This window comes from Oncorhynchus clarkii, chromosome 6 (assembly GCF_045791955.1).
Source record: "Oncorhynchus clarkii lewisi isolate Uvic-CL-2024 chromosome 6, UVic_Ocla_1.0, whole genome shotgun sequence".
NCBI lineage: Eukaryota > Metazoa > Chordata > Actinopteri > Salmoniformes > Salmonidae > Oncorhynchus > Oncorhynchus clarkii.
This window is the reverse complement of record NC_092152.1, coordinates 28083743-28155831: the sequence shown is the minus strand read 5'-3', so window position 1 is coordinate 28155831 and position 72089 is coordinate 28083743. Positions and strand designations below refer to the sequence as shown.

Here is a 72089-nt window from a genome sequence, read left to right as displayed (position 1 = left end):
TGCTTTTAACCAGGGCAAGGTGACCGGAAACATGACCGAATACAAACAGTGTAGCTATATCCTCCATAAGGCAATCAAACAAGCTAAGCGTCAGTATAGGTATGTGGCAGGGTCTACAGTCAATCACGGATTACAAAAAGAAAACCAATCCCGTCGCAGACCAGGATGTCTTGCTCCCAGACAGACTAAATAACTTTTTTGCCCGCTTTGAGGACAATACAGTGCCACTGACACAGCCCGCTACCAAAACCTGCGGACTCTCCTTCACTGCAGCAGACGTGAGTAAAACAATTAAAACTTTAACCCTCGCAAGGCTGCAGGACCAGACGGCATCCCCAGCCGCGTCCTCAGAGCAAGCGCAGACCAGCTGGCTGGTGTGTTTATGGACATATTCAATCAATCCTTATCCCAGTCTGCTGTTCCCACATGCTTCAAGAGGGCCACCATTGTCCCTGTTCCCGAGAAAGCTAAGGTAACTGAGCTAAATGACTTCCGTCATCATGAAGTGCTTTGAGAGACTAGTCAAGGACCATATCACCTGCACCCTACCTGACACCCTAGACCCACTCTAATTTGCTTACCACTCAAATAGGTCCACAGACGACGCAATCGCAACCTCACTGTACACTGCTCTAACCCATCTGGACAAGAGGAATACCTATGTGAGAATGCTGTTCATCGACTACAGCTCAGCATTTAACACCATAGTACCCTCCAAACTCATCACCAAGCTCGAGACCCTGGGTCTCGACCCCGCCCTGTGCAACTGGGTACTGGACTTCCTGACGGGCTGCCCCCAGGTGGTGAGGGTAGGTAACAACTTCTTCACCCCGCTGATCCTCAACACTGGGGTCCCACAAGGGTGTGTTCTGAGCCCTCTCCTGTACTCCCTGTTCACCCACGACTGCGTGGCCATGCACGCCTCCAACTCAATCATCAAGTTTGCGGACGACACTACAGTGGTAGGCTTGATTACCAATAACGACGAGACGGCCTAAAGGGAGGAGATGAGGGCCCTCGGAATGTGGTGTCAGGAAAATAACCTCACGCTCAACGTCAACAAAACAAAGGAGATGATGTGGACTTCAGGAAACAGCAGAGGGAGCACCCCCCTATCCACATCGACGGGACAGTAGTGGAGAGGGTAGTAAGTTTTAAGTTCCTTGGCGTACACATCACGGACAAACTGAATTGGTCCACCCACACAGACAGCATCGTGAAGAAGGCGCAGCAGTGCCTCTTCAACCTCAGGAGGCTGAAGAAATGTGGCTTGTCACCAAAAGCACTCACAAACTTCTACAGATGCACAATCGAGAGCATCCTGTCAGGCTGTATCACTGCCTGGTACGGCAACTGCTCCGCCTACAACCGTAAGGCTCTCAAGAGGGTAGTGAGGTCTGCACAATGCATCACCGGGGGCAAACTACCTGCCCTCCAGGACCCCAACACCACCCGATGTCACAGGAAGACCATAAAGATCATCAAGGACAACAACCACCCGAGCCACTGCCTGTTCACCCCGCTATCATCCAGAAGGCGAGGTCGGTACAGGTGCATCAAAGCAGGGACCGAGAGACTGAAAAACAGCTTCTATCTCAAGGCCATCAGACTGTTAAACAGCCACCACTAACATTGAGTGGCTCCTGCCAACACACTGACTCAACTCCAGTCACTTTAATAATGGAAATTGATATAAGAATATATCACTAGCCACTTTAAACAATGCCACTTAATATAATGTTTACATACCCTACATTACTCATCTCATATGTATGTGTATATACTGTACTCTATATAATCTACTGCATCTTTATGTAATACATGTATCACTAGCCACTTTAAACTATGCCACTTTGTTTACATACCCTACATTACTCACCTCATGTATATACTGTACACTATACCATCTACTCCATCTTGGCTATGCTGTTCTGTACTCATTCATATATCTTTATGTACATATTCTTTATCCCTTAAGGTAGTAGTTTTGGAATTGCTAGGTTAGATTACTCGTTGGTTATTGCTGCATTGTCGGAACTAGAAGCACAAGCATTTCGCTACACTCGCATTAACATCTGCTAACCATGTGTATGTGACAAATAAAATAGATTTTAGATGATCTGACATGTAGTTTCCAGTTGGCAGCTGTGAGGTGCCGTTAGTTGATTTTAAACGTTGTTCTAGCTGTGATGTCTCAAACATGTCCCCATATGCATGAAACATAATGAACACTGCAGGCACAGGAATCTCAGGTGTGTGAAGAATAATTTTCAAACCATTGCAACAAGTATGGAGGAGAAGACTACACAATAGGGGAGAAAATAGCATGGAATCATTATTATTTCTGTCACACTTTTTATTAGACAAGAGGATACGTATACAGACTATGTTACACATACAGTAAATAAATATACTTTTACATTCAAATACTTTCCCAAAATACTATTTGTACTGTCTTAAAATATCCTGGTAGAATATTTGGTTTTACAATTTCACATTCAAATACTTTAAATAAAAGTAGGATAGTTGTTTTGGGCTGTGTACACAGAAAAGTTTGTTTAAATTCTCATGTATTTGAACCCAAGTCTGCTGTTCGCTTGTTGCAGTGGTGTTTGTCTCAAGGAATTTTAACAGCGATACCAGATATCAGATGGTCAATGCAATCCCTCTTTGTCTGTCATATAAACCGTACATACAGTGCCTTGCGAAAGTATTCGGCCCCCTTGAACTTTGCGACCTTTTGCCACATTTCAGGCTTCAAACATAAAGATATAAAACTGTATTTTTTTGTGAAGAATCAACAACAAGTGGGACACAATCATGAAGTGGAACGACATTTATTGGATATTTCAAACTTTTTTAACAAATCAAAAACTGAAAAATTGGGCGTGCAAAATTATTCAGCCCCCTTAAGTTAATACTTTGTAGCGCCACCTTTTGCTGCGATTACAGCTGTAAGTCGCTTGGGGTATGTCTCTATCAGTTTTGCACATCGAGAGACTGACATTTTTTCCCATTCCTCCTTGCAAAACAGCTCGAGCTCAGTGAGGTTGGATGGAGAGCATTTGTGAACAGCAGTTTTCAGTTCTTTCCACAGATTCTCGATTGGATTCAGGTCTGGACTTTGACTTGGCCATTCTAACACCTGGATATGTTTATTTTTGAACCATTCCATTGTAGATTTTGCTTTATGTTTTGGATCATTGTCTTGTTGGAAGACAAATCTCCGTCCCAGTCTCAGGTCTTTTGCAGACTCCATCAGGTTTTCTTCCAGAATGGTCCTGTATTTGGCTCCATCCATCTTCCCATCAATTTTAACCATCTTCCCTGTCCCTGCTGAAGAAAATCAGGCCCAAACCATGATGCTGCCACCACCATGTTTGACAGTGGGGATGTGTGTTCAGGGTGATGAGCTGTGTCGCTTTTACGCCAAACATAACGTTTTGCATTGTTGCCAAAAAGTACAATTTTGGTTTCATCTGACCAGAGCACCTTCTTCCACATATTTGGTATGTCTCCCAGGTGGCTTGTGGCAAACTTTAAACGACACTTTTTATGGATATCTTTAAGAAATGGCTTTCTTCTTGCCACTCTTCCATAAAGGCCAGATTTGTGCAATATACGACTGATTGTTGTCCTATGGACAGAGTCTCCCACCTCAGCTGTAGATCTCTGCAGTTCATCCAGAGTGATCATGGGCCTCTTGGCTGCATCTCTGATCAGTCTTCTCCTTGTATGAGCTGAAGGTTTAGAGGGACGGCCAGGTCTTGGTAGATTTGCAGTGGTCTGATACTCCTTCCATTTCAACATTATCGCTTGCACAGTGCTCCTTGGAATGTTTAAAGCTTGGGAAATCTTTTTGTATCCAAATCCGGCTTTAAACTTCTTCACAACAGTATCTCGGACCTGCCTGGTGTGTTCCTTGTTCTTCATGATGCTCTTTGCGCTTTTGACGGACCTCTGAGACTATCACAGTGCAGGTGCATTTATACGGAGACTTGATTACACACAGGTGGATTGTATTTATCATCATTAGTCATTTAGGTCAACATTGGATCATTCAGAGATCCTCACTGAACTTCTGGAGAGAGTTTGCTGCACTGAAAGTAAAGGGGCTGAATAATTTTGCACGCCCAATTTTTCAGTTTTTGATTTGTTAAAAAAGTTTGAAATATCCAATAAATGTCGTTCCACTTCATGATTGTGTCCCACTTGTTGTTGATTCTTCACAAAAAAATACAGTTGTATATCTTTATGTTTGAAGCCTGAAATGTGGCAAAAGGTTGCAAAGTTCAAGGGGGCCGAATACTTTCGCAAGGCACTGTAATGTCCATTAATTTAGCATTGTCAGTAAAACCTCACGCTAACACTACATTTGAAGGGTTCCTTATTACAGTAACAACTACAAATACCTAGGTGTCTGGTTAGACTGTAAACTCTCCTTCCAGACCCACATCAAACATCTCCAATCCAAAGTTAAATCTAGAATTGGCTTCCTATTTCGCAACAAAGCATCCTTCACTCATGCTGCCAAACATACCCTTGTAAAACTGACCATCCTACCAATCCTCGACTTCGGCAATGTCATTTACAAAATAGCCTCCAATACCCTACTCAACATATTGGATGCAGTCTATCACAGTGCCATCCATTTTGTCACCAAAGCCCCATATACTACCCACCATTGCGACCTGTACGCTCTCGTTGGCTGGCCCTCGCTTCATACTCGTCGCCAAACCTACTGGCTCCATGTCATCTACAAGACCCTGCTAGGTAAAGTCCCCCCTTATCTCAGCTCGCTGGTCACCATAGCATCATCCACCTGTAGCACGCGCTCCAGCAGGTATATCTCTCTGGTCACCCCCAAAACCAATTCTTTCTTTGGCCGCCTCTCCTTCCAGTTCTCTGCTGCCAATGACTGGAACGAACTACAAAAATCTCTGAAACTGGAAACACTCTCCCTCACTAGCTTTAAGCACCAGTTGTCAGAGCAGCTCACAGATTACTGCACCTGTACATAGCCCACCTATAATTTAGCCCAAACAACTACTTATTTCCCTACTGTATTTGTTTTATTTATTTATTTATTTTGATCCTTTGCACCCCATTATTTTTATTTCTACTTTGCACATTCTTCCACTGCAAATCTACCATTCCAGTGTTTTACTTGCTATATTGTATTTACTTTGCCACCATGGCCTTTTTTTGCCTCCCATATCTCACCTCATTTGCTCACATCGTATATAGACTTGTTTCTACTGTATTGCTGACTGTATGCTTGTTTTACTCCATGTGTAACTCTGTGTCGTTGTATGTGTCGAACTGCTTTGCTTTATCTTGGCCAGGTCGCAATTGTAAATGAGAACTTGTTCTCAACTTGCCTACCTGGTTAAATAAAGGTGAAATAAATAAATAAATAAACAGTGTGATTACAAATGTAATTACACTTTAACAAGTATTGTAATTATTTAATAATAGTTAATAGTTACACTGTACAAACATTATGTAATTGGTGGCAATTGTACTCAGTAATAGGCAAGCTGTCTTGCCCAAGCATTTCAATACACCCGCAATAACATCTGCTAAATATGTTTATGTGAGAAATAAAATTTGATTTAATTTGATCTGCATTAGTTTTTTGACATGATTGATCTCTGTCGAAGGTGGAGCTGGCTTCACATATTGTGAATATTTATTTATTCTTCACACATTTACGTTTGTAATGTCAAATCTTGCTTTTTCTATATACTTACTTTTATGTTAGCTAGCTGGACAGGCAAATGCCGCCAAGTACTAAACTGTAAACCAATCAAAACTTTTGTACTATCTATGGTACTAACGCTGCTAATCACACCTGCCAATCACGTTAGCCATACTTCTTAAGGCTAGGGGGCGGTATTTTCACGTCTGGATGAAAAGCTTGCCCAAAGTAAACTGCCTGCTACTCAGGCCCAGAAGCTAGGATATGCATATTATTAGTAGATTTGGATAGAAAAAACTCTGAAGTTTCTAAAACTGTTTGAAAGATGTAACAGAACTTATTTGGCAGGCCAAACCCCGAGGACAAACCATCCAGGAATATTTTTTTTTAGATCATTCTCTTTTCAATGGGTTTTCTATGGGGATCTGGATTTCTAAGGCACTTGCTTGCAGTTCCTATCACTTCCACTAGATGCCAACAGTCTTTAGAAATTGTCAAATCGATCCTGTTAACGGGATTTGATCCCTAAGAAGTTTTAAGGTAGTAGACAGCTGGTGACAGCTCGAGAGAGCTCTCCGTCCGACAAACTGCTATTAGGTAAATAAAGTTGTATTTATTTGTAATCTAACTATTTAGTTATAGAAACTTGATACCAATGTAACAGGTCAACCTTTAAACAGGTCAACATTCACCTTGCCGCATTGCCAGACGGATTACCAGGACATGTAATGCGAGCATGCGCTGACCAAATGGCAAGTGTCTTCACTGACATTTTCAACCTCTCCGTGTCCGAGTCTGTAATACCAACATGTTTTAAGCAGACCACCATAGTGCCTGTGCCCAAGAACACTAAGATAACCCGCCTAAATGACTACCGACCATTAGCACTCACATCTGTAGCCATGAAGTGCTTTGAAAGGCTGGTCATGGCTCACATCAACACCATTATCCCAGAAACCCTAGACCCACTCCAATTTGCATACCGCTCCAACAGATCCACAGATGATGCAATCTCTATTGCACTCCACACTGCCCTTTCCCACCTGGACAAAAGGATCACCTCTGTGAGAATGTATTCATTGACTACAGCTCAGCGTTCAACACCATAGTGCCATCAAAGCTCAACAATAAGATAAGGACCCTGGGACTAAACACCTCCCTCTGCAACTGGATCCTGGACTTCCTGACAAGCCGCCCCCTGATGGTAAGGGTAGGTAACAACACATCCGCCACGCTGATCCTCTACACAGGGGCCCCTCAGGGGTGCGTGCTCAGTCCCCTGCTGTACTTCATGTTCATTCATGACTGCACGGCCAGGCACGACTCCAACACCATAATTAAGTTTGTTGATGACACAACAGTTGTAGGCATGATCATTGATAACAACGAGACAGCTTCTAGGGAGGAGGTCAGAAACCTGGCCGTCTGGTGCTAGGACAACAACCTCTCTTTCAACGAGATCAAGACAAAGAAGATGATTGTGGACTACAGGCAAAAGAGGACCGAGCATAACTCCATTCTCATCGACAGGGCTGTGGTGGAGCAGGTTGAGAGTTTCAAGTTCCTTGGTGTCCACATCACCAACAAACTAACATGGTCCAAGCACACCAAGACAGTCGTGAAGAGGACAAGATAAAACCTATTTCCGCTTAGGAGACTGAAAAGATATGGCATGTGTCCTCAGATCCTCAAAAGGTTCTACAGCTGCAGCATCGATAGAATCCTGACTGGTTGCGTCACTGTCTGGTATTGCAACTGCTCGCACAACCTACAGAGGTAAATAAACATTGACCCCCCCCCCCAGCTCCTCTTATCCCTGAAACTGACATATACAGTCGAGGCCAAACGTTTTCAGAATTAAACAAATATTAATTTTCACCAAGTCTGCTGCCTCAGTTTGTATGAGGGAAATTTGTATATACTCCAGAATGTTATGAAGAGTGATCAGAAGAATTGCAATTATTTTAACATTTCCACTGCATTTCAGCCCTGCCACAAAAGAACCAGCTGACATCAAGTCAGTGATTCTCTCGTTAACACAGGTGTGAGTGTTGACGAGGACAAGCCTTGAGATCACTCTGTCACGCTAATTGAGTTTGAATAACAGACTGGAAGCTTCAAAAGGAGGGTGGTGCTTGGAATCATTGTTCTTCCTCTGTCAACCATGGGTACCTGCAAGGAAACATGTGCCGTCATCATTGCTTTGCAGAAAAAGGGCTTCCCAGGCAAGGATATTGCTGCCAGTAAGATTGCACCTAAATCAACCTTTTATCGGATCATCAAGAACAGCGGTTCAATTGTTGTGAAGAAGGCTTCAGGGCGCCCAAGAAAGTCCAGCAAGTGCCAGGACCGTCTACTAAAATTTATTCAGCTGCTGGTGTCAAGAAGGGCAGCAAAGAAGCCACTTCTCTCGAGGAAAAACATCAGGGACAGACTGATATTCTGCAAAAGGTACAGGGACTGGGGTAAAGTCGTTTTCTCTGTTTTCTCTGATGAATCCCCTTTCCAATTGTTTGGGGCATCCGGAAAAAAAACTTGTCCAGAGAAGACACGGTGAGCGCTACCATCAGTCCTGTGTCATGCCAACAGTAAAGCATCCTGAGACCATTCATGTGTGGGGTTGCTTCTCAGTCAAGGGAGTGGGCTCACTCACAATTTTGGTGACAAACATTGTGACAATTTTTTTGGGGTGACAAACAATGCCTTTTCCAGCATGATGGAGCAACTTGCCACAAGGCAAAAGTGATAACTAAGTGGCTCGGGGAACAAAGCATCAATATTTTGGGTCCATGGCCAGGAAACTCCCCAGACCTTAATCCCATTGAGAACTTGTGGTCAATCCTCTAGAGGCGGGTGGACAAACAGTAGCCCAGCTACTCCAGATGGGAGAGGAGAGGATACTGTCTGCTGTGAGGTAGATATGAGGGAGGAACTGTGTTGGTATTGACCCTGAGCAGCAGGAACGGTTGTGGCAGTTGCTGTTTGAATTCAGAGACAGCTTTGCGCTGAGTGAGGAAGATGCCTAGCTACTCCATCTAGCCACAATGGTAGAAACATAAACAAATCATCTGTGGCGACAAATCATCAGTATCAGAACACCGGCATGGGCCACTGGTATAAATAAATCACTATCAGAAAATGGTTTGTGTGGTAGTCATTTTTTTATTTGGTGTTCTATTCAAGTATTCAAGTACTGGTGGCAAATCATGCATTCCGATTCTTGCATAGATTGTAATGGACACATATGATTTGTGTAAAATACTTTTTTGAAGGTTGTACTGATTATGATGAGCTAAGGCTAAGCTATTTGCCAGCTATGTACGGAGCCCTGTTTGTTGACATCATTCAAAGCATTCTGGGTGTCACGTAAATGTGTGTCAGATATAGGATGCTATTGCAAAATGAGGTGAAGGGATGGTTCACTTGTCTTTTGAGTAAACCTCCGGAAGTGAATCATGAAAAGTGAATGATGGTAGACAACACACCGCTTCGCCTTCGGCATGCATACTGCATACAGACCCAACTCATTTTTTTCACCTCGTCTTATCTCTGGTTGACATGGAAAAACAAACATGGCAGTATGCACAAACTCTACCCACCGTCGGATTACTATTAGAAAGTGTTTTTACTCAATTAATTTTGATCGCTGATGAGCCCATCATGTCATCAATTGTAAATAGCAATTGTTATTAGCTAATTCATTTTAGGGTTTCTGTCAGCCGAGAGTTAGCTAAACATGACCGCTTGTGTTAGCTTACTCTTTCCCCAGTCAGTGCTGGGACTAATGTAGCTCACATTTTCCGATTTGGATGACATTTGTGTTATGCTGTTGCTACTTCTGTGAATGTCTTAACATCTTCATACAAAAGTGCTCACATTGAGAACATAATGTTGGAAAGACTGTTAGTGCAAAAATGTTTCTGTGAAAACACAGTGTGGCCAGCTCAAACACTTACGACCAGGAATATGACTCTCCCGAAGCGGATCCTGTGTTTTGCCTTCCACCCAGGACAATGGATCGGATCCCAGCCGGCGACCCTAAACAACGACGCTGTAAAAGGGGCAAACGAAGCGGTCTTCTGGTCAGGCTCCGGAGACGGGCACATGGCGCACCACTCCCTAGCATACTACTCGCCAATGTTCAGTCTCTTGACAAAAAGGTTGATGGAATCCGAGCAAGGGTAGCATTCCAGAGAGACATCAGAGACTGTAACGTTCTTTGCTTCACGGAAACGTGGCTCACTCGAGAGACGCTAACGGAGTCGGTGCAGCCAGCTGGTTTCTTCACTCATCGCGCCGACAGAAACAAGCATCTTTCTAGTAAGAAGAGGGGTGGGGGGGGGTACAGTGCCTTGCGAAAGTATTCGGCCCCCTTGAACTTTGCGACCTTTTGCCACATTTCAGGCTTCAAACATAAAGATATAAAACTGTATTTTTTTGTGAAGAATCAACAACAAGTGGGACACAATCATGAAGTGGAACGACATTTATTGGATATTTCAAACTTTTTTAACAAATCAAAAACTGAAAAATTGGGCGTGCAAAATTATTCAGCCCCCTTAAGTTAATACTTTGTAGCGCCACCTTTTGCTGCGATTACAGCTGTAAGTCGCTTGGGGTATGTCTCTATCAGTTTTGCACATCGAGAGACTGACATTTTTTCCCATTCCTCCTTGCAAAACAGCTCGAGCTCAGTGAGGTTGGATGGAGAGCATTTGTGAACAGCAGTTTTCAGTTCTTTCCACAGATTCTCGATTGGATTCAGGTCTGGACTTTGACTTGGCCATTCTAACACCTGGATATGTTTATTTTTGAACCATTCCATTGTAGATTTTGCTTTATGTTTTGGATCATTGTCTTGTTGGAAGACAAATCTCCGTCCCAGTCTCAGGTCTTTTGCAGACTCCATCAGGTTTTCTTCCAGAATGGTCCTGTATTTGGCTCCATCCATCTTCCCATCAATTTTAACCATCTTCCCTGTCCCTGCTGAAGAAAATCAGGCCCAAACCATGATGCTGCCACCACCATGTTTGACAGTGGGGATGTGTGTTCAGGGTGATGAGCTGTGTTGCTTTTACGCCAAACATAACGTTTTGCATTGTTGCCAAAAAGTTCAATTTTGGTTTCATCTGACCAGAGCACCTTCTTCCACATATTTGGTATGTCTCCCAGGTGGCTTGTGGCAAACTTTAAACGACACTTTTTATGGATATCTTTAAGAAATGGCTTTCTTCTTGCCACTCTTCCATAAAGGCCAGATTTGTGAAATATACGACTGATTGTTGTCCTATGGACAGAGTCTCCCACCTCAGCTGTAGATCTCTGCAGTTCATCCAGAGTGATCATGGGCCTCTTGGCTGCATCTCTGATCAGTCTTCTCCTTGTATGAGCTGAAAGTTTAGAGGGACGGCCAGGTCTTGGTAGATTTGCAGTGGTCTGATACTCCTTCCATTTCAACATTATCGCTTGCACAGTGCTCCTTGGAATGTTTAAAGCTTGGGAAATCTTTTTGTATCCAAATCCGGCTTTAAACTTCTTCACAACAGTATCTCGGACCTGCCTGGTGTGTTCCTTGTTCTTCATGATGCTCTTTGCGCTTTTGACGGACCTCTGAGACTATCACAGTGCAGGTGCATTTATACGGAGACTTGATTACACACAGGTGGATTGTATTTATCATCATTAGTCATTTAGGTCAACATTGGATCATTCAGAGATCCTCACTGAACTTCTGGAGAGAGTTTGCTGCACTGAAAGTAAAGGGGCTGAATAATTTTGCACGCCCAATTTTTCAGTTTTTGATTTGTTAAAAAAGTTTGAAATATCCAATAAATGTCGTTCCACTTCATGATTGTGTCCCACTTGTTGTTGATTCTTCACAAAAAAATACAGTTGTATATCTTTATGTTTGAAGCCTGAAATGTGGCAAAAGGTTGCAAAGTTCAAGGGGGCCGAATACTTTCGCAAGGCACTGTAATGTCCATTAATTTAGCATTGTCAGTAAAACCTCACGCTAACACTACATTTGAAGGGTTCCTTATTACAGTAACAACTACAAATACCTAGGTGTCTGGTTAGACTGTAAACTCTCCTTCCAGACCCACATCAAACATCTCCAATCCAAAGTTAAATCTAGAATTGGCTTCCTATTTCGCAACAAAGCATCCTTCACTCATGCTGCCAAACATACCCTTGTAAAACTGACCATCCTACCAATCCTCGACTTCGGCAATGTCATTTACAAAATAGCCTCCAATACCCTACTCAACATATTGGATGCAGTCTATCACAGTGCCATCCATTTTGTCACCAAAGCCCCATATACTACCCACCATTGCGACCTGTACGCTCTCGTTGGCTGGCCCTCGCTTCATACTCGTCGCCAAACCTACTGGCTCCATGTCATCTACAAGACCCTGCTAGGTAAAGTCCCCCCTTATCTCAGCTCGCTGGTCACCATAGCATCATCCACCTGTAGCACGCGCTCCAGCAGGTATATCTCTCTGGTCACCCCCAAAACCAATTCTTTCTTTGGCCGCATCTCCTTCCAGTTCTCTGCTGCCAATGACTGGAACGAACTACAAAAATCTCTGAAACTGGAAACACTCTCCCTCACTAGCTTTAAGCACCAGTTGTCAGAGCAGCTCACAGATTACTGCACCTGTACATAGCCCACCTATAATTTAGCCCAAACAACTACTTATTTCCCTACTGTATTTGTTTTATTTATTTATTTATTTTGATCCTTTGCACCCCATTATTTTTATTTCTACTTTGCACATTCTTCCACTGCAAATCTACCATTCCAGTGTTTTACTTGCTATATTGTATTTACTTTGCCACCATGGCCTTTTTTTGCCTCCCATATCTCACCTCATTTGCTCACATCGTATATAGACTTGTTTCTACTGTATTGCTGACTGTATGCTTGTTTTACTCCATGTGTAACTCTGTGTCGTTGTATGTGTCGAACTGCTTTGCTTTATCTTGGCCAGGTCGCAATTGTAAATGAGAACTTGTTCTCAACTTGCCTACCTGGTTAAATAAAGGTGAAATAAATAAATAAATAAACAGTGTGATTACAAATGTAATTACACTTTAACAAGTATTGTAATTATTTAATAATAGTTAATAGTTACACTGTCCAAACAATATGTAATTGGTGGCAATTGTACTCAGTAATAGGCAAGCTGTCTTGCCCAAGCATTTCAATACACCCGCAATAACATCTGCTAAATATGTTTATGTGAGAAATAATATTTGATTTAATTTGATCTGCATTAGTTTTTTGACATGATTGATCTCTGTCGAAGGTGGAGCTGGCTTCACATATTGTGAATATTTATTTATTCTTCACACATTTACGTTTGTAATGTCAAATCTTGCTTTTTCTATATACTTACTTTTATGTTAGCTAGCTGGACAGGCAAATGCCGCCAAGTACTAAACTGTAAACCAATCAAAACTTTTGTACTATCTATGGTACTAACGCTGCTAATCACACCTGCCAATCACACCTGCCAATCACGTTAGCCATACTTCTTAAGGCTAGGGGGCGGTATTTTCACGTCTGGATGAAAAGCTTGCCCAAAGTAAACTGCCTGCTACTCAGGCCCAGAAGCTAGGATATGCATATTGTTAGTAGATTTGGATAGAAAAAACTCTGAAGTTTCTAAAACTGTTTGAAAGATGTAACAGAACTTATTTGGCAGGCGAAACCCTGAGGACAAACCATCCAGGAATATTTTTTTTTAGATCATTCTCTTTTCAATGGGTTTTCTATGGGGATCTGGATTTCTAAGGCACTTGCTTGCAGTTCCTATCACTTCCACTAGATGCCAACAGTCTTTAGAAATTGTCAAATCGATCCTGTTAACGGGATTTGATCCCTAAGAAGTTTTAAGGTAGTAGACAGCTGGTGACAGCTCGAGAGAGCTCTCCGTCCGACAAACTGCTATTAGGTAAATAAAGTTGTATTTATTTGTAATCTAACTATTTAGTTATAGAAACTTGATACCAATGTAACAGGTCAACCTTTAAACAGGTCAACATTCACCTTGCCGCATTGCCAGACGGATTACCAGGACATGTAATGCGAGCATGCGCTGACCAAATGGCAAGTGTCTTCACTGACATTTTCAACCTCTCCGTGTCCGAGTCTGTAATACCAACATGTTTTAAGCAGACCACCATAGTGCCTGTGCCCAAGAACACTAAGATAACCTGCCTAAATGACTACCGACCATTAGCACTCACATCTGTAGCCATGAAGTGCTTTGAAAGGCTGGTCATGGCTCACATCAACACCATTATCCCAGAAACCCTAGACCCACTCCAATTTGCATACCGCTCCAACAGATCCACAGATGATGCAATCTCTATTGCACTCCACACTGCCCTTTCCCACCTGGACAAAAGGATCACCTCTGTGAGAATGTATTCATTGACTACAGCTCAGCGTTCAACACCATAGTGCCATCAAAGCTCAACAATAAGATAAGGACCCTGGGACTAAACACCTCCCTCTGCAACTGGATCCTGGACTTCCTGACAAGCCGCCCCCTGATGGTAAGGGTAGGTAACAACACATCCGCCACGCTGATCCTCTACACAGGGGCCCCTCAGGGGTGCGTGCTCAGTCCCCTGCTGTACTTCATGTTCATTCATGACTGCACGGCCAGGCACGACTCCAACACCATAATTAAGTTTGTTGATGACACAACAGTTGTAGGCATGATCATTGATAACAACGAGACAGCTTCTAGGGAGGAGGTCAGAAACCTGGCCGTCTGGTGCTAGGACAACAACCTCTCTTTCAACGAGATCAAGACAAAGAAGATGATTGTGGACTACAGGCAAAAGAGGACCGAGCACAACTCCATTCTCATCGACAGGGCTGTGGTGGAGCAGGTTGAGAGTTTCAAGTTCCTTGGTGTCCACATCACCAACAAACTAACAAGGTTCCAAGCACACCAAGACAGTCGTGAAGAGGACAAGATAAAACCTATTTCCGCTTAGGAGACTGAAAAGATATGGCATGTGTCCTCAGATCCTCAAAAGGTTCTACAGCTGCAGCATCGATAGAATCCTGACTGGTTGCGTCACTGTCTGGTATTGCAACTGCTCGCACAACCTACAGAGGTAAATAAACATTGACCCCCCCCCCCCAGCTCCTCTTATCCCTGAAACTGACATATACAGTCGAGGCCAAACGTTTTCAGAATTAAACAAATATTAATTTTCACCAAGTCTGCTGCCTCAGTTTGTATGAGGGAAATTTGTATATACTCCAGAATGTTATGAAGAGTGATCAGAAGAATTGCAATTATTTTAACATTTCCACTGCATTTCAGCCCTGCCACAAAAGGACCAGCTGACATCAAGTCAGTGATTCTCTCGTTAACACAGGTGTGAGTGTTGACGAGGACAAGCCTTGAGATCACTCTGTCACGCTAATTGAGTTTGAATAACAGACTGGAAGCTTCAAAAGGAGGGTGGTGCTTGGAATCATTGTTCTTCCTCTGTCAACCATGGGTACCTGCAAGGAAACATGTGCCGTCATCATTGCTTTGCAGAAAAAGGGCTTCCCAGGCAAGGATATTGCTGCCAGTAAGATTGCACCTAAATCAACCTTTTATCGGATCATCAAGAACAGCGGTTCAATTGTTGTGAAGAAGGCTTCAGGGCGCCCAAGAAAGTCCAGCAAGTGCCAGGACCGTCTACTAAAATTTATTCAGCTGCTGGTGTCAAGAAGGGCAGCAAAGAAGCCACTTCTCTCGAGGAAAAACATCAGGGACAGACTGATATTCTGCAAAAGGTACAGGGACTGGGGTAAAGTCGTTTTCTCTGTTTTCTCTGATGAATCCCCTTTCCAATTGTTTGGGGCATCCGGAAAAAAAACTTGTCCAGAGAAGACACGGTGAGCGCTACCATCAGTCCTGTGTCATGCCAACAGTAAAGCATCCTGAGACCATTCATGTGTGGGGTTGCTTCTCAGTCAAGGGAGTGGGCTCACTCACAATTTTGGTGACAAACATTGTGACAATTTTTTTGGGGTGACAAACAATGCCTTTTCCAGCATGATGGAGCAACTTGCCACAAGGCAAAAGTGATAACTAAGTGGCTCGGGGAACAAAGCATCAATATTTTGGGTCCATGGCCAGGAAACTCCCCAGACCTTAATCCCATTGAGAACTTGTGGTCAATCCTCTAGAGGCGGGTGGACAAACAGTAGCCCAGCTACTCCAGATGGGAGAGGAGAGGATACTGTCTGCTGTGAGGTAGATATGAGGGAGGAACTGTGTTGGTATTGACCCTGAGCAGCAGGAACGGTTGTGGCAGTTGCTGTTTGAATTCAGAGACAGCTTTGCGCTGAGTGAGGAAGATGCCTAGCTACTCCATCTAGCCACAATGGTAGAAACATAAACAAATCATCTGTGGCGACAAATCATCAGTATCAGAACACCGGCATGGGCCACTGGTATAAATAAATCACTATCAGAAAATGGTTTGTGTGGTAGTCATTTTTTTATTTGGTGTTCTATTCAAGTATTCAAGTACTGGTGGCAAATCATGCATTCCGATTCTTGCATAGATTGTAATGGACACATATGATTTGTGTAAAATACTTTTTTGAAGGTTGTACTGATTATGATGAGCTAAGGCTAAGCTATTTGCCAGCTATGTACGGAGCCCTGTTTGTTGACATCATTCAAAGCATTCTGGGTGTCACGTAAATGTGTGTCAGATATAGGATGCTATTGCAAAATGAGGTGAAGGGATGGTTCACTTGTCTTTTGAGTAAACCTCCGGAAGTGAATCATGAAAAGTGAATGATGGTAGACAACACACCGCTTCGCCTTCGGCATGCATACTGCATACAGACCCAACTCATTTTTTTCACCTCGTCTTATCTCTGGTTGACATGGAAAAACAAACATGGCAGTATGCACAAACTCTACCCACCGTCGGATTACTATTAGAAAGTGTTTTTACTCAATTAATTTTGATCGCTGATGAGCCCATCATGTCATCAATTGTAAATAGCAATTGTTATTAGCTAATTCATTTTAGGGTTTCTGTCAGCCGAGAGTTAGCTAAACATGACCGCTTGTGTTAGCTTACTCTTTCCCCAGTCAGTGCTGGGACTAATGTAGCTCACATTTTCCGATTTGGATGACATTTGTGTTATGCTGTTGCTACTTCTGTGAATGTCTTAACATCTTCATACAAAAGTGCTCACATTGAGAACATAATGTTGGAAAGACTGTTAGTGCAAAAATGTTTCTGTGAAAACACAGTGTGGCCAGCTCAAACACTTACGACCAGGAATATGACTCTCCCGAAGCGGATCCTGTGTTTTGCCTTCCACCCAGGACAATGGATCGGATCCCAGCCGGCGACCCTAAACAACGACGCTGTAAAAGGGGCAAACGAAGCGGTCTTCTGGTCAGGCTCCGGAGACGGGCACATGGCGCACCACTCCCTAGCATACTACTCGCCAATGTTCAGTCTCTTGACAAAAAGGTTGATGGAATCCGAGCAAGGGTAGCATTCCAGAGAGACATCAGAGACTGTAACGTTCTGTGCTTCACGGAAACGTGGCTCACTCGAGAGACGCTAACGGAGTCGGTGCAGCCAGCTGGTTTCTTCACTCATCGCGCCGACAGAAACAAGCATCTTTCTAGTAAGAAGAGGGGTGGGGGGGGTACAGTGCCTTGCGAAAGTATTCGGCCCCCTTGAACTTTGCGACCTTTTGCCACATTTCAGGCTTCAAACATAAAGATATAAAACTGTATTTTTTTGTGAAGAATCAACAACAAGTGGGACACAATCATGAAGTGGAACGACATTTATTGGATATTTCAAACTTTTTTAACAAATCAAAAACTGAAAAATTGGGCGTGCAAAATTATTCAGCCCCCTTAAGTTAATACTTTGTAGCGCCACCTTTTGCTGCGATTACAGCTGTAAGTCGCTTGGGGTATGTCTCTATCAGTTTTGCACATCGAGAGACTGACATTTTTTCCCATTCCTCCTTGCAAAACAGCTCGAGCTCAGTGAGGTTGGATGGAGAGCATTTGTGAACAGCAGTTTTCAGTTCTTTCCACAGATTCTCGATTGGATTCAGGTCTGGACTTTGACTTGGCCATTCTAACACCTGGATATGTTTATTTTTGAACCATTCCATTGTAGATTTTGCTTTATGTTTTGGATCATTGTCTTGTTGGAAGACAAATCTCCGTCCCAGTCTCAGGTCTTTTGCAGACTCCATCAGGTTTTCTTCCAGAATGGTCCTGTATTTGGCTCCATCCATCTTCCCATCAATTTTAACCATCTTCCCTGTCCCTGCTGAAGAAAATCAGGCCCAAACCATGATGCTGCCACCACCATGTTTGACAGTGGGGATGTGTGTTCAGGGTGATGAGCTGTGTTGCTTTTACGCCAAACATAACGTTTTGCATTGTTGCCAAAAAGTTCAATTTTGGTTTCATCTGACCAGAGCACCTTCTTCCACATATTTGGTATGTCTCCCAGGTGGCTTGTGGCAAACTTTAAACGACACTTTTTATGGATATCTTTAAGAAATGGCTTTCTTCTTGCCACTCTTCCATAAAGGCCAGATTTGTGCAATATACGACTGATTGTTGTCCTATGGACAGAGTCTCCCACCTCAGCTGTAGATCTCTGCAGTTCATCCAGAGTGATCATGGGCCTCTTGGCTGCATCTCTGATCAGTCTTCTCCTTGTATGAGCTGAAAGTTTAGAGGGACGGCCAGGTCTTGGTAGATTTGCAGTGGTCTTATACTCCTTCCATTTCAACATTATCGCTTGCACAGTGCTCCTTGGAATGTTTAAAGCTTGGGAAATCTTTTTGTATCCAAATCCGGCTTTAAACTTCTTCACAACAGTATCTCGGACCTGCCTGGTGTGTTCCTTGTTCTTCATGATGCTCTTTGCGCTTTTGACGGACCTCTGAGACTATCACAGTGCAGGTGCATTTATACGGAGACTTGATTACACACAGGTGGATTGTATTTATCATCATTAGTCATTTAGGTCAACATTGGATCATTCAGAGATCCTCACTGAACTTCTGGAGAGAGTTTGCTGCACTGAAAGTAAAGGGGCTGAATAATTTTGCACGCCCAATTTTTCAGTTTTTGATTTGTTAAAAAAGTTTGAAATATCCAATAAATGTCGTTCCACTTCATGATTGTGTCCCACTTGTTGTTGATTCTTCACAAAAAAATACAGTTGTATATCTTTATGTTTGAAGCCTGAAATGTGGCAAAAGGTTGCAAAGTTCAAGGGGGCCGAATACTTTCGCAAGGCACTGTATGCCTTATGATTAACGAGACGTGGTGTGATAATAACAACATACAGGAACTCAAGTCCTTCTATTCACCTGACTTAGAATTCCTCACAATCAAATGTCGACCGCATTATCTACCAAGGGTATTCTCTTCGATTATAATCACAGCCGTATATATTCCCCCCCAAGCAGACACATCGATGGCCCTGAACTAACGTTATTTGACTCTATGTAAACTGGAAACCACATATCCTGAGGCTGCATTCATTATAGCTGGGGATTTTAACAAGGCTAATCTGAAAACAAGACTCCCTAAATTCTATCAGCATATTGATTGTGGTACCAGGGCTGGTAAAACCCTGGATCATTGTTATTCTAATTTCCGCAACACATATAAGGCCCTCCCCCGCCCTCCTTTCGGAAAAGCTGACCACGACTCCATTTTGTTGCTTCCAGTCTACAGACAGAACCTAAAACAAGAAGCTCCTGCACTCAGGTCTGTTCAACGCTGGTCCAACCAATCTGATTCCACGCTTCAAGACTGCTTCGATCACGTGGATTGGGAGATGTTCCGCATTGCGTCCAAAAACAACATTGACGAATACGCTGATTCGGTGAGCGAGTACATTAGAAAGTGCATCGGCGATGCTATACCCACAGCAACGATTAAAACATTCCCAAACCAGAAACTGTGTATTGATGGCAGCATTCGCGCGAAACTGAAAGCGCGAACCACTGGTGACTGGAAACATGACCGAATACAAACAGTGTAGCTATTCCCTCCGCAAGACAATCAAACAAGCTAAGTGTCAGTATAGAAACAAAGCAGAGTCGCAATTCAACGGCTCAGACACAAGAGGTATGTGGCAGGGTCTACAGTCAATCACGGATTACATAAAGAAAACCAGCCCCGTCGCGGACCAGGATGTCTTGCTCCCAGACAGACTAAATAACTTTTTTGCTCGCTTTGAGGATAATACAGTGCCACTGACACAGCCCGCTACCAAAACCTGCGAGCTCTCCTTCACTGCAGCCAACGTGAGTAAAACATTTAAACGTGTTAACCCTCGCAAGGCTGCAGGCACAGATGGCATCCCCAGCCGCGTCCTCAGAGCATGCGCAGACCAGCTGGCTGGTGTGTTTACGGACATATTCAATCAATCCTTATCCCAGTCTGCTGTTCCCACATGCTTCAAGAGGGCCACCATTGTTCCTGTTCCCAAGAAAGCTAAGGTAACTGAGCTAAACGACCACTCACTTCCGTCATCATGAATTGCTTTGAGAGACTAGTCAAGGACCATATCACCTCCACCCTACCTGACACCCTAGACCCACTCCAATTTGCTTACCGCCCCAATAGGTCCACAGACGATACAATCGCAACCACACTGCACACTGCCCTAACCCATCTGGACAAGAGGAACACCTATGGGAGAATGCTGTTCATCGACTACAGCTCAGCATTTAACACCATAGTACCCTCCAAACTCGTCATTAAGCTCGAGACCCTGGGTCTCGATCCCTCCCTGTGCAACTGGGTACTGGACTTCCTGACGGGCCACCCCCAGGTGGTGAGGGAAGGTAACAACATCTACACCCCGCTGATCCTCAACACTGGGCACCACAAGGGTGCGTTCTGAGCCCTCTCCTGTACTCCCTGTTCACCCACGCTGCATGGCCATGCACGCCTCCAACTCAATCACCAAGTTTGCGGACGACACTACAGTGGTAGGCTTGACTACCAACAATGACGAGACGGCCTACAGGGAGGAGGTGAGGGCCCTCGGAGTGTGGTGTCAGGAAAATAACCTCACACTCAACGTCAACAAAACTAAGGAGATAATTGTGGACTTCAGGAAACAGCAGAGGGAGCACCCCCCTATCCACATCCACGGGACAGTAGTGGAGAGGGTAGTAAGTTTTAAGCACACATCACGGACAAACTGAATTGGTCCACCCACACAGACAGCATCATGAAGAAGGCGCAGCAGCGCCTCTTCAACCTCAGGAGGCTGAAGAAATTCGGCTTGTCACCAAAAGCACTCACAAACTTCTACAGATGCACAATCGAGAGCATCCTGTCAGGCTGTATCACCGCCTGGTACGGCAACTGCTCCGCCCACAACCGTAAGGCTCTCCAGAGGGTAGTGAGGTCTGCACAACGCATCACCGGGGGCAAACTACCTGCCTTCCAGGACACCTACAGCACCCGATGTCACAGGAAGGCCATTAAGATCATCAAGGACAACAACCACCCGAGCCACTGCCTGTTCACCCCGCTATCATCCAGAAGGCGAGGTCAGTACAGGTGCATCAAAGCAGGGACCGAGAGACTGAAAAACAGCTTCTATCTCAAGGCCATCAGACTGTTAAACAGCCACCACTAACATTGAGTGGCTGCTGCCAACATACTGGCTCAACTCCAGCCACTTTAATAATGGAAATTGGTGTAAAAATGTATCACTAGCCACTTTAAACAATGCCACTTAATATAATGTTTACATACCCTACATTACTCATCTCATATGTATATGTATATACTGTACTCTATATCATCTACTGCACCTTGCCATCTTTATGTAATACATGCATCACTAGCCACTTTAAACTATGCCACTTTATGTTTATATACCCTACATTACTCATCTCATATGTATATACTGTACTCGATACCATCTACTGCATCTTGCCTATGCCGTTCTGTACCATCACTCATTCATATATCTTTATGTACATATCTTTATCCCTTTACACTTGTGTGTATAAGGTAGTAGTTGTGGAATTGTTAGGTTAGATTACTCGTTGGTTATTACTGCATTGTCGGAACTAGAAGCACAAGCATTTCGCTACACTCACATTAACATCTGCTAACCATGTGTATGTGACAAATAAAATTGGATTTGATTTTTGATTTGATTTGATGTGTCTATTTTAACTAGACATTCTAATGAAGTTTTCTAATCAAACCAGTTTGAGCGTATGCTGCAGGGACCACTGTAGAATGATCACAACCATGTGCTCGTATGCGTCAAAGGGTTAGCTAGCTAAATCCTGTGTAACGCCTAGTAATTACATTGTAGTACATGCACTTTCTGGTCGTGTACTAGTGGGTTTATCCTCCCACTAATGGTTAACATACACTGAGTGTTTAAACATTAGGAACACCTTCCTAATATTGAGTTGCACCCCCTTTTGCCCTCAGAAAGGCCTCATTTTGTCAGGGCATGAACTCTGCAAGGTGTCAAACACACCTTGCAGGGATGCTGGCCCATGTTGACTCCAATGCTTCCCACAGTTGTGTCAAGTTGGCTTTTCAGTCCTTTGGGTGGTGGACCATTCTTGATACACATGGGAAACTGTTGAGCGTGAAAAACCCAGCAGAGGTGCAGTTCTTGACACACTCAAACTGGTGAGTCTGGCACCTACTATCATACCCCGTTCAAAGGCACAAAAATATTTTCCAATTCACATACACACATACACAATCCATGTCTCAATTGTTTCAAGGCTTAAAAATCCTTCTTTAACCTGTCTCCTCCCCTTCATCTACACTGATTGAAGTGGATTTAACATGTGACATCAATAAGGGATCATAGACTGACCAGGCTGGTGTTCTTAATGTTTTGTAGACTCAATGTAAATGAAATATATAAGGCTCTTTTAAAGCCCCCATTCAGTCTTTGCAATTATAAAATGTTTACATCATCAATGTATATCAAATAAATCCCTGTGTATATTTATTAAATGAAAATAACTCCAAAATACATTTTATATCATTTATTTCCCTGAGCCTCCTGTTGCCCTTGAAATGCTGTCTGATTGTGTGGGCTCTAGGAAACAAATTAGAAGATAATTACATATACAGCCCTAATTGGTCTAGAGCCCACCCCCTTACTCAGATGAACAGTCTTTTATAATCAGATCATATTGCGATGTCATGATATGGACCAAAAGTCCCACCTGAACAGGCTGAAATTCCAGCATTTTCTTTTCAAAAAGGGCATTATCATAATTTTCACAATTTAGAATGATATTTCTCCCACATAGTTTGGAAATATGATTTAAAAATCTGGATAAGCATGTTTTTAACTGCACTGCCCCTTAAATAGATCTGCCTGTACATGAGTATTGTCAGTGTCAGGAAGCACCGACAGGTATGACGATGTTCCTGTGGAGGTCATTTACTCAGTAAACCTTGTTTTCTTGTAACTGGGAGCTGTGATCTGCTATGTACACAGAGTCTTTTGTTGTGGACATATATCTTGGTTTTATATACGTGGGTGATATTAATGGCAGCAGAGAGGCTGCCATGGCTGGAGAGCATCTTTGCGTGTTTCAGTAAAAGATTGATGGGTGCTTGCTTGGAGCTTATCAGGACCTATTGTTTTCCTCGGGTTGTTTTTGTCCTTTTGATTTAACATATGATAGATTGTGTTTGGTAAGTCCCAGTGTCTAGAGGCACAGCCTGATGTTTGCAGGTATACAAATTACATGACCAAGCACAATACCGTTCAATTAGACTGTCTCCTCTGTGATGTTAGGGATTGTGTATGATTATAACATCAGCTGTCTATCTGTCAGCTGTCTATTATGACATCAGCTGTCTATGTATTATAGGTTAAGCTCTGACATCTGTGATTATTCTCTTATTCATACATTCATAATGATATGGCTATGTCACATTTATGAAATCAAAAACATATTTAACCAGGCAAGTCAGTTAAGAACAAATTCTTATTTACAATGACAGCCTACTGGGGAACAGTGGGTTAACTGCCTTGTTCAGGAGCAGAACAACAGATTTTTAACTTTACCAGGATTTGATCCAGCAACCTTCCAGTTACTGACCCAATTCAACATACTGTGGGGTCTAACCACTAGGCTACCTGCCACCCCAAATGTTTTTTGTAATGTATGCATTATGAACATACTGTGGGGTCTTTAGCTAATATACATTTGTACCCAGTTTATGCTACCATTCCACATAAATAAACAAAAGCCACAAAAAGTTGCCTGGGAAAATTGGCAGGGTGTAGGAGTGGGGGCTGGACTTATCTACACTGGGCTGAAACTATGTGTTATGTGAGGCGTAGGTGTGTGCCATCTTGGTTGGATTTTTTGGAAGTGACACAGTGTCCTTCCTGCTCACATTGTCAAACTGAATTTAGACAAAAACGGATAAAAGCACAGACATGTCAGGTTCATTATTAAGCAACAGTAAAGCATAGACATTAGGCCTCGGTGAGAGGACATGAACAAACAGAATGAGCTCTAGAGAGCCTACTTTTGTGAGAACATAAATATATATTATCAGGAAAAGCCTTCAACACTCTTTCACAAGAAGGATAGTTTACTATTAATTTAATAGAATACATAATAAAATACACTGAGTATACAATTATTTGCTCTTTCCATGACATAGACTGAATCCAGGTGAAAGCTATGATCCCTTATTGATGTCACTTGTTAAATTCATTTCAATCAGTTTTTATGTATGGGTGGAGACAGGTTAAAGAAGGATTTTTAAGCATTGAGACAATTGAGACATGGATTGTGTATTTGTGCAATTCAGAGGGTGAATGGGCAAGACAAAATATTTAAAACCTCTACAGGATAGGTGGGTCCCCAATGGGACGGTTGAGCTAACTGTAGGCTAATGTGATTAGCATGAGGTTGTAAGTAACAAGAACATTTCCCGGGACATAGACATATCTGATATTGGCAGAAAGCTTAAATTACTGTTAATCTGATTGCACTGTCCAATTTACAGTAGCTATTGCAGTGAAAGAATACCATGCTATTGTTTAAAGGAGAGCGCACAGTTATGAACTTGAAAATGTATTAATAAACCAATTAGGCACATTTGGGCAGTCTCGATACAACATTTAGAACAGAAACGCAATGGTTCATTGGATCAGTCTAAAACTTTACACATACACTTCTGCCATCTAGTAGCCAAAATCTAAATTGCGCCTGGGCTGGAATAATACATTATGGCCTTTTTCTTGCATTTCAAAGATGATGGTACAAAACAATACAAAATAAATCATGTTTTTTTTCTTTGCATTATCTTTTACCAGATCTAATGTGTTATATTCTCCTACATTAATTTAACATTTCCACAAACTTCAAAATGTTTCCTTTAAATGGTATCAAGAATATGCATATCCTTGCTTCAGGTCCTGAGCTACAGGCAATTAGATTTGGGTATGTCATTTTAGGCAAAAATTGAAAAAAGGGGTGGATCCTTAGCCTTTGGACAGGGTATGGTAGTAGGTGCCAGGCTCACCAGTTTAAGTGGGTCAAGAACTGCAATACTGCTGTGTTTTTCACACTCAACAGTTTCCCGTGTGTATCAAGAATGGTCCACCACCCAAAGGACTGAATAGCCAAATGTGTTGTTTTGTACTAATCAATTGTGTCTTGAGATTCCCCTGAAAGCACAAGGTGCACGATTTAGACTTGGGAAATCTATGAGCTGTTCTTGCGCCTCTCCCAGCTTGGATAGAAAACTAGCTTTCATTCTGCAGTTTACTATCAATAGCTATATACCGTATTTATCTGCTATTTAGAAACTTTTTTATAAAAATGACAAATCAAATAGCCTAACAATGAGGAAAAAAGTAGTTGGCTTGAGGATAAATTCAGCCACTATTTTTTGTTGAACTCGGGTTTTGTCTGTTTAATAGTCTACACAAATGGGCTGCAATACTCAAGGCTAAATTTAAATTAAATTAAATTAAATTAAATCCAACTTGAGAGACTCGTCTCCTGAAGTCCTCCTTTCTTGTGTGCAAATGTTTTCACCAAGGCCTTTAGGCCCAGGTTGCAGGCCCGGCTGTTTTCTACACCGAGTATTTCACCCAGACAATCGTTCCTGAGACGTTGTGCATTATATGTCAATAGCACTGCACACAATTTAAACTTAGTTTTGAATGACATCTTTCAGGATATACTGTACCAGAGATAAGAGTCTGTTGATATTGCAGTATTAACGAAATCGCAAACCACTTTTTGTGTTCAAGCCCTCAATAATTATTGTCCGCTAAAGATGACCAGAATCCAGACGACATGTCCCTAGAGTTTCCAATAAAGTTATTCTCTTTCCGTAACGTGTTGAGGCTGGCAATTAAGGAGAATGAGAGGCTCAATTAAAGGTGTTGTTTAACTAGCGTATTTGAAGCACCACTCCAGTCTGCCAAAGTTCCCCTGATGTTGCTATGGCAATCAAGTTGTTTTTTCCATCCCTGTATCTGTCTCTTCTGCGGAGAGATCGTTTTCTAAACTAAAACTAATGAAGAACTACCTAAGAAGCATTAGGCTCTCGGTCTGATATACAGTTGAAGTTGGAAGTTTACATACACCTTAGCCAAATACAGTTATACTCCGTTTTCACCATTCCTGACATGTAATCCAAGTAAAAATTCCCTGTTTTAGGTCGTTTATTTTATTTTAAGAATGTGAAATGTCAGAATAGTAGAGAGAATCATTTATTTCAGCTTTTATTTCTTTCATCACATTCCCAGTGGGTCAGAATTTTACATACACTCAATTAGTATTTGGTAACATTGCCTTTAAATTGTTTAACTTAGGTCAAACGTTTTGGGTAGCCTTCCACAAGCTTTCCACAATAGTCTGAGACTTGAAGTAGTGGTTCCCCTTGCTCTGCAAGGGCTGCGGCTTTTGTGGAGCGATGGGTAACGATGCTTCATGGGTGACTATTGATGTGTGCAGAGGGTCCCTGGTTCGAGCCCAGGTAGGGGCGAGGAGAGGGACGGAAGCTAAACTGTTACATTGGTGTCGTGACCCGGATCACTGGTTGCTGTGGAAAAGGAGGAGGTCAAAAGGGGGGTGAGTGCAACCGATGTGAAATGGCTAGCTAGTGCGTTCAGAATATGGATATCAATGAATGATGGCCATCAAAACATTTGGATATTAGTCTCCATTTCAGAACCCATGGGTAGATTTAAAACACTCAGTGTTCTGTGAGTGTTCAGCACAAACAACAGGTATTGCAGTGATGAGAATGAAGACTTCCACAAGTATTAAATGGCAGACCAATAGGCTAGATAGGCTAGAGTCCGACTGGGAATTTGGCCAGGACAATCCCTCTACTCCCTCCATATAGTATGTGTCATAATAGGTGTATCTGTAAGTCAGGGCCTCTGTTTAACATCTAATCCAAAATATGAATGCTTGCCTTGACTACACAAGAGAACCATCTTACCATACTAGGGTCAACTTGGACCAGCAGCCTAGACGTAACATAGTAAATGTAAATCCGGGACACTCAAATTAGTTTTATGTTACGTTTGGTATGGTTATTAAGGTTAAGATTAAGGGAAGGGTTAGCTAACATGCTAGGTAGTTACAAAGTAGCAAGTTGTTGAAAAGTTGCTAATATGCTAAAGTTGTCCATGTTGAGATTTGAACTCACAACCTGTGCCTTGCTAGGCAATTGCTTTATACGCCCACCCACCCTACTTTCGTTTCTGCCTTAAGTAACCATCTGTCTTAACCCTTTTAGCTAACCCTTCCCCTAACAACAAAACCTTAAGCCTTTAACCTAACTCCTAAACTTAATCTTAACCCTAACCCCTAGCCTAGCTAATGTTAGCCACCTAGCCAGAATTCATAACATACGTGACTCGTTTAAGGAAACTAGGTGTATGTCGCGCGTCACTACTTCACAGGAGAGCCATTTGAACGTAAACTTGTTTTTATATAAAAAAATGTGTTATTTGGCAGAAATGCCTTCTGGAACATGTGAACTTTCATGTGCCTTAATAACAAACTTCTATGCCATCTGTAAATACAAATAAAATTGTTAAATTACGAGCCTACCCAGCTAGCACAGTGGATCTGGGCCAATTCCATCTGAGAGTCGGGGCACTTGGCTGAGAGTCAGACGACATCATGTGGCCCGAGTCTGGGCCGCCTTTGGCAATATTACTTATGGCTAGGATGTAGGGATTGAGTTCAGGCCGATTCCGGTGTGAGTTATCTGGCCCAAATGTATTACTTGGGGCTCGGGCCGATTCCGGTGAGAGTTATCTGGCCCAAATGTATATATTACTTGGGGCTCGGGCCGATTCCGGTGAGAGTTATCTGGCCCAAATGTATAAATTACTTGGGGCTCGGGCCGATTCCAGTGTGAGTTATCTGGCCCAAATGTATTACTTAGGCTCGGGCCGATTGGGGCTACTCTCTGGCAGATGATTACACGGGCTGATTTATTTAATTAACATTTCAATTAATACAATTAACATTTAAATGAAATTATTTAAGAGTACTGTGCACTATTTTAGTATTTTGATATTTAAGCATTAAACTTTGTGGATAAGCATTAAAAACATTGTGGCTAGAACCTCCTGAGTGGCGCAGCGGTCTAAGACTGCAGTGCAAACTGCATTGCTACAGATGCTGGTTCGAAACCCATTAGGTGACGCACAATTGGCCCAGCTTCGTCCGAGTTAGGGGAGGGTTTGGCGGCCGGGATGTCCTTGTCCCATCGCGCTGTAGTGACTCCTGTGGTGGGCCAGGAGCATGCACACTGACACGGTCACCAGGTGTATGGTGTTTCCTCCGACAAAATGTTTTTTTGTGGATGGGTATAATTTGTATGTACAGTGGGGAGAACAAGTATTTGATACACTGCCGATTTTGCAGGTTTTCCTACTTACAAAGCATGTAGAGGTCTGTAATTTTTATCATAGGTACACTTCAACTGTGAGAGACGGAATCTAAAACAAAAATCCAGAAAATCACAGTGTATCAAAACTAGTTCTCCCCACTGTATACAATGTATAACAGTAATATTTAAAATGACTAAATCGGGTCATTTTGTATACATTTATTTAAATTTGTATCAGGCCGCTTCTGGGGGGATTCTGGTAAGATGTCAGCAAAGTGGGCTGAATTACGGTTGACGGAAAGGGCCCGATGTACTTGGGCCAATTCTGGGCAGTCAATCATTTTGATTCCGGGTCGAATCTGACACCCGTTTCCGGGACGATTCAATCAGTTCCGGCCCTCCGGAAGTGGGCCGCTTCTGGGCCGCTTCCTCATTGCTAGCTGTGTAGTTGGTTTAGCCGTGATTGGCTGAGATAATGAGTGGGCTGGACATGCCGAGAGATGAGTTCTGATTGGTCTGCCATGTAGCATGCTTCTGTCTATAACATGAGCTGGTCAGTATGTGTAAGTAATCCTTTCTAACACAGCTTTTTTGAAAGATATCATGTAGTGGAACTGCATAAGTGTTGCTCTCCACTTTCTGGCGGACCGAGTTTTGAAATCTTTGGAATGCACCATGGAATTAGAGTACGATAGCTAAGGAGATGGAGACAATTATTGCGTTTGTTTGCAAATTATGCAGACGGAGTCAAAAAGAGAACACACTGAAGTCTGTTGTATAAAATACCTGTTTCCGGATTACATCTTCAAACTAAGGGCAGCCACGGCATCCGTGACAGAGAGGGCGAAGTGTCCATCCATGTAGGATAGCCTAACTAGCTACATTTTTCATATTAGACCTTTCTAATTTTGTCAGAAAGCTGTTTTCATTTCAAGTTAAAGTGTACTGTTAGCTAGCTAGCTAATGTCAGCCGGCTGGTTCACTAGCTAACATTATGTGTATAATCTATGGAGTTATATTATTCGTATGTCAGAGCCATTTGCATTGCTAGTTATAGCCTAATCTTAGCTAGCTAATATTAAACCTGATTGGTTAGCTACCTGCAGATTCATGCAGGGTAGTAACGTTATGAGTTGGGATTGTTGTTCATTGTTTAACTAGCTAGCTACATGTCTAAACAAAAGACTCCACTATGCAAGTAACCATTTCAATAGAATGTTCATTATGTCAAATGCGACAACTGACGATAGGCGTAGCTAGTAAATACTCTGATTTCAGAGCACTCTAGTCTGAGTGTGCCAGAGCACAGAATAACTGACGAATTTACGAACACTCAACACCCGGTGAATATGGACGGTGTCCGAAAAAATTTAACTTGTTGCCAGAAACACAGTAGCAGTCACCAACGCTCTGGATAATGTAAAAACAGACTAACCAGCTCTGCTAGGGCGAGTAAAATGATCAGAGTGATGTGTCTCTCATTTGTGTCTGGAAGTAGCTAGCAAGCTAGCCAACGTTAGCCAGTTAGCTTGGAAGTTTGACTGGTGTTGTTAGGTCAGAACGCTCGGATCAACCCTACTCCTCGGCCAGAGCGTCCAGTGAACACTCCGAGAGCGAAATGCTCTGAATTTACCAACGGACAATCTGACAATGCCCCCGAGTTTACTAATGCCCAGAGCGCACTCTGAGCACACTCTGGCACTCCAGATTAAATATATTAATACACACATTGTATAAACCAGCCTTTAGTCTTTAAATCTTTGGTTGTTTAGTACATGGTCTCACATGTGAATACTTAAAGAGATGGGTGGGGATAAGGATTTAGAGGGTGTGAATGATGCTGAACGGTTGTTGACAAAGAAGAGCTCTCCAGTAGGTGTACCAAAACATTCCCAGGGCCATTTTCTCTAAAGTGAGGTAATAATTTTATCAACTGTCAAAGGATAATTACTTTTCCATTGTTCCACAACAGTCGAGTATGATATACCATTTTCTAGCTCTGAGTCTCTACTTTTATCTAATATAAAAAACGTTTTGCTACATAAGACCGAATATAGCCGGTCGGTCACGTACAGTATCATACGTTTTACAAATTCGTAAGATATAATAAGAACTGTAATTCATAACATATCATATGAAATGGGTGATGGACATCCACAAATTAATACATTTCATACGAAATGTAACATATCATACTAAATGGAGTGTCTCAGATTTACATACAGAATAATACAAAATGCTCTGAGACCAGGTTGGGACCAGAGGAAAGAGTGCTCCTTACTGGACCATCATACCACAACTACATGCCCACTGTATTTCTCCAGCTATGCAGATAATAATTCATATTCCCTATCTCTATTTGAAAGCTTGACATTACACTTAGTTTCAAATGATAATTAAAAGCCATTTTCCTTATGCGTTCAGCCCTCATTCGTTTGGTACTCTATGTGACATAAAGATGCTTCCTTCACAGGATTTAGTCAAGCTGAATAAGAGTTTTATAGAGGTTGTCACTATAATGTAATGAGGCCCCGGACTTCAGAAGACAGAGGTCAATACAAGTCGGATGGACTCAGCTACGTAGTCTAGGTTATGGCTGTTGATAGCACTCACATTCAGACAGCCATTGGGAAGCAGGTAGATATGTCTCCTATTTCCCATTAATTCCACTTGTTGGACTAAAGTAGACAGGGGAAGAGGTCATAATCGAAGATCAAAGAAAACACATTTTCAACATGGACCATAGCACTTATTTTATTTTACATCATTTACTGGTACCAGGTAGTGTATTAGTACAAAAGAACTGGCAATTATTATATTGAGTATTGAGTATTGTGGACATGTATATTACTGTATATTATGTCATTTATCAGACGCTTTTACAAAGCATGATTGCTGCAACTTAGCTCGGCTAAAAGGGGTTAAATTCAGTTCAAGAAAACTGTACAGCATCATTGATAATGGTATAATGAATACATTTGAGAATAAAGTGGACAAACTAGACATGGAAATTGTGTGAGAAAAGTGCTGACAGCAAAGGCTAGGTAGAAAATGCTGGTTCTTTAAAAGCAAAGAAATGAAAGCAACCTGTCTTGATGTTTTCAAATGCTCTTAGACTTTCGACCAATTCCACGATCAATGTAGACCGGAAGTTGCAATGCCTAAATGGAGTAGCTACATTGTTCTGTTTGAATTGGTCAAAAGATGACACATTTTGAGCTTGACTAAGATGGTTTGCTCACCATTCAGCCAAGTGCAGCAGTACAGTCCACAGTACAGGCCCTGTGCAGGCAGAAGGAAGACAGCGAAAAACCTACTCCTCTGGGAGTGTAGAAGAGAGAAAGATTCAGAGAGAAGAAGAGAAAGAGAGCACGAGGAGACTGAACAGGACTAAAAGAACGACAACCGCCAAAGAAAATTTAAAAAAAAACATTGATAACAGCCATCATTACTAAAGACTGTAAAAACATTTGGGTTATGGAGCAGTACCCACCATAAACTCTGTGAGGACTAAGTCTCCAGTGCTTCTGGGAGAGGTCTGAACCAGTAGGGCAGTGAGAAGAAGCAGACAGAACAATGACACTCTGCTCTGGAGCCATCTCCAGATCCACCATCATTTTCTGCACACCCACACCCCTCTGCTCCATATCCCAATAGAGGTACCAACAGACATCCTGGATCCCTGCTGCCTCACATATACCAGCCAAGGAGTCTGCAAAAAGGAACAGGATCACTATACAGTTTCAGCACCAATACTGTCAGCAATACCAATACTATTCCTCTACCCTTTTGATTGTGCTTTTTACTATGCGCATGTTTCTTTTGTGATAATAGTTTGCTAAGCCCCTACTTACCATCACAGGGGGAGGAAAGATAGACTGGCACACACCAGACACCGCTCACATTGTACCAGTGCTTCAAGAGCTCAGCCCCCAGATGAACAGCCCCCAGTACAGCCCAGTCTGCACACACAACACTTACAGTATTATGAGCACAGGGGAGGTCGGTACAATCAATTCAGTCACAGTCATCATTCATTATCCGATGCCACTTACAAGCTCATGTTGATTGGTTATATAAAAAGTAGTGTGTGGCTAGGGAAGGGGTGGCCAAATTGCAGAGTATGCTGCCGTTGAGCTTGTGATAGGCCTATCTGTGTGTCCAGGTGGCTGTTTGTGACTGGTGTCTGGGTGCAGTGCTTGTTTTATTTGTTTTTCGGCTATAAATCAGCAAGCCATCTACAGTATGAGCAAACTGTGAGGATCACGTGAGGTAAAGTTGATCCATGGAAGATATACAGTAGGCAGTCAACATTACTCAGTTCTCAACAATGGCATGGCAGTCCCTGCCCGAAGCAAATTCTGTTGCTCTCCTGGTGAATTCTGGAAGGCCACAGGATGATGGATACTCTGGACAGAGAGAGGAGTCTGTACTGATCTGTTGCTTTATTTTCCCAATGAGTGGGAGCACTGACTGAGGTCTGACCTTCCTCAACCTCATCGAGATTAAGCTGTAAAATAGTAATTTCACATGGAAACTAAATAATAAAACAAATATTATTTCATCACTACTAGTGATATTCTGGCATTTAGTATAGTTGAAAATGAATCATTGGCAAACTCAGTCCGTGGTTCTTACTCAAAGCAACAACTTTCTAAGGGGGCTACTGTGCTGGCTGGCCCAGAGAGTGACAACAAACGCTAATGTCTGAGATGCATTGAAGTCAGCCACCTGTTCACACGCAGCTCAAGCTGACTCATCGCTTCCCACTAAATACACCTTGCTGAGATAAGTATTTTTCTTAACGTCAGGATTCGGTGCAGCAGTAGGAGTGTCAACGAATATGGAGAGAAAAGTAATTCCCAGCACTTGAACATTTCCAGTGGTAGTCTACCACTCCACAATCAGTATTACAGGTTTACTTTTTTTTTGACTCAGCACACAGCATGCTCCCAAGCCTTAGTTTATGGTTGTTGCTTAGCTGCACAACATACAATTTAGTTACTCTGTATCTTGGCAACGTCTGCGATGAATGCTTTCTTCAGACTTGCTTCTTTCTACTTCAGGCAATGATTTCAAGTCATCATGACCTCTGCACAGAAGCTACACCCAATAAGCAAAATGACATTGAAAATATGAATTTTAGATTCGTATTTTCCAGACATTCATTAAATGTTCTGAATAAAAGGTGAACATATGTATTTTCCTGACGTTTAAAATAAGTATTTTCCGGATGAAATCAGGTTCCTTTTCAGTTCTGAATTAAAGTTGAAAAGACACAATTTACAGACATTGACAAGATGTCTTTTTTGGTCATTAATTTCCAAATAATGGCCAAATTTCTCAATGAAGTAAGCATTATATAATAATAATCATTTGTAAATCCATTTAATATAGGAAAGGGGAGCCAACTGAAGATTGGAGCTGTAATACATATTCTATTTTACAATCTTTAAAACAGCATGAATTTCAAAGTAATCAAACATGATATCTAAGAAGCCCTCATCCTCCACATACAGTACAACACCCGTTCTGCCAGTCACATTCTGTTAAAGGTCCCCAAGGCACACACATCCATAGGTTGCTTGTCTTTTCAGTTTGCTGCAGCTAGTGACTGGAACAAGCTGCAACAAACACTCAAACTGGATAGTTTATCTCAATCTCTTCATTCAAAGACTCAATCATGGACACTCTTACTGACAGTTGTGGCTGCTTTGCGTGATGCATTGTTGTCTCTACCTTCTTGTCCTTTGTGCTGTTGTCTGTGCCCAACAATGTTTGTACCATGTTTTGTGCTGCTACCATGTTGTGTTGCTTCCATGTTGTTGTCATGTTGTGTTTCTACCATGCTGTGTTGTCATGTGTTGCTGCCTTGCTATGTTGTTGTCTTTGGTCTCTCTTTATATAGTGTTGTGTTGTCTCTCTTGTCATGATGTGTGTTTTGTCCAATATTTATATTTTTTATAAAAATATATATTTTTAATCCCAGCATGAGGCCTTTTGCCTTTTGGTAGGCCGTCATTGTAAATAAGAATTTGTTCTTAACTGACTTGCCTAGTTAAATAAAGGTTAAATAAACATCCTCAATAACGGTTGCAGAAATATTTTTTTCTTGCCATGGCTGTGATATGTTGTTTCACTGACTGTGTGTCGCTCTGGATAAAAGTGTCTGCTGAATGACCAAAATGTAAATGTTAAACAAACACTTGTAAAGCATGCTGGGTATTATTCGAATGAGCTCAGTCCCCAAATAAGACCAAAATCTGAACCAAACATAGACGCCTATGATTGGTTTGAAATCAAGACTGGCGCTAAAAAAGACATCCAAAAGACGTCGGCGTCGGTCCATGCTTAGTGGGATGCATCCACACAGAGCTGCAATTTTCCGGGAAGTGCGCCAGAACAGGTAAACGTGGCATTTACTTTACTGTAATACAAGTGTGTAATTTTTACTTTAAGGCTATATAATAAATAGGCCTACTAAATGACATATTTGTTAAGGACTATTCATAATATGTATGTATCCTACCTACCTGTTGTGACCCAATGGAGAGGGTTCCCACTTTAGGTAGCTTCATTATTGATAGGCATTTATATCAATAATATTTATATTAACAATTTGGATTTTTAAGAACAGTAGCGTGATGTCCTTGATCAACCTAACCTAAACTATTTGGTTTCACCAAAAAAGTGTCATGAAAAGAGTGCCTTTTGCATTAAGTAGAAATTGCCAATATTGTATTTTAAAAGCCTGTTATATTAAATTAAGTGCCCTTTAAAATAGACCACAGGGAGAATTCAATCAGATTTAAAAAAAAGTGATAATGCCCTTGAAGCTGGTGTTTGGAGGATATATTGGCACAGGTATTGTGCACAAGTATTGTGCCAATATATCCTCCAAACACCAGCTTCAAGGGCATTATCACTTTTATACAACGGGTTACCAACATAATCAAATAATGATGGACATATTTTCATTAAAAACTTTATTTAGATTAATTTATTCATACTATTTCACAAGATATAGTCCCAACACAAATCTAAGGTTGCCACCTAAACTGGCTTGTCATTCGTTCTATTGGTTTGGTTGCCAGCGATGCGATCCAGTTGTTCATTTTTTTTGTTCTGTATCTATCGACGTGACCCAGCCGTTCGTTCTAAATATTCCACTGCCATACTGGCTGGCAAAATTCTTATTCCTTGCTTGCTAGCTAGCCAACTATGGCTAACTTACAGTCACGCCAAATGTAAACAACAATAACAACAGTAGCTGCATTTGCATTTGTTTAAGCTGTTTTCTAGTTACATTTATTTGGATACATCCATAACAATGTGCTAATAAGGCGCGATTTTGCCTGGCATAGAAAATGTGCTCTCTCGTCGGGACACTGTTGTTCAGAGGAGCTAGCCAACAACACAGCTAACACAAACACAATCACTTCAAACACTGAAGCTGTAAAGACCTCAAACTAGCTGCACTTCATTCATTTTACTTTTTCTCAATTGACATGCCTTTGTATATATCCATACAAATGATGCCAGTTGATTCATGATTTCGACTGGCTGAGAAACGCTGCCTGCCTATCGGTCTGTCTCGTCCCGATTCCCGACACGTTCATTACTACGTGACAGCTGGAGATTTCATTTAAATATTGAAACAATGTTGCAAATGTTGGAGAGACAGACTGGAAATATATACAAATTTCCGCTGTTGAAAACTAAACGTTAGTTTAAAAGAAATGTGAGATAATGTCTAGATGCTTTTTATAGTGGAGATCAAGTTCATAATTTACCTGGATGGGCTGATGAGACAGTGGATTGCACAGTCAGATGGAACAGAGTAGATTTAGCCGGTGGTAACTTGTGGAATAGACACCAGCTGGAATGTTCTTTTAACCAATCAGCATTCAAGATTAAACCCACCCGTTATGTAAATATGAATAACGACTTGCTTAAGTGTCCCTCCGTGCACCCTCTGTGACTTTTCACCATCATTGTACAGCCCTGGGTATTTGGTTGCTTTGACAAAGTAATTTCATCCTTGTTATGTGATCTGAGCTCTCGTTTAAATATGCGGAAAGTATTCCTTGTAAATATTTTTTTCAAAAGAAACATTGAAATCTAATAGTGAAATCATATGGTACAAGCAGGTGAGCTGGTTCTACTGTTTTTGCCAATTCTTCTGGTGTTATGTTATGGAAAACTGAGAAGCCGAGCATAAAACTTCAACCCTGTTACCCATAGACAGGCTAGAATCATTTTTTTACATTTCTTTTTTTTTTGTAAAGCTTGCATTCCCTTTCGATGTCCTGTTGCACACAACAAGCTTGCATTCCCCCTGTCACAAGTAGATTTATGGCTGATTTTACATGAAATTGTCAACCCTGTTACTTTATTTGGCACGTAAATGTAACGGTTTTCTTGATGAGAAGGAGAGTCGGACCAAAATGCAGCGTGTAGATTGCGATCCATGTTTTAATGAACAAACGTAAAACACGAATCAATGCAAACACTACAAAATAAAGAACGTGATGAACGTAACGAAAACCTAAAACAGCCTATCTGGTGAAAAAACACATAGACAGAAACAATCACCCACGACAAACTCAAAGAATATGGCTGCCTAAATATGGTTCCCAATCAGAGACAACGATAAACACCTGCCTCTGATTGAGAACCACTTCAGACAGCCATAGACTTCACTAGAACACCCCACTAGCTACAATCCCCATACATACACACCACATACAAAAACCCATGCCACACCCTGGCCTGACCAAATAAATAAAGATAAACACAAAATACTTAGACCAGGGTGTGACAGAACCCCCCCCCTAAGGTGCGGACTCCCGAACGCACCTCAAAACAATAGGGAGGGTCCGGGTGGGCGTCTGTCCATGGTGGCGGCTCCGGCGCGGGACGTGGACTCCACTCAATCAATGTCTTAGTCCCCTCTCCTCGCGTCCCTGGATAGTCCACCCTCGCCGCCGACCATGGCCTAGTAGTCCTCACCCAGAACCCCACTGGACTGAGGAGCAGCTCGGGACTGAGGGGCAGCTCGGGACTGAGGCAGCTCGGGACTGAGGGGAAGCTCAGGAGTGAGAGGAAGCTCAGGAGTGAGAGGAAGCTCAGGCAGGTTGATGAATCTACCAGATCCTGGCTGGCTGGCAGATCCTGGTCGACTGGCAGATCTGGAAGAGTCTGGTCGACTGGCAGATCTGGAAGAGTCTGGTCGACTGGCAGATCTGGAAGAGTCTGGTCGACTGGCAGATCTGGGAGAGTCTGGTCGACTGGCAGCTCTGGCTGCTCCATGCTGACTGGCTGCTCCATGCTGACTGGCAGCTCTGGCTGCTGCATGCTGACTGGCTGCTCCATGCTGACTGGCAGCTCTGGCTGCTCCATGCTGACTGGCTGCTCCATGCTGACTGGCTGCTCTGGCTGCTCCATGCTGACTGGCTGCTCCATGCTGACTGGCGGCCCTGGCTGCTCCATGCTGACTGGCGGCCCTGGCTGCTCCATGCTGACTGGCGGCCCTGGCTGCTCCATGCTGACTGGCGGCCCTGGCTGCTCCATGCTGACTGGCGGCTCTGGCGGCTCCTTGCAGACTGGCAGCTCTGGCGGCTCCTTGCAGACTGGCAGCTCTGGCGGCTCCTTGCAGACTGGCAGCTCTGGCGGCTCCTTGCAGACTGGCAGCTTTGGCGGCATCCTGCAGACAGGCAGCTCTGGCGGTTCCTTGCAGACTGGCAGCTCCTTGCAGACTGGCAGCTCTATGCAGACTGGCAGCTCCTTGCAGACTGGCAGCTCCTTGCAGACTGGCAGCTCTATGCTAACTGGCAGCTCTATGCTAACTGGCAGCTCCTTGCAAACTGGCAGTTCTGAACAGGCGGGAGACTCCGGCAGCGCTGTAGAGAAGGAAGGCTCTAACAGCGCTAAACAGGCGGGAGACTCCGACAGCGCTGGAGAGGAGGAGGGCTCCGACAGCGCTGGACAGGCGAGGCGCACTGTAGGCCTGATGCGTGGTGCTGGCACTGGTGGTACTGGGCCGAGGACACGCACGGGAAGCCTGGTGCGGGGAGCTGCTACCGGAGGGCTGGGGTGTGGAGGTGGCACAGGATGGGTTAGACCGTGAAGGCGTACTGGAGATCTTGAGAGCGGTGCTGGCACAGGACGTGCAAGGCTAGGGAGGTGCACAGGAGGCCTGGTACGTGAGACTGGCACCATCTTCACCAGCCGACTAACACGCACCTCAGGACGAGTATGGAGCGCTGACCCAGGTGCCATCAAATCCCCGACACGCTCCGTCGGGCGAATTCCATGTTTAAAACACCAACACAGCAACTCCCTCATTTCTCTCTCCTCCAATTTCCCCATTAACTCCTTCACAGTCTCTGTTTCGCTCACCTCCAACACCGGCTCTGGTTCTGGTCTCCTCCTTGGCTCCTCACGATAAACAGGGAGAGTTGGCTCAGGTCTGGCTCCTGACTCTGCCACACTCTCCCTGAGCCCCCCCCCAAGAAATTTTTGGGGCTGACTCTGGGGCCTCCGTCCGCGCCGCCTTGCTTGCTTCGCAAACTCCATTCTCCTATATCCTTCCGCGCACTGCTCCATCGAATCCCAGGCGGGCTCCGGCACTCTCCCTGGGTCGACCGCCCACCTGTCTATCTCCTCCCAAGAAGTATAGTCCATACTGTACTCCACTTTGGGCTGTTCCTGCCTGTTGACACGCTGCTTGGTCCCTTTGTGGTGGGTGATTCTGTAACGGTATTCTTGATGAGAAGGAGAGTCGGACCAAAATGCAGCGTGTAGATTGCGATCCATGTTTTAATGAACAAACGTAAAACACGAATCAATGCAAACACTACAAAATAAAGAACGTGATGAACGTAACGAAAACCTAAAACAGCCTATCTGGTGAAAAAACACATAGACAGAAACAATCACCCACGACAAACTCAAAGAATATGGCTGCCTAAATATGGTTCCCAATCAGAGACAACGATAAACACCTGCCTCTGATTGAGAACCACTTCAGACAGCCATAGACTTCACTAGAACACCCCACTAGCTACAATCCCCATACATACACACCACATACAAAAACCCATGCCACACCCTGGCCTGACCAAATAAATAAAGATAAACACAAAATACTTAGACCAGGGTGTGACAGTAAAGGGCACTTACAATAGTATTTTTATTTATTTAAAGGGGCAATCTGCAAGCGCTACATCCATTGTTGGACTAAATTAATGATATACTGTATATGTACCACCCATTGATTGTTGAAGAATATAAATTATAAACGCTTCATGAACTGTCATACCCCATCAGAACCCAATATGTAAGCTTGTTTACTCCAATGTTTGTAAACAAAGTAAATATAAAAAAACACTGAATAGCATCAAAACAAGTGGTTACATTTCTCCATCCCCATCCCTAAGCTTTTTAGCAAAACAGTGACAGGGAGGCTTTGTTCTTGTTTCAACTCCTGATTGCCATCTCAAGAGTTTAACCTCATGAGATGGGACATGTGGTTTTATGAAGTTGAACATGTGGTCCTTATGACAGAATGTTAAAATTAGGTGAAAACTATTTTTCTCAAAAGGCACCGAATTAGTGGAATGACCCCTAACACGAATCTCTAGGAACAATACTTGGGTTGAATATGTCCCTCGCTATAAAATAAGCTTTAAAAACACGTTTTTATCCAGGATCTTCCATGTTCCAGTTTTTATCCACATGTTTTTAAACCTTATTTGACAGCGTTCACTTAGGGGTGTACTCACTTTTGTTGCCAGCGGTTTAGACATTAATGGCTGTGTGTTGAGTTATTTTGAGGGGACAGCAAATGTACACTGTTATACAAGCTGTACACTCACTACACTCACTACTTTACATTGTACAATGACATTGTAGTGTCATTTCTTCAGTGTTGTCACATGAAAATATATACTCAAATATTTCCAAAAATGTGAGGGTTGTACTCACTTTTGTGATATACTGTATATATTTGTTGTTGTTTTTAATTGTGGGACATAAAAGATTGTAAAAACACCAGCAAATCAGCCCAAATGATTTTAATTTGGGAAATCTCTTCCAAAGTATTCCCACACATTATAGAGAGATACTGTGCATTCGGAAAGTATTCAGACCCCTTGACTTTTTCCACATCTTGTTACATCCTTATTCTAAAATGTATTACATTATTTCTACAGTCTACACACAATACCCCATAATGACAAAGCAAAAACAGGTTTAACATTTTGGAAAACACGAAAAATAGAAAACACCTTATAAGTATTCAAACCCTTTGCTATGAGACTCGAATTTGAGCTCATGTGCATCCTGTTTCTATTGATCATCATTGAGCTGTTTCTACAACTTGATTGGAGTACACCTGAAAACAGTTTTTTTTTAAATGTTTTAGATACCATTCCACCTATTCTGCTCCTGTCATCAGAACGATCCCGTTCTCCCCAAATGTGTTGTAGCGTCATACCCAAGACGACTCGAGGCTGTAATCGCTACTGAGTATAGGATCTGAGTATAGGATCTGAATACATATGTAAATGTGATATATACGTTTTATATTTTTAATACATTTGCAAAAAACCTGTTTTTGCTTCGTCATTATGGGGTATTGTGTGTAGATTGATGAGGGAAAAAAACAATGTGGGAAACGTCAAGGGTTCTGAATACTTTCTGAATGCCCTGTATACACTGAGTGTAATATTAGGAAAACATTCCTGATATTGATTTGCACCTGCTTTTGCCCTCAGACCAACCTCAATTCGTCAGGGCATGGACTCTACAAGGTGTCGAAAGTGTTCCACAGGGATGCTGGCCTATGTTGACTCGAATGCCTCCCACAGTTATGTCAAGATGTCTGGATGTCCTTTGAGTGGTGGACCATTCTTGATACACATGGGAAACTGTTGAGTATGAAAAACCCAGCAGAGTTGCAGTTCTTGACACACTCAAACCGGTGCTCCTGGCACCTACTACCACACCGCGTTCAAAGGCACTTAAATATGTTGTCTTGCCCATTCACACTCAGAATGGAACACAGACACAATCCGTAACTCAATTGTCTCAAGGCTTAAAAACATATTTTTTTTAACCTGAGACGGAAGAGGAAGCGAAACATCTCACTCACTCCATTGTTTGGTTCATATACAGCCATTGAACTAAGCAGTCCAGACTCTGCTAATGCATTGGTGCCTATGGGAGAGCCACCCCATAAGCAGACCGGAACCGTGACCATTTGTTCCAATTTTCCCCTTGATTTACAGGGACAGTCCCTGATTTTGGTTGCCTGTCCCCAGTTAGAGCTGTGCCCGGAAATGTCCCCGATTAGCACTCAGAAAGAAAAAAAACATCTCTGTAGTTAAATTTAGTATAATATTTCAAAATTCAAATGCTGAATCCAATCAAATTTGAAAATGTTATATGTCCCTGTACCAAACTCGTTTGCTCCCGTGGCTTCACCGCAGACCTTTTATGAGAATGTTCAGGCAAACGTTTGATTTATACATTGTAACCACTCCATTAACCATGCCCTTGGCCAGAGAGTGTTGCATCCAGCATAGGCTACCCAACTTTAAAATGACTAGATAAGCAAAGAGGGCCAATCCATTTCTGTGCTAAAAGTATTTGCAAGGACTATAGCGAAAATCTATTAAAAATATTCCATTCCTTTTTTTTTCGCACACATTTTTCACTGCACAAGTGTGAACATTGTGCCCATCACCACAAAGCAAGTAAAAAGCTTATATCGGTGGTCACTTACAACATTTAAGGCAGATTGTTCAGACTCAGCTGTTACACTAGGTGGCACTGCATGTTTAGGTTAATAGTTGCTCTCCATTTGCAGAAGGTATACTTACTTGAGCCCCTGATTCTTGTTAGAGCCCTTATTCACTGAATATAACAAATGTGCACACTTTTGATATTGATGGGCAATGTGGATGATAAAACTCATGTTTGTTCTCTCTTAACAATTGACCTAATTTAATTTTCTTCTGATGCCAAGAGTCACAAGATCCCATTGCATATTTGTACCCATTTTTGATTAGAGAACATCATTTGTTGGTCATCTAGTACGCATCACTGTTGTAATTATGAGATGGCCTCTTGAATACTCCCCCTGACCTACTGTTTGACTGCATTCCACTGTGTGAATACATTCTTGTTTGTGTGTTATGCAAGCTAATAGTTGCAGAGAAGCTGCCTGTCCTTTAAGTTTATCAGATAGGTATCCCTTTCTGTACAGAATGACTATCTGGTAAGTGTCTGATAATTGATTTCATCAGTGGTTATGTGACCATAGCATCATAATTGTCCTTGCAGAACATACCAAACTGTATTTTGTTTGTACTTGTTCATTGGTGTTTATAATCATATTGGCTAGACACCCTAACTTTGAAAAACAACAAATGGCTCAATTCTGGCTTTGTCATTGGGTTAATCTGTCGTCTACACCACAGCGCCTTGCTTGGCTTTGGCCACCTTTGATATACTATGGCCTGTATAGTAGTAGTGTTATAAACCACAGTAGGTTGTGTTGTGATTAATGAATACTTTACCGGCCTGCCACTTTTAAAAAACCCTCATTACCTGATAGGAATCGAGTTGAACTCCAGCCGGATAATTGTTTCCATCCCAAGGAGTTGAGGTTGAGGAGATAAGGATGTTTTTGTAGCATGACTGTTTCCAACCCCACGCAGTTACTGTGAGCATTATGCGGTCCAGGGTGTATTCCCCTATAGTGAGAGAGAGTCCAGGGTTTATTCCCCTATAGTGAGAGAGAGTCCAGGGTTTATTCTCCTATAGTGAGAGAGAGTCCAGGGTTTATTCTCCTAGAGCGAGAGAGAGACTCTACATCTAAATGTATCTCTCTTCATAGTCAAGATTCTGTCTCTCAGTCTCTCACTCACTATTTCTTTGACCCTCTCTCAGCCCATCTTCTCTGTCTGCCCTCCCTCCCCCCCTCCACCCCCCCCCCTCCACCCCCCCCCCCCCCTCCCTGCCTCCCCCCCTCCCTCCATCCGTCCGTCTGTCTGCCTGTCTGTCTGTCTGTCTCTCTCTCTCTCTCTCACTCTGTTATGTCTCTAAATCTCTGTCACTGTCTGTCTCACTCACTCTTTTTCTCTGTCTCTCAGTCTGTCCCTCTCTCGCACAATGACAAAAGTGAGAAGGATCATGGAAACCTTGTCATTTATTTCAGTTGTACAGTCAGTCATATGTTTAGTGAAAGGTTTGTAGAGGTACACATTGTCAGAATTCATAATGACTTAGTTCATGACAATATTCAAGGTTCTTTTTTGGAATCACATCAATCTCATTCACTGCTTCGTCATCACACAATAAATAAGTTATGAGCTGCATGAGATGCAAGCGATGGTTACTAGATCTTATGGGTCAAAGCAATGTCTGTCGTCAGTGACTTAGGGCAGAGATGCATATTTTTCTGCTGTGTGTACGAAGTACAATGAGAATGTATTTGGCTGTATGTCAGTACACCTGATGATGGTACATTTTGTGTGGCTGATGCTCCAAATGGTCTTAGCTTTTCATAGGTTGACATTGGTAGTCCTTGACTTATATTCATGACTGTTTATTGCAAACAATATCTTGAGTTACATATCACTTTTTATAAAATAGGGACAGTACCAGTCAAAAGTTTGGACACGCCTACTCATTCAAGGGATTTTCTTTATTTGTACTATTTTCTACATTGTAGAATAATAGTGAAGATGTCAAAACTATAAAATAACACATATGGAATCATGTAGTAATCAAAAAAAGGTTAAACAAATCCAAATATATTTTATATTTGAGATTCTTCAGCCACCCTTGATGACAGCTTTTAGCCACCCTTGATGACAGCTTTTGCACACTGTTGGCATTCTCTCAACCAGCTTCATGAGGTAGTCACCTGGAATGCATTTCAATTAACAGGTGTGCCCTGTTAAAAGTACATTTGTGGAATTTCTTTCCTTAATGCGTTTGAGCCAATCAGTTGTGTTGTGACGAGATAGGGGTGGTATTCAGAAGATAGCCCTATTTGGTAAAACCAAGTCCATAATATGGCAAGAACAGCTCAAATAAGCAAATGGAAATGACATTCCATCATTACTTTAAGACATGAAGGTCAGTCAATGCGGAACATTTCAAGGACTTTGAAAGTGTCTTCAAGTGCAGTCACAAAAACCATGAAGTGCTATGATGAAACTGGCTCTCATGAGGACCGCCACAGAAAATGAAGACCCAGAGTTATCTCTGCTGCAGCCTCGGAAATTGCAGCCCAAATAAATGCTTCACAGAGTTCAAGTAACAGACACATCTCAACATCAACTGTTCAGAGGAGACTGTGTGAATCAGGCCTTCATGGTTGAATTTCTGCAAAGAAACCACTACTAAAGGACACCAATAAAAAGACGAGACTTGCTTGGGCCAAGAAACACGAGCAATGGACATTAGACCGGTTTAAATCTGTAATTTGGTCTGGGTCCAAATTTGAGATTTTTGGTTCCAACCGCCGTGTCTTTCTGAGATGCAGAGTAGGTGAACGGATGATCTCCGCATGTGTGGTTCCCACCGTGAAGCATGGAGGAGGAGGTGTGATGGTGTGGGGGTGTTTTGCTGGTGACGCTGTCAGTGATTTATTTAGAATTCATGGCACACTTAACCAGCATGGCTACCACAGCATTCTGCAGCGATACACCATCCCATCTGGCTTGCAGTTAGTGGGACTATCATTTATTTTTCAACAGAACAATGACCCAACACATCTCCAGGCTATGTAAGAGCTATTTGGCCAAGAAGGAGAGTGATGGAGGGCTGCATCAGATGACCTGGCCTCCACAATCACCCGACCTCAACCCAATTGAGATGGTTTGGGATGAGTTGGACCGCAGAGTGAAGGAAAAGCAGCCAACAAGCGCTCAGCATATGTGGGAACTCCGTCAAGACTGTTGAAAAAAAAGCATTTCAGGTGAAGCTGGTAGAGAGAATGCCAAGAGTGTGTAAAGCTGTCATCAATGCAAAGGGTGGCTACTATGAATTTATTTAGATTTGTTTAACACTTTTTTGGTTACTACATGATTCCATATGTGTTATTTCATAGTTATGATATCTTCACTATTATTCTAGAACATAGACAATAGTAAAATAAAGAAAAACTTTTAAATGAGTAGGTGTGTCCAAACTCTTGACTGGTACTGTATGTTAATGGGTCTGGTTATTACCAGTGTTATTTAGGCAGATCACTTGATAAGAACACTTATATTTCAAGTGCAGTTAATTAGGTTGATTTGGCAGTGAAGAGGTTAATGACATGAACACTGAATAGAAAATGTGTTGCTACACTATGGACATTACTGGAGAGTAAAGACATTTAACATGATATTCCTGTGTTAAGTTGACAAGTTTTGCATGTGCAGATAGTGAGGATATAATAAATAAATAACTTTGCATTAGATAATGTACACCATTTATTCTGACTGCCCACTTTACACCAGAGGTCACACACATTGTGCATGAATATCTACGGTGTATTACTGTTACACATCTGCAATCATTCCTGGTTGTAAAGAAAGAGTCCATCCTATTGTACACAGTATGCTGTGAGCGTGTTGTTGGCAGACAAGGCCAGGATACCTCAGTCCATGATGATGGTTTAATGCTGGGTTGCAGTGAACCGTCTTCCTCAGGGTGCTGTGTTGACACAGTTAGTCTTCAAGTCTTGTGATCTGGACCTTTAAACTGGTGCCGCTCCCAAATATCCAGGCCAGCCAACCCAAACTGCCCAGTCCAGTTCTCCTCCTCGGGGTTTTGTAAATCTTCCTTGCCCATATTCACCAGGGCCAGTGCATCTGCATTATTAGGTTGTTCTTCGTGCAGTCTCATCTTAGCCATTCCAATCTCTGCTCAGTCAGTTGTGAACATCACTGTTGGGGTTGGCCTTTTGATGTTTTTAATTTCTTGAGATTTGTTTCCAAATCTTTCACCCATCCTGTAATGTGAAACTGAGTGAATAAGGATAAATTAGAATTTTTGGGCTCATATTCCTGTCATTTTCATATTCTGAGACACTGTCATATTCCAGACTTTGTTAAAGCCTATAATTCACTGTGAACTAAGAATGTAATTTTGGTTAATGAGAATTTATTTAGAGGAATGTTGATGCCCTATTAGCCAAAATATACAGTGAGGGAAAAAAGTATTTGATCCCCTGCTGATTTTGTCCCACTGACAAAGAAATGATCAGTCTATAATTTGAATGGTAGGTTTATTTGAACAGTGAGAGACAGAATAACAACAACAAAAAATCCAGAAAAACTCATGTCAAAAATGTTATAAATTGATTTGCATTTTAATGAGGGAAATAAGTATTTGACCCTTCTACAAAACATGACTTAGTACTTGGTGACAAAACCCTTGTTGGCAGTCACAGAGGTCAGACGTTTCTTGTAGTTGGCCAACAGGTTTGCACACATCTCAGGAGGGATTTTGTCCCACTTTGCAGATCTTCTCCAAGTCATTAAGGTTTCGAGGCTGATGTTTGGCAACTCAAACCTTCAGCTCCCTCCACAGATTTTCTATGGGATTAAGGTCTGGAGACTGGCTAGGCCACTCCAGGAATTTAATGTGCTTCTTCTTGAGCCACTAATTTGTTGCCTTGGCCGTGTGTTTTGGGTCATTGTCATGCTAGAATATACATCCACGACCCATTTTCAATGCCCTGGTTGAGAGAAGGAGGTTCTCACCCAAGATTTAACAGTACATGGCCCGTCCATCGTCCCTGTGATGCGGTGAAGATGTCCTGTCCCCTTAGCAGAAAAACACCCCCAAAGCATAATGTTTCCACCTCCATGTTTGACGGTGGGGATGGTTTTCTTGGGGTCATAGGCAGCATTCCTCCTCCTCTAAACACGGCGAGTTGAGTTGATGCCAAAGAACTCCATTTTGGTCTCATCTAACCACAACACTTTCACCCAGTTGTCCTCTGAATCATTCAGATGTTCATTGGCAAACTTCAGATGGGAGGCCTCCCGGGTGGCGCAGTGGTTAAGGGCGCTGTACTGCAGCGCCAGCTGTACCATCAGAGTCCTGGGTTCGCGCCCAGGCTCTGTCGTAACCGGCCGCGACCGGGAGGTCCGTGGGGCGACGCACAATTGGCCTAGCGTCGCCCGGGTTAGGGAGGGCTTGGTCGGTAGGGGTGTCCTTGTCTCATCGCGCACCAGCGACTCCTGTGGCGGGCTGGGCGCAGTGTACGCTAGCCAAGGTGGCCAGGTGCACGGTGTTTCCTCCGGCGCATTGGTGCGGCTGGCTTCCGGGTTGGATGTGCGCTGTGTTAAAGAAGCAGCGGCTTGGTTGGTTGTGTATCGGAGGACGCATGACTTTCAACCTTCGTCTCTCCCGAGCCCGTACGGGAGTTGTAGCGATGAGACAAGATAGTAGCTACTACAACAATTGGATACTACGAAATTGGGGAGAAAAAGGGGTAAAAATTCAAAAAAATAAATAAATAAATAAAACTTCAGATGGACATGTATATGTGCTTTCTTGAGCAGGGGGACTTTGCGGGCGCTTCAGGATTTCAGTCCTTCACGGTGTAGTGTGTTACCAATTGTTTTCTTGGTGACTATGGTCCCTGCTGCCTTGATATCACTGACAAGATCCTCCCGTGTAGTTCTGGGCTGATTCCTCACCGTTCTCATGATCATTGCAACTCCACGAGGTGAGATCTTGCATGGAGCCCCAGGCCTTTTATTTTGTGTTTCTTCCATTTGCGAATAATCGCACCAACTGTTGTCACCTTCTCACCAAGCTGCTTGGCGATGGTCTTGTAGCCCATTCCAGCCTTGTGTAGGTCTACAATCTTGTCCCTGACATCCTTGGAGAGCTCTTTGGTCTTGGCCATGGTGGAGAGTTTGGAATCTGATTGATTGATTGCTTCTGTGGACAGGTGTCTTTTATATAGGTAACACTCCCTTTAAGAGTGTGCTCCTAATCTCAGCTCGTTACCTGTATAAAAGACACCTGGGAGCCAGAAATCTTTCTGATTGAGAAGGGGTCAAATACGTATTTCTCTCATTAAAATGTAAATCAATTTATAACATTTTTGACATGCGTTTTTCTGGATTTCGTTGTTGTTATTCTGTCTCTCACTGTTCAAATAAACCTACCATTAAAATTATAGACTGATCATTTCTTTGTCAGTGGGCAAACGTACAAAATCAGCATGGAATCAAATACTTTTTTCCCTCACTGTACTATTGCTTTGCAATATCAGACTTGTTTGTTGTTTATCCCATCTTCCCATGAAATCCCAAGCACATGTTCTTTACTATTAAAACATCTAGACAAGAAGGCCAACTAACTGTCTCATCAGGAGATTATGTGTTTGTTTGACTTGGCAAATGCACAGTGGGAGAGATGACTCTAACATGGTGGAAGGAGGTTGAAATGTGTAACCCACATTACCATATTGAACATTATGTGATTTGGGTTCACTTCAGACTGGGGAACAATAACAGTTCGTTTTACTGCTTATTTGATTTTGAGCTTTTGAATGTGTCTATCCTGATTGATTAATGTCCTTCCTATTCCCATCAATCACTTCATGGTAGTGTGTACTCTTAAGGTTTCTCTTTCCCACAAACATACTCCCTGCTCAACCAATAATTTTTTCAAAATGCCAGAGATTCTGATCCTATCAACTGTACAGTGCATGTCTACACAGGAAAATATAAACAATGCCCACCATTGCTTTGTTGGAGAAATCTAGAGAAGTACCCTCATCCCTTATACAGCAAGTATTGTACTTTCACGTGGACTTCTGAGGGAAAGAATTGCCTGTGCAGTTTAAAACTTTGTTAAGTCTCATGCAGGGACATCCATCATTTCAGTAAAGTGTACTTTCTTTTACAGTACCTGTCAACAGGGTAAAGTGTACTTTCTTTTACAGTACCTGTCAACAGGGTAAAGTGTACTTTCTTTTACAGTACCTGTCAACAGGGTAAAGTGTATTTTCTTTTACAGTACCTGTCAACAGGGTAAAGTGTACTTTGTGGTCAGAAAGTGAGGTATGGCCCTTGGGAGGTTTGGGGCCAAAGGGATTATTTTGTAAAAATATGTTGATTCCAATGATTGATGGCATTAAAATATTTCAATCAAGTTGTTTGCAGTGTCTTAAGAACCACCTGGAGCACATATGGTTCCTTAAAATTAAGAACCTTCGAACGCGTAGATCTTTCTCTCCGGTCATTACTATCAATGGTACAGTAAGTATGAAAGAAACAATCGATGAGATAAAGTTGATGTAAGTTACTTGCCAATTTCTTTAAACTTTACTCAGCTGTAGACAGCGAAGTAAAACTTTGGCTTAACATTTGGATTTGTCCCATAGTGAACTGCTTACTCAACTCCCACCATTTTCTTCTTGATGCTTTAGATGTAGGATTTGATCAGATACTCACATTACCATGCTCCTCTTATCCTGTTCCTCGTTTTATGTTCTCCGAGGTTTGATCCCATCCTAATCCAACAAAAGACTCCTAATCGATATTGTGCAGGTCTCAGTTATTGTCAGTGCTCACATATAAAAAGGGTAATGCTTGGTCTGTTATGGTCGTCTGCACATATAAAGAGCTCTTTTGCAATGGCCACTCTGAGAACGACATTTACATTTTGCAATTGTTCTTTGTATGGAATCCTGACCATACTTTTGATATACAATACTTGTCACTGGCTGTAATCTGAAAAAGTGACCATTGTGTTAAAGATTGTACAATGTGATTTATTTGAGACCGAATGGAAAGGCTTAGCCTTAGTGCATTCATCTGTCAGCAGATCAATTTCCTGTTTCACTGGTTATTTTTTGTGACTATCCTGCATGCCTGTAGTATAACTGGAATGCATGTGTAGTGTATTTCATGCAGCATTGATCCTGTCATGAGAAAAATCAATTCATATATTAACTGTTATGACTAGCCTTTCTAAACATTGACTGTACTTACAATGGCATTTTACAGTTGATAATGCTGTTTAACTGACAAATGATCTAAAACAGAGTACAATGTATTTGTTTATTCATATCAATACATCGCTGCATTCCAGTCTACAGGGGCAGGGATGTAGATTTCACACTTAGCTGTGTGGCATTACACACTCAGCATGCAGTTCTATTAAAGGACTCAGGCATCACCAATGTCTGTTAAAAATAGTTCTGGTGGCACCTAAAGTGTGTATAAATGTTTTACTCAGTCATTTGGAGCAATAAGCCAATTTTGGCAGGTGCTCTGAGTCACTCAGTATATTAGGCAGGCCTGCAGATGGACATATTTCCACCGCCTCTACGCTTGGTGGATTCTATCCAAAAGCTATTTCTTGCCTGATATAGTTGCCATGCCAAACAAATGGAAGCTGAAAGTTCAGAGGGGGAAAAGTGTAATGTGTCTGAGCAATTCAATTTGCTTTGAACATAAGCATTTGAGAGTTGAGTTCACACTGCCACAACATGTTGGCCTTCATTACTTGTTGTGATGCCTCGTGAGTGCTATTTCACAAAAGCAATTACTGAACTGAATATAGGTGCTGCACAGAAACTTCTTAACCTAGGATTTCTGTGGATTTCATGTGATATCCTTGCGATGTGAGTTCTAGGAATCTTTCATCTGCTGTATTTTGGGAGGGAGATTTGATAATCATGCCTGACACACTACATGTTTATTTTGAGGGACGTGGTGTTTGGATCATGCCTCAGTCTCAGTTGCTTGGTAGCATACAGAAAGAGAGTTTACTCCATCAGCCATCAGATGGACATTACTGTTCCAGACACAGCCCACAAAGAATTTCAACAGAAAGCTGCAATAGGTTCCCCTTTCTAAAGCCCTGGTATGACTCTGTCAGATGGCAATTTAAGCCATAACCTTTTAGTGCCTGGGCAAACACAAAAGTCAGTGCCACTTAGCTAATGATTGCAAAGCCATTATAAAACCAACCTCTCTTCTAACATTGAGGCTCTGAATTTTTTATGCTTAATAAGTATGATAATCAAACATGACATTTTTTGTGATAACGGCGTCTTTCTATTATACAGTCTTCCTCCTTTTGTCCCATGGCTGAACTGAACTATTCTATCTCAGTTTGGCTCCAGTGTTAACAAAACAGCTATGCACTCTTTGCTGAATGGTTCAATTGAAGATAACAATGAAATGGTGCTCCAGAAATCAAACTTGCAATATTGATTGTGTTGGCCTTGTATAATCAAACAATACAACAATACATTATTAATTTATTTATTTATTCAATTTTACCCCCCTTTTTTTCTCCCCAATTTTGTGGTATCCAATTGTTTAGTAGCTACTATCTTGTCTCATCGCTACAACTCCCGTACGGGCTCGGGAGAGACGAAGGTTGAAAGTCATGCATCCTCCGATACACAACCCAACCAAGCCGTACTTCTTCTTAACACAGCGCGCATCCAACCCGGAAGCCAGCCGCCAGAAACACCAGAAACACCGTGCACCTGGCAACCTTGGTTAGCGCGCACTGCGCCCAGCCCGCCACATGAGTCGCTGGTGCGCGATGAGACAAGGATATCCCTACGACGCTGTGCCAATTGTGCGTCGCCCCACGGACCTCCCCGTCCCAGCCGGTTACGACAGAGCCTTGGCGTGAACCCAAAGTCTCTGGTGGCCCTTAACCACTGCACCACCCGAGAGGCCGTATCTTTATTTTTTTCAGGCCTAAGCCTTTTCTCAAATATAAATAAAATCAAACCCTGCTCTAGAATTCTAAAGTTCTTCATGGCATTTAGCTTCCAGGAGTTGACAACTATGGCTGCATTTACACCTACAGCCCAATGCTGTTCTTTTGCCACTAATTGGTCTTTTGACAAATCAGATCACATCGTTTGCCAATCATTGGTCTTTTGAAGTGTTGACTCAAAATTAATCATTATTTTTTTCTGAAAACAAATACGCCACTGCCGTGCTTAAAGATAAGATTGACACATAGGAATGTGTGTTCTATCACTAAGTGTTTTCCTTTCTCATTACAGTCTTATCACCTTCCCCCTGACCCATCCCGAGCAGGCCACTGCTTATGAAAGAGAATGAGTGTGTGATAACTTTTACAAGAGGCTGTATGTAGCGCTGCCGCATCATGAGGACTAATGCAGTAGCAGCTGTCACTCTATAGATCTCCAAAAAACATTACTGTTTGTTATGAGAAATTCTGAGGACATAAACAGATTTGCTTATTTTGCTGCTATGCGTGCTAGTTAAAAGACTACCATATGGAATTAACCATTTCCATGTCCTATTCCGTAAATGTCCTATTCCTATACTACATGTCCAATTCCTATACTATGTCCTATTCCTATATTACATGTCTTATTCCTATACTACATGTCCTATTCCTATATTACATGTCTTATTCCTATACTACATGTCCTATTCCTATTCTGTACATGTCCTATTCCTATACTACATGTCCTATTCATATACTACATGTACTATTCATACACTACATGTCCTATTCCTATACTACATGTCCTATTCCGTACATGTCCTATTCCTATACTACATGTACTATTCATACACTACATGTCCTATTCCGTACATGTCTTGTTCATATAACTTACATGTCCTATTCCTATACTACATGTCCTATTCCTATACTACATGTCCTATTCCTATTCCTATACTACATGTACTATTCATACACTACATGTCCTATTCCTATACTACATGTCCTATTCTGTACATGTCCTATTCCTATACTACATGTACTATTCATACACTACATGTCCTATTCCGTACATGTCCTATTCCTATACTACATGTCCTATTTACCTATACTACATGTCCTATTCATATACTACATGTACTATTCATACACTACATGTCCTATTCCTATACTACATGTCCTATTCCGTACATGTCCTATTCCTATACTACATGTACTATTCATACACTACATGTCCTATTCCGTACATGTCCTATTCCTATACTACATGTCCTATTCCGTACATGTCCTATTCCTATACTACATGTACTATTCATACACTACATGTCCTATTCCGTACATGTCCTATTCCTATACTACATGTCCTATTCCGTACATGTCCTATTCATATACTACATGTACTATTCATACACTACATGTCCTATTCCGTACATGTCTTATTCATATATCTTACATGTCCTATTCCTATACTACATGTCCTATTCCTATACTACATGTCCTATTCCTACACTACATGTCCTATTCCATACATGTTCTATTAATATACTACATTTCCTATTCCTATACTACATGTCCTATTCCTGTACTACATTTCCTATTCCTATTCCACATGTCCTATTCCATACATGTCCTATTCATATACTACATGTCAAATTCATACAGTAAATGGAATTCATGAAATGGGGTAAGCCTAACGGAAAATGTAGAAAACATCCACCCAGACAACATGGTGCATACGTGACAGAAACTCAAAGTAAGCCACTGTGCCTACTTATATGGGCAGCCGACTGCGTGCCTAGAGGTCTGTCACGTAAATAAAACATCTGTTGATGACAGCTAACCTACACAACGCTGCACTGCTATCTGTTGCTCTGTGTTGGGTGCTTATCTTTCTCTACCCCATGCTCAGCACTATCAGTATCACATTTGAGAGAACAAATAATTACCATGAATTGCCCATGTGGCATCGACTTTGTCAAGAACAATGTATAAGCAGTCATTTGAACAAAGCTCAGACTATTCCCTATTTAGGGCTGTTTGTCATGCACTTTAATAAGAATAGTTATTAATTGTTAGTATTGTCCCACTGACGTTTCAAAGACCTCTCAACCATTATGAGACAGTGAAGTACCCCTCATGTGCATTTTATCAGTAGGCCTATGGTCTCATGAGTCTTCTCAAGTACCTCCTGTGGATAGGACAGGTACCCTCAGGGGTTCTAGTACCCCGGTTGGGAATCACTGTCCTAGCCTAACCACAGATCCCTGATTCATGCCGTGTCTTAGCCTAGCTGCCCTGCCTGCCGAGCTAATATGGTGCACACGCTTTATCATCCACATTCGATATACTGTCAAAGCCACGGCCCAGTTTGTCTGAGACACATTGATCTTCCTGACATTATCAAATCTATCTCAAAGCATTGCAGTGCCGGTGTGAGTAGTATTACACTGAGCTATAGCCTTCTTTCTCAGGCTGAACTGGACAGGCTCTGCTACTTTTAAGGAATACTTTATGTGCTCTTAAAATGTCTCCCATGTTCCTGCCCAACTGATTGGCTCTATCTGTAAAAGACCTCAGAGATGGCAGCATAAAAAAAAGCGTCTGCTAAATAACATGTATCTAGAAACAAATGTGACGATACAAATGAACTGTTTGGATAAATAAAAGCCTACTTTCACACTTCTCAGGTTAGTTTTCCTTTGTAGTTTTATACTTTGTTATTTAATAAATATTTGTTGTTATTCAATTGCCAACGTGTCCCTTGCTTGTCACCATCTAAGAGCCAGGTTGTGACATATGGTTGAAGTTGTTAGAGGGAATTGGTAGTCATTAAAAAGGAAACCTGATCCCAGCATCTGTATAGTGTATGGAGTGACTCTGCAAATTGGATTGGTTTGGTAAGACATGTTTAGCAGTCCAACTGTAACCAAACCGTGTGCTCCCTTCGCCTATTTGTCTTGTAAATAGCGTCTCCCAGTGAGTGGAAGTCTTGTGGCCCAGTGATAAAGCTTTATCAGCTGCGGGTGGTGTTGGACAGGCTGCAGAGGGGCCCCAGCAGAGGCATAAAAACCACTCAACTATTGGGAAGCTTCTCTATACAGGCTAAACATTGATCAGCTCATGTTGCTCTGCATGAGACATTCACACTTTCATTTGGTAAAGTTTGGACATACTTTACTGTCGTGTATTTTTATAATGCAGTCCTTTTTCATCAAAGATGTTATATTCATGTTTTCTTAGCTGTATTAACCTTCAGGTTCTAAATTGATAATCAACTGGTAGTTAAGGTCCCACAACACAGTAAGATCTGGTGTTAAAGAGCATGGTAGCGTACAGCTACATATACAAATCAAATCAAACTTTATTTGTCACATGCGCCGAAAACAAGTGTAGACCTTATCATGAAATGCTTACTTACAAGACCTTAACCAACAGTGCAGTTCAAGAAGAAAATATTTACCAAATAAAGTAAAGAATAATCAAAAGTAACACAAAATAACAACAACGAGGCTATATACAGGTGGTACCGGTACAGAGTCAGTGTGCGGGGGTACAAGATAGTTGAGGTAATTTGTACAAGTGGTGAAGTGACATAGATAATAATTAGCGAGTAGCAGCAGTATCAATGTAAATAGTCCGGTGGCCATTTCATTAATTGTTCAGCAGTCTTATGGCTTGGGGGTAGAAGCTGTTAAGGTACCTTTTGGTCCTAGACTTGGTACTCTGGTACCACTTGCCATGTGGTAGCAGAGTAAACAGTCTGTGACTTGGGTGACTGGAGTCTCTGACAATTTTATGGGCTTTCCTCTGACACTGCCTATTATATAGGTCCTGGATGGCAGGAAGCTTGGCCACAGTGATGCACTAGATTGTACGCACTACCCTCTGTAGTGCCTTACGGTCAGATGCCAAGCAGTTGCCATACCAGGCGGTGATGCAACCGGTTAGGATAATCTCGATGGTGCAGCTGTAGAACGTTTTGAGGATCTGGGGACCCATGCCAAATCTTTTCAGTCTCCTGAGGGGGAATAGGTTTTGTTGTGCCCTCTTCATGACTGTCTTGGTGTTTGGACCATGATAGTTTGTTGGTGATGTGGACACCAAGGAACTTGAAACTCTCGACCCGCTCCACTACAGCCCCGTCAATGAGAATGGGGGCCTGTTTCACCCTCCTTTTCCTGTAGTCCACGATCAGCTCCTTTGTTTTGCATTGAGGGAGAGGTTGTTGTCCTGGCACCACACTGCCAGTTCTCTGACCTCCTCCCTATAGGCTGTCTCATCTTTGTCACTGATCAGGCCTACCATTGTTGTCGTCAGCAAACTTAATGCTGGTGTTGGAGTCATGTTTAGCCACGCAGTCGTGGGTGAACAGGGAGTACAGGAAGGGACTAAGTACAACCCCCCGAGGGGCCCCATTGTTTAGGATCAGCATGGCAGACATGTTGTTGCCTACCCTTACCACCTGGGGGAGGCCATTCAGGAAGTCCAGGATCCAGTTGCAGAGGGAGGTGTTTAGTCCCGGGGCCCTTAGCTTAGTGATGAGCTTCGTGGGCACTATGGTGTTGAACGCTGAGCTGTAGTCAATGAACAGCATTCTCACATAGGTGTTCCTTTTGTCCAGGTGGGAAAGGGCAGTGTGGAGTGCGATTGAGATTGTGTCATCTGTGGATCTGTCGGGGTGGTATGCGAATTGGAGTGGGTTTAGGGTATCCGAGAGGATGCTGTTGATGTGAGCCATGACCAGCCTTTCAAAGCACTTCATGGCTACTGACATGCTACGGGGCGGTAATCATTTAGGCAGGTTACCTTCGCTTACTTGGGCACAGGGACTATGGTGGTCTGCTTGAAACATGTAGGTATTACAGACTTGGTCAGGGAGAGGTTGAAAATGATAGTGAAGACACTTGCCAGTTGGTCCGCGCATGCTTTCAGTACACGTCCTGGTAATCCGTCTGGCCCCGTGGCTTTGTGAATGTTGACCTGTTTAAAGGTCTTGCTCACATCGGCTACTGAGAGCGTTATCACACAGTCATCCAGAACAGCTGATGCTCTTGTGCATGCTTCAGTGTTGCTTGCCTCGAAACGAGCATAAAAGGCATTTAGCTCGTCTGGTAGGCTTGTGTCACTAGGCAGCTCGCGTCTGGGTTTCCGTTTGTAGTCCATAATAGTTTTCGAGCCCTGCCACATCCGACGAGTATCAGAGCCGGTGTAGTAGGATTCAATGTTAATCCTGTATTGATTTTGCTTGTTTGATGGTTCGTCTGAGGGCATAGCGGGATTTCTTATAAGTGTCCAGATTAGTGTCCCTCTCCTTGAAAGAGGCAGCTCTGGCATTTAGCTCGATGCAGATGTTGGCTGAAATACATGGCTTCTGGTTGGGATATGTACGGTCACTGTGGGGACTACGTCGTCGGTGCAATTATTGATGAAGCCGATGTCTGAGGTGGTATACTCTTCAATGCCATTGGATAAACACGGCTACATATACAGTTACATATACAGCTACATATACAGTTACATATACAGCTACATATACAGTTACATACAGTATACAGTTACACATACAGCTACATGTACAGTTACATACAGTATACAGTTACATATACAGCTACATATACAGTTACATACAGTATACAGTTACATATACAGCTACATGTACTTCTACATATACGACTACATATACAACTACATATACAACTACATATACAGCTACATATACAGCTACATATACAGCTACATATACAGCTACATATACAGCTACATATACAGCAACATATACAGCTACATATACAGCTACAGAAGCACAAAATTACTGATGTGGATTTGATATTTGTTGCTTAGAGAAAAACCGTGGACATCTGATAGTAATTTGTATAAAGTAGACATGAGCTGGATTCAAAGATGGATTACAGGTAACATAATATGGTACCAGCAACTAGTTCATCTACCGTGTTTAAACAAACTACTTTGATATTTATGGATCAAGATAATGGAAATATAAATATTACATTTCACATTATGTTCCAATGTTATATTCCCACATCAGCTTATCTTTGAATATGTAAGCATTGAGTGTATTTATTTATTGTACATGGTTCTGCCAAATCTATTTTAGTCGGACACAGCACCTTGATGTATTCAGAACATATCCAAATATGGATTCTCCCTGATATTCAACATGCATGCCCAGTGAGCTCTATGAAACATGTGAGGGAAAGATTCAAGAGATTGTTTGATTACCAAAAACATTTCCCGTTTCCCAATGGTATACCGCTAAAACTACAGATACGATCCTAATCATGCCCTCTGGATTGCAGCAGTTCAACCCCCGTTGATGTGATTGTATTCTTCCATTTTTATTTTCATTCTTAAATAGAGATGCATTGAATGATTGACAGCACACACACACACACACACACACACACACACACACACACACACACACACACACACACACACACACACACACACACACACACACACACACACACACACACACACAAACACAAACACAAAACTTGTAAACACTTGTAAAATGCTTATTTAACTTATGGTAGTGTATTGCAACAATATTACAGGAAAATATCAGATATCAATAGGCCTACATTGAAAAGACAATTAGGACTTAACTGAAAATGTATAGCATCTACATAATTTATATTCCTGTACTTTGGTTGATTTCATTTCATTGCCCATACTATTTGGTCTGTCTTTATTTTACAAGCAAAACTTTTCAGTTCAGAGCTTGCGTTGGTTTACAGTATGCTTGCATTTTTTTGTCATAAAACTGTCATCTTTAAATCAATTTTAAAGTGTTTTTTTCTTTAATACTTAACTGAAATAATATTATGTCACTCAACTTTTTTTTCTCATTTTGATACGGGAGGGTTGAGAATTAGTCGCCTTGCATGACAACAAAAAGCTTGTCTTTCACAGTTTTGGGATTTCTAAACATTAAAAAGGTTCCTCTGACAGTATTTGATGGTATTAAGAGAGAAATAGGGATATTTGAAGTTCAGAGTGTCCTACTTAACAAAAGATGTGTTGTGACTTCTCAGATCATTCTTCACAGCTGTAGACCGCTAAAGATAAGAGGAGCCCTAAAGTTTAAGAAAACTATTTAATGCTCACATGTCAGACCACTGATGCAATATTTTTCTTCTACTACCACAGACATTACACATTTACGCAGATTCCCAAACATACTGCCTGTCCTGTGGGCAATAGACTAAAACTTTTATCAGAGCTAAAATGTGCACAAGCATTTCATTTTGACCACACTGAGCACCTTAGACATGGACCATAGTGTCTTCTCAAGATTATCATTACCAAATCTAATAGTGCAAATGCTGAAACGTGAAAATGTGAGTTGGGTCGTTCCACAAAATGAGGGACTTTTGCATCCCTTTGATCTTTTAAGCAGACATTGTGCACCAATATTGAATTTTATATTCAATAAAGTTCCCTTTAAAGACTCAGTACAGTCAAAAACTTGATTTGTTATATTTCCACACTGAGGTTGGAATTTAGTGTGAGGGCTGTTTGAAGATTGGCGCTCAGTAATGTGTTGTATTGGATTTGCACCAAACATAACACTTTGTATTCAGGACAAAACAGTAATTGCTTTGCCACATTTTTTTGCAGTGTTACTTTAGTGCCTTATTGCAAACAGGTTGCATGTTTTGGAATATTTGTATTCTATACAGGCTTCCTTATTTTCACCAATAGTGGAAAAAGTACTCAATTGTCATACTTGAGTAAAAGTATAGATACCTTAATAGAAAGTTGCTCAAGTAAAAGGGAATGTTACCGAGTAAAATAATATTTGAGTAAAAGTCTAAAAGTATTTGGTTCTAAGTATACTTAAGTATCAACAGTAAAATGTGTACATCTTTTCAAATTCCTTATATTAAGCAAAGCAGACGGCACCATGTTCTTGTTTTTAAAATATACGGATAGCCAGGGGCACACTCCATCACTCAGAAATAATTAACAAACGATGCATTTGTGTTTAGTGAGTGCGTCAGATCAGAGGCAGTAGGGATGACCACTTATTCTCTTGATAAGTGTGTGAATTAGACCATTTTCCTGTCCTGCTAATCATTTAAAATGTAACAAGTACTTTTGGGTGTCAAGGAAAATGTAGGGAGTAAGAAGTACATATTTTTTTAGGAATGTAGGGAAGTAAAAGTAAAAGTTGTCAAAAATATAAATGGTAAAGTAAAATACAAAACCCCCCAAAAACTATTTAAATAGTACTAAGTATTTCTACTTAAGTACTTTACGCCCCTGCTTTTCACTCTGTCATTTAGGTTAATATTGTGGATAAACTACAGTGTTGTTGATCCATCCTCAGTTTTCTCCCATCACAGCCATTAAACTCTGTAACTGTTTTAAAGTCACCGTTGCCTCATGGTGAAGTTCCTGAGCAGTGTCCTTCCAAGTGTAATGAATAACTTCACCAGGCTCAAAGGGATATTCAATGTCTTCTTTTCTTTGTTTTTATCCATCTACCAATACTGTAAGTGCCCTTCTTCGCCAGGCATTGGAAAACGTGCCTGGTCTTTGTGGTTGAATATGTGTTTGAAATTCCCTGTTCGATTAAGGGACCTTACAGTATGTGTGTGGTAAAGAGATGAGGTAGTCATTCAACAATCATGTTAAACACTATTATTGCACACAGAGTGAGTCCATGCAACTTATTACGTGCTACTTGTTAAGCAAATGTTTACTCCTGAACTTATTTAGGCTTGCCGTAACAAGCCTAAATAATAATACTTATTGACATTTAAGCTTTTCATTTTTATTCATTTGTAAACATTTCTAAACGTCATTCCTCTTTGACATTATGGGGTATTGTGTGTAGTTATAGGGATACAAAAACTACATTTCATCTATTTTAAATTCAGGCTGTAACACAAGAACATTTGGAACAAGTCAAAGGGTGTGAATACTTTCTGAAGGCACTGTATCTCAAAAGCCACTGAATTGGTGGAAAGACCCAGTTATCTGTGCAATTTTTTTTTAATGCATTGTTTATAGTATTTTACTGCATGGAATGAGAAAATGTAGTGTGCAAAATTTGAAATCATAACAAGAAGAAACTTACAATTAATTTTCTGGTTCTGAGAAGTCACTGAACTGTGTGATGCCGTTGGAGTGTGGGGGTCCTGGGGAAGGTTCCAAACTCTTATAGCTGCTCTGACTGCTGGCCATGCTCTCTTCACCCTCAGGCGTGGCAGCAGCAGGGGGCTTCTGAAAAGAGGCCGCCCCTGCCTCAGCCGAACCCAGGAAGCAGGGGCATCGTGTCCGCAGCTCCTTGTAGAAGATGTTAAATCGTGGGGTGGAAAACCAGGGGCAGCCCAGTAGGTTCTTGAAAGCAGTGCGGAACTCAGGGCTTCTGCAGTAGATGATGGGGTTGAGGCCAGAATTGATGTAGCCCAGCCAGTTGAGCAGGCGGAAGATCTCTCCAGGGGGCACATTCCTGTCAAACACGTTGATTATGTTAGCCACAAAGAAAGGCAGCCAGCAGAGGGTGAAGGTGCCCATGATAATGCCCAAGGTCTTGAGGGCCTTGTGCTCCTTGATAACCGTTAGCCGTGAAGGCCTTCGCCTGGAGCTCCTCTTGCGAGCTGAGCTGGTGCTGCTTCTGCTGCAGGAGCCTCCATAGCCCAAGGGCAGGATGTTGTTACTGTGGTGGCTCAGCTGTTGCGTCTGGGGGACTGGGCACTCACTCTGGAAGCGCAGACGGATCTTGTCTATGAGCTGTACCTGTCGTGTGGCTATAAGGAAGACTTTGGCATAGACAAATATCATTATGAGCAAAGGGATGTAGAATGACACTACAGAGGATATAATGGCAAAGGTCCGGTTGATCAAAAAGTCACAGCAGGCAGGGTCCTGATAGCACAGCACGGCCTCCGGGTCATCCTCTGCTCGCCAATACTGGTTCATGATGGGCACAAAGGATATCAGAGCAGACACAATCCAAACCACACACACTATTAACCGGGCACGCCACTTATTAAGCAGAACCTTGTGCCTGAGAGGCCTTGTAATAGCAATATAGCGGTCCACTGCAATCACGCAAAGAGTCTCAATGCTAGCCGTGACACAGAGCATGTCTACGGAGGTCCAGAGCTCACAAGAGGTGTCACTCAGCTGCCAGTTCCCTGTCAGCACTATGGTGGCCCCCAGAGGGACCACCAGGACCCCCATGATGAGGTCAGCACAGGCCAGGGACATGATGAAGATGTTAGTTATAGTCTGTAACTGGGATGTGCGTGCTATAGCGATGATGACCAGCAGGTTGCCCACCACGATGGTCATGATGATGATCACCAGCAGTAATAAACTCCAGGGTCCCGCTGCAGGATGGTAGGGTCCTGTATTGTTGAGGAAGGGGGTCACAGTGCTGTTGACCGCATAGAGCACTGTGCTACTCAAGTTGAAATCCATCTTCATAAGCAGAGAGATACACAAAGTGAAAATATATTTTTCATGTATTAAGGGTAAAAAAATACATTTTGTACTAGCATTTTTAAAGTCAAACTCACAAGAACTTGGTCTCTCTATGTCACATCCTCTCGCTTCTATTCATTCAAAGCAAACGTAAAACAGCTTTCATGTATCACTGGCCAGTGTCCAGATCCTCCAAACACTACCAGTGGTTTATGGATGTCTGTCTCCAAAGACAAAAAAGGTTGGTGAGAAGTTCCTCTAATGTCGCTGACAACAACATGTTGTCTTGTCAGTGCAATGCATCCAAAATGTACAAATTAAAATAAAAAATACTTTACAATCCTTTTTGCTTATTTTGCCTTAGTTTTATACATCCATGGAGAGGATAGTGAAACAAACAACCAATTCAAGAAGTAAAGAAAAACTTTTCAAAAAGAAGGCCAACCCTTATACCTGTGAAATAAATCCAATCATACATATTGTAGTATTTGGCTGGAGCGCTTTTCGCCTTGTGTAATATGAGAGTGATGCCACACTGTCGAGAGCAAGTAGCTGTGACGCTGCTGCAAGAACCACAAAAGTCCACCAAGTAGCTGCCCCTCCCTCTTTGAGTGTTTCTCCCTCCCTATCTCTCCACCCTTCTCTCTCTCTCTCTGTGTGCACTGGCTTTAATCACACCCTAGCTGAGGGAGGAGCTGTGAAGCGTGCCTGCCTGTGTGTACTGAGACACTGCTAGTCAGGGAGCAATCTGCTCATGCTGTACAGTCACTACCACATACTCAATCCCCACTGGGCACACACTGGTTGAATCAACATTGTTTCCACGTCATTTCAATGAAATAACGTTGAACCAATGTGAAATAGATGTTGAATTGACGCCTGTGCCCAGTGTGTAGAATTTGAATTAAACCAATCACAGGCGATTCATGCCTGGAAAACACTCTAAGATACTCACTTTCAAAGCCCAGCAGGTAACTAACTATTAGTTAGTAGACCAATTCTTGTATGAGGTAAGGTTTCCTTCAGTGTGATCAAGTGCTGCACTACTGGTGTTCCTTTTTAGTCTTGATGGAGCATTGCCGGAGGTTACGTGATTTTACTGTAGGTTAACCCATGACTTTGCTGACATCACCTGATAGTGCCCACGACTTGACAGGCTTGTTCGTTGCTGGCCCCATTAAGATAGACAGCTCCCTTTTATTCTGTGGCCTTTCAATTATGTAACCGATGAATCACTGTCACTTGCATGCTGCACAGACCTTTTTGAGTTGTTCTATATATTGTTACAGATGGTATTGGAATTGCCCAAAAAACGTACAAAAGTTCACATATTGTTTGTCACACTTTCAGTCCTTCCTCATTCGCTGGAAAATTCATACCATCAATTCTAATCCATGAGGAAAATTGATAGGTTTCTTGGCTGGGCATGTGCTTCAGTTATTTGTTGACACACTAACACAATTTGTGGTAACGTTTCTCGAACAAGTGTAGACTGCAAGTCAGGACACCCCCAGCTGAAAAGGAAACCAGTGCCCTCCTTCTGACTTAGTAGACCAGCACTAAAAATAATAGATTGTTATCTTGACATGACTCACGCCAGCTAGTACATTGAGGAAGAACAATCAAGCAAATGCCTGGCATGCCATCCACCTCAGATAGCCGTGGGGGTGCTATGGGGTGTTGTCATCGTAGTTCCTTCTATGGACAGTTCACTAACAGAAGTTTCAAAATGCCTTTTACTAAACTCAGTGTGTATCTGTCACAATGATAATGTCATTTCTGTTTCTCTAATTCAATTGGGGTGAGAACAATACTGTGCCTTGCCTTTTTGTACTCCAAAACATAATAATGTTTACATAAATCCATTGCTAATTAGGAACTTATTTATAGGAAATGAAAACCAGCTTCTGACTGTTATTTATCTTGGATAAACATTTTGATTTATGTTTGAATTATTCAAACGTTCAGAGGAATACAAAACAGAACCTGAGGGACTCCTCTGCTAAAATGGTCATTAATAATGATAAGAAACATGAACTATTTACCTATGACTTTCATAGATCACGATCTTCACTGACGCAGCAGCTTAGTTTAGGTACCTTGGTCAAGGACATGGCTGTAGGATCGATCCGTTGCTGATGCAGTAACTCCTTTCCTGGCTGCAGGGATCATTTAAATAGAAGCTGTGTCAAACCAGAGATCAGATTGACTGGCATCTCTTCTTTTGGGATATTACGTCCTTTATTCCATTCCAGTATAACAGTACTGTATGTTTATTGATTTGCCTTTATTAACCATAGTTTAAGAAAAAAAAGGTGAATTAGATTTGTACAGTGTATGGCTGTCTGCATCTGTACTCATTTGTTTATGGGTAATAAATGCTCTCTCTAAAATAAATGTTCCATTAGGGTCATTCCACCAATTTGATGCCTTTTGAGAAGTGTGGCTTTTTGATTTGACCTAATTTCAACATTCTGTCATGAAGAGCACATGTTCGACTTCATAAAAAACATGTTTATATAGTGAGTGTTTATTAAGTGCCAAATAAAGTAACAAGATTGACCGTAATAGGGTTGACCATTTAAGCTTAAATCAGCCATAAATCCCCTTGTGACAGGGGGAATGGAAGCTTTTTGTGTGCAACAATTAAATTCAAGCTTCACAAAATTGTTTTTATTGTTAAAACATTTTTAGCCTGTCTCTGGGCAACAGGGTTAAGGTATTATGCTCGACCTGCTCAGTTTTCCACCACAAAACACCAGAAAATGGCCAAAAACAGTACAACCAGCTCATATGCTTTTATACTGTGATTTGACTGTTAATGTTCAATGTTAATTTAGAAATAAATATTTTAAAAGGAATAATTTCACCATATTAAAATGAAAATTCAGTTCACGTAACAGGGTTGACCTTAAAATGAGGTTCAGAAGTAAATGAATCACGAATCTCTTGAAATAAACAATAATCTTCAGGAATGACTTTGTCAGAGCAACAAAATAAATACATTTTACAATGAATTTTACAATGAAGGTCAAACTTGGAGAAATTAAGGGGGTTAAATGGATTAAAATCTTCCTAGAGGTGACACGGGGTTGACGGAGAGACATGTCAAAATACAACATTTTGGCACTGGTAATAGATCATTTGTTGTATTACTTGTGAGGCACAGCTGAGTGAGCATAATAATAGGATTTTTTTTACTGGATTGATTGCCTGCATCTGATGATCAGTCTGAGGGGAGGAAGGGAACAGTGATGAGGCTGCCTCTCACCCGACTCACCGACCCTCCTGTCTCCCGCCCTCCGATAAGAAAAGGGGACGATGTCTTCCAGCTGATTGGCAAAACTTCACTTAAGGTTCACTGCATTATATCTGACTCATGCACCAATTAATGTTGTTACTCCTATAACCAGAGAAAGTTAAACATTCCTTTATATTAACAAAGACACAAGCTGCAAATAATTACAACATAAGTTTATCGAAACACTTTTCTATACATTCATTGCAGCTGCAGTGCTGGTTGTAGCGTGAGTGGAAGTAGCGAATGTGCATTTTATGGTTTATAAAACTGTTGAACAAAGAGTTGACAGTGCTGAATAACAATTTAAACATGAACTTACTCATAAAAACAGCAACTCTTTGCTGTATTTGTTGAGTCTCTCTCTAGTCATGACTTTAAAAGTTTTGAAATCTTACATTATCAATTTTGCTGTGTGTTCAAGGTTTCTTTTTACAGTCTATGACACAAGGAAACTGTGCAGACACGGTGATCTGTGCAATTTGATTGGCCACCGGTAGACCTATAGGTGCACTTGATTTGCTCTCTGGGCCCGCCAGGTATGCGTTCTAGCTTCAGACACAGGAAATGGTTACAAATGGGAACACTTTGCCTTCCTGGTGCTAAAAACAAATAAAAACAAATAAAAAAAATTGGAATGCAAGGCTTTATCATTGGGTTTTTTACAGAAATGTTTGGTGATCGACTAGGAATGGCTTGGAGATCACGATCGACCGGTTGGTGACCACTGTTTTAGATGCTTACCGGTAATTTAATTGTAGTTAAAGCATGTACTGCTCCCTGTCACCATGATGCATTACCACTAACTCTCTCAGTGCCCTCTCAGGAGTGAGTCCCTCCCTCTTCCCCTGTTCCCTCTAATGTAATTCTTTGTCCAAGGCTCTGTGGTGCTGTACGGCTCAGAGAGGAAGCAGGGTAGTCGGGAGGGCAGAGGTGCAAAGGCAAGAGGAGACAGAGCACTGAACACAGTGCTTAACCTTGGTTTTGGCAGAGAGGCCGGTTTCAAAGGCATCAGGGGAGAGACTCAGTGACACCGAGATGACAGCTTGACAGCCACTCGTTTGTCTTTGCGTGAGAATATGCCATGGATGAATCCAGAGCTGGTGCTAGTCCAGTGGGGCATGGTGACTGGCACAGTCTGAGGTGTTGATTGAGGAATGGGCCTGATATGGGTACAGCTTTCTCACCCTTCCACACTGGACAGGCTGTTTATATTTCTGGAGACTGCATGCCCCTATCATGGCTGTGATGCATTTCAAACAAATGCCACTTGGGCAACTTGTGGCATGTAGCCTAAGCCAAAGATAAATAACAGAACATAAATTACTTAAATGTATCTGTTTTATTGTGTTGACCTCCCCCCTCTTTGCAGTGGACTTATTTTTAATTGGGTAATTCCAGAGTCATTATTCTGAATTAAGGCCTTCACATAAACATAACCTTTCCAACCAACTAGTAACATATTGTTCAAGCCTTTTTTACTGAATAATGTGTTTGTTTCATATTTTATTTTACTGTCATCTTATCCAGAGTGACTTACAGTAGCTAGGGCATACATTTTAATTTGTTCTGGTCCACTGTGGGTATCAAAACCACAACCCTGGTGTTGCAAGTGCCACGATCTACCAACTGAACCACATGGGATCATATGATCGCGTTTTGCTTTTCGTGTTTGCTTTCATGTACGGTATAATTTATGTGTATATACTGTACAGTGCCTTCAGAAAATATTCATATCCCTTGACTTATTCCACATTTTGTGTTACAGCCTGAGTTCAAAATGGATCAAATACTTTTTGCCCTCATCCATCTACACACAATACCCCATATTGACAAAGGGAAAACATGTTTTTAGAAATGTTGGCAAATTTATTGAAAATTTAATTCAGAAATATCTTATTTACTTAAGTATTCACCACCCTGAATCAATACTTTGTAGAAGCAGCTTTTGCAGCAATTACAGCTGTGAGTCTTTCTGGGTAAGTATCTAAGAGCTAAGAGCTTTTCTCTAAGAGCTTTTCAAAATTCTTCAAGCTCTGTCAAATTGGTTGTTGATCATTGCTAGACAACCATTTTCAGGTCTTGCATAGATTTTCAAGTAGATTTAAGTAAAACTGTAACTCGGCCACCAAGGAACATTCACTGTCTTCTTGGTACGCAACTCCAGTGTAGATTTGTCCTTGAGTTTTAGGTTATTGTCCTGCTGAAAGGTGAATTCTTCTCCCAGTGTCTAGTGGAAAGCAGACTGAACCAGGTTTTCCTCTAGGATTTTGCCTGTGCTTAGCTCCATTCCATTTATTTTTTATCCTGAAAAACTCCTTTGTCATTAACGATTGCAAGCATACCCATAACATGATGCAGTGACCACTATGCTTGAAAATATGGAGAGTGGTACTCGGTAATGTGTTGTATTGGATTTGCTCCAGACATAACACTTTGTTCAGGACAAAACGTTAATTGCTTTGCCACATTTTTTGCATTACTTTAGTGCCTTGTTGCAAACAGGTTGCATGTTTTTGAATATTTGTATTCTGTACAGGTTTCCTTCTTTTAAATCTGTCAATTAGGTTAGTATTGTGGAGTTTTCTCCTATCACAGCCATTAAACTCTGTAACTGTTTTAAAGTCACTATTGGCCTCATGGGGCATTGAAAAACCTCGCTGGTCTTTGAGGTTGAATCTGTATTTGAAATTCACTGCTCGACTGAGGGACCTTACAGATAATTGTGTGGGTGGAGCAGTGACGATTTTAGAATGTAAATCTTGGTGGGGCAAACAAACAAAATATTTTTGGGGGATGTATACGAGCAAAGACCCTACACTACACAACACAACACTAAACAATACATTTTTGCACTATAATGGTGACAAACGGTGTCCACAAACTGTTAGGGCGTACAGCAGTCCCAACACCTTACCCCTGCTACACCTGGCTATCAGAGGAGCCTTGTCTGGAAGTGAAACAGTTCATTCAGCCTCATTTACTGCCTTTTAAAAAACATAGCTGATAATTGAGATGTACAAAATATGGTATAAGGGGACGACAAGCGCATAAGAGGCAATCTGTGAGCGAGCTAGGACGGGCGTAGTCAATATAACTATTTGTTAAGCACTTTTGAAATGTACAGCGACAGAATTCAGAACATGGGCCATTCTTCAGGTATTCTCTCTGTACACCAAGTCAGAACTGTAGGATAAATAAAGGGAGCATATAAGCAGACAGTGAAAGCTCTTACAATATTTGATGATGACATTTCTCTAAAACAGGTTATAGGCTAAATGTGCACCACCAAGTCAGAACAGTTGGCAGAATTAAGAGGGGAAAATATACCTAATTATTAGGGTGAGGAAAATGGGCTACTAACAGCTTACTACACTAACAGCTTACTAAACAAAAGTTTTTACCAAAAAGTTATATTTTGGTTTCATCTGACCATATGACATTCTCCCAATCTTCTTCTGGATCATCCAAATGCTCTCTAGAAAACTTCAGACGGGCCTGGACATGTACTGGCTTAAGCAGGGGGACACATCTGGCACTGCAGGATTTGAGTCCCTGGCGGCGTAGTGTGTTACTGATGGTAGACTTTGTTACTTTGGTCCCAGCTCTCTGCAGGTCATTCACTAGGTCCCCCCGTGTGGTTCTGGGATTTTTGCTCATCGTTCTTGTGATCATTTTGACCCCACGAGGTGAGATCTTGCATGGAGCCCCAGATCGAGGGAGATTATCAGTGGTCTTGTATGTCTTCCATTTCCTAATAATTGCTCCCACAGTTTATTTATTCAAACCAAGCTGCTTACCTATTGCAGATTCAGTCTTCCCAGCCTTGTGCAGGTCTACAATTTTGTTTCTGGTGTCCTTTGACAGCTCTTTGGTCTTTGCCATAGTGGAGTTTGGAGTGTGACTATTTGAGGTTGTGGACAGGTGTCTTTTATACTGATAACAAGTTCAAACAGGTGCCATTAATACAGGTAATGAGTGGAGGACAGAGGAGCCTCTTAAAGAAGAAGTTACAGGTCTGTGAGAGCCAGAAATCTTGCTTGTTTGTAGGTGACCAAATACTTACTTTCCACCATATTTGCAAATAAATTCATAAAACATCCTACAATGTGATTTTCTGGATTTTTTCCCCTAATGTTGTCTGTCATAGTTGAAGTGTACCTATGATGAAAATTACAGGCTTGAATCATGATGACGTCGTTGATCTTCACGTCGTATCTCTAGAAAGAGGCCCGAGTTCCCAACTTAGAATTGCGAGTTGGATGACCGTTCAAAGCATATTTTCCCAGTCTGAGATCTTTTTTCCCAAGTTCCCAGTTGTCTTGAACGCACTAAAGTCAGATTTCCCAGTTCGGAGTTAACAGTTGTTTTGAGCGCGGCAGAAATCATACTGGATTGACAGCATGGCCTATGTTAAATGTTTATCATTTTAAGCTTGGAAAAGAGACTCTTAAACCAAGAAATGGGACCACACACCCACTCCACTGAATAGCAAGCTAGTGATTGCTTTGTGATGCTTGCAGTTAGCCACTGATTCGTTCCAATCCACTCATTGTTGAATTTGCGATTTCCAACTTGTTGTGTAATGTTTATGGCCGATGAGCACGATACGTTTTATCTATAATTTCTCTTCATTATTTATCTTCTTATGACAAGGATTTGCCAGTAGGTTGTTGACTTGATTCATGATGATGACTGCTGCTAAGATTTAGAAAGTATGATGTTGATCAGCCCAATCAAAGCTAGTGTATGTAACTCCATGGCAGCACCCAAGGGTCTTGAATTTTAGAGCTCTTCCCTTAGATTTGGCAGTGACGTTGTGTCCCCACGAGTGACAGAACACTGAGCCAATCACTGCGCAACTAGAGAACATTACCAACCGCTACATTTTTCGCTGGCTGCCCCACCACCAAAGAAAGCACTGAGCTAGGCTGAAACACCTGCATTTTGGAGCTGCCTTACTCAAGAAAGCAAATAATAGGCCATGTTTGTATGCGGCTTTATTCTACAAAGAATTTTGTAGATTTATTTTTACATTGTTTTCAAACTGAATGTCAAAATAACATGCAAATCAGCAAAAAGTGCCCTGAATGATGGGTTGCCACTGGTGTGGAGTAGAGCGATGAGGTAGTCATAAATGTAATCAATTTTAAATGCAAACTGTAACACAACAAGATGTGGTAAAGGTTGTGAATACTTCCTGAAGGCACTGTATGTATAGTGTAATTGTTGTTAATTGATGTGCTGTTTATTGATGCTTTACAGGTCATCATTGTAAATAATAATTTGTTCTTAAATTGACTTAACTTTATAAATAAAGGTGAAATCAAAGTGCTCTCGCTACACAGATCCATATCTGTTCAGTATTATTTCACTTTTACTGTACCCTTTATGATGAACACACTCTGCATCCTTTGAGAGGTTTAAGAGCAGCAACTCCATATTTCATAGGAAGGAAACCCAGTTTACATAATTCAGAGGCTCTGCAGGAACTGCTCAATACAGTGTGTCAGCCAGTAAATCATGGGAACTGTCGCAGAGCGTTAGGGAGCCTGTTTATCACAGACCCTGCCCACGTCATGGGAATGTTTTCTTCATTACTATGGAAACTTTTACCATGATCAAATTAGTTAGTGCTATCACACAACTGGTGTGTGTCTGTTCTTAGATGACTTACTAAAGTGGCTTATGGCAATGGATAAAAAATATTGTAAAGCAGATTAGAAACCTGGGAAGAAAAGAGATTTTCATGAATTCATGAATATGACATTTTCTAGGCTTCCATGTGCTTGACTCAAGTTTGAGTGAGTCTTATGTTGTAACTAGATTAACGAGACATGTGCTTGTCAGCATGTTGTTGTCTTTTACTGAAAAGGATATTTGGTCATACAGCTGGAGAAGCCAAAGAAAATAAAAGGGG

General features: G+C 41.9%; 1 protein-coding gene across 2 annotated transcripts; it reads right to left on the bottom strand.

Moving 5' to 3' along the window:
* Positions 1–43851: 43851 nt before the first annotated feature.
* LOC139410903 (beta-1 adrenergic receptor-like) lies at positions 43852–63514 on the bottom strand. Of its 2 annotated transcripts, none has more exons than XM_071156560.1 (2): positions 61520–63474; positions 43852–46679 (listed from the first exon to the last, which is right to left on the bottom strand). In XM_071156560.1, the coding sequence occupies exon 1, from the start codon at positions 62872–62874 to the stop codon at positions 61522–61524; it is 1353 nt and encodes a 450-aa protein (XP_071012661.1). In that variant the 5' UTR covers positions 62875–63474; the 3' UTR covers positions 43852–46679; positions 61520–61521. The 2 variants fall into 2 exon arrangements, with proteins under 2 accessions (XP_071012661.1, XP_071012662.1); XM_071156561.1 differs by lacking the exon at positions 43852–46679 and having other exon boundaries at positions 61419–62868; positions 62967–63514.
* Positions 63515–72089: the final 8575 nt, after the last annotated feature.

Bases quoted from the DNA above. Each gene is read 5' to 3' on its own strand.
- LOC139410903 (XM_071156560.1), bottom strand. From the start codon at position 62,874: ATGAAGATGGATTTCAACTTGAGTAGCACAGTGCTCTATGCGGTCAAC.